Source organism: Lissotriton helveticus, chromosome 12 (genome assembly GCF_964261635.1).
Source record: "Lissotriton helveticus chromosome 12, aLisHel1.1, whole genome shotgun sequence".
Lineage (NCBI taxonomy): Eukaryota > Metazoa > Chordata > Amphibia > Caudata > Salamandridae > Lissotriton > Lissotriton helveticus.
The window spans coordinates 91586856-91658944 of NC_136073.1; the positions used below are offsets into that span (position 1 = coordinate 91586856).

General features: G+C 42.2%; 1 protein-coding gene across 1 annotated transcript; it reads right to left on the minus strand.

The window, feature by feature from the left end:
- Positions 1-6072: 6072 nt before the first annotated feature.
- On the minus strand, positions 6073-43187 carry LOC144797913 (extracellular calcium-sensing receptor-like). The gene is made up of 4 exons (XM_078668715.1): positions 43080-43187; positions 7867-8094; positions 7090-7213; positions 6073-6992 (listed from the first exon to the last, which is right to left on the minus strand). The coding sequence occupies exons 1-4, from the start codon at positions 43185-43187 to the stop codon at positions 6073-6075; spliced, it is 1380 nt and encodes a 459-aa protein (XP_078524841.1).
- Between the last annotated feature and the right edge of the window lie 28902 nt (positions 43188-72089).

A 72089-nucleotide genomic window follows, 5' to 3' on the forward strand; every position in this document is an offset into this window, starting at 1 on the left:
GTGGCCAGCAAAACTAGGCCTCACACAGGTAACAGCGGTGGGACAGTAAGGCAGGGGCAGGGTGGGGTGGTGGGGGAAGTGGACAGACAACAGGATAGGGTAAGTTAAATAAAAAATAAATAAAACCACTTACCTTGTGCTGGTCCCGTCGCCAAGCGCAAAGTAAGTGACTTTATTTATTTTTTATTTTACTTTCCCTATCCCATCATCTCTCTACTTCTCCCCCACCACGCCACCCACTCCTGCACTGGACCACCGCCCCACTGCTGCTGCCTGTGCCAGCCACGTCTGGCCTCACACCCACAGAACATGTAAGGAACATCAGCATATTACTTGACAGCAAGCTCAACAGGAAAAAAGAGATAAAGTGACCTCAGCCTTCTTCCTCATGCCACACATGCTTCAGAAGATCTTCAAGTGGCTCCCCATCACTTGCTGTCAGGACTATGGCAGCATCCTTTACGTGGGTATCCCCTCACAGCTCTAAACGGACTTCAGACTATTCAGAACACAATGGCAAGGCCCATCCTCAACCTCTTGAGGAGGACCCACATCACCCTTCACCTCGGAACACGGCACTGGCTCCCCAATCAACAAAAGGTGCCAATTCAATATGCTAACCCATGACTACAAGGCCCTGTACAACAAAAGACCAGCATACCCTAACCACAGGGTCAACTTCCACCAACCCCTCAGACAACTGTTCTCCTCCTCCCCCTCGCTCGCCCACCTTCCCTGTTTTTCCGAAGCAGATGCAGTGGCCACACCTTCTCCTACATGGTCGCTAAAACCGGGAATGGTATCCCCCTCTACCTCTGGACCACACCCAACCTGCGGGAATTCTGAAACAGCTTACAGACCTGGCTGTTTGATTGACTACACCCAGCAGCACCAGCCCCCCAGTGCCTGGATACCCTCATGGGTGATAAGCAGCACTCTACAAATCCGGTTTGATTGATTGAAGGGCTGCTGGGTGCTGATCTCTCACAGTCAACCTCACAAAATGCTTTTTTTCTTTTTGCTTTGCTATTTGTTAGCTGAACAAGTAATAGACTGAGAAGCAGGTCTGCATGGCACTGTGCTTGGATATCACCTGGCATTGCACCCACCAAAGATTTCTTCTGCAGCAGCTGGTGCCCACCCTTCCTTCTTCTACCCTATGCCAACTTCAATCTGGCAACTGTAGTCCTGTGCATTCATGCACCTTCTTATGAGACACAGTCCTGATGCCTCCCATCTTTTGAATGCCTGCCTGAAGAGGGGATTTTAAAGTTCAAGCTTGGTTCCGGATACAAGAGTTCACATTAGGAATGATATCTGGGCGAATACCCTAAACTCGCCCCTTTTCCCACCCAGCATTAAAGCCATGAATTAGCCTGAGGCCACCAAACTTGGTTTTTAGGACTAAACATTATTTGACATATTTAATTTCCTAAAGGCACACTTCAAAATATGTATATCATGCATATTGATCATTCCTATCAATACAAGGCTAAACATAAAATGTTCTCTCCCAAATCTCAAAATCATGGTTACAGACGAGGATGGGCCTTCAATCACCATCTCCAAAATATGTGATTTGTTAACTGCATATTTCTACTATGACCCCCCTACTTAGTACTTGACAAGGTGAACTCAGCTGCTCCACCTTACCATGAGAGCCCCATGGGGCAAACCACTAGGCTAGGCACCTTTTGGCAAGATTGACCGGCGCAACCTGGCTATATCTTGGTCCCATGGTGGTAGACCATCTCCTATGTCACACCTAGGCACTGTTAAAGAAGTACCCATTTCCAGTCAAAACATAGTTACTGTAATGCCCAAACTGAAGTTGACTGCTGCCCGCTGCTCTACTACTCCTCTATGGAGTAATAATTATAGCCAAATCCAGAATTCACCTGACCTTATAGGGGTCGGAATTTCACAGGCTTTATTGCCCGTTCTCTGGCTCCTCCTGAAGGTTTGAATTTTCAAACACAATGGCAAGAACTGGCATTGGTAGCACCCCCTCCTCCCACTAGCCCCTGCCTTAATGTTGGAGACTCCTATACTAGTTTTTTTTTTCTTTTCTGCCTAGGTCCACATTTTCCTTCCCCATGTGCTACATATATTTTGACTTCTATCTCATCGCCCATAGGCAGTCAACTAAGCAATTTAAAAGCTGAACTTCTGTGAGGACTGAGATACCAGTCCATAACTCCTGATCTCTGGGAGTGGTTAGTGTCTGACATAGACTGTGTCTGATAGGGAGTCATGTAGAAAAGGTAGGAGGGAAGATAAGAGTGGGAGGCAAGGGATTGAGGAAAGAAATTGTGAAAAAAGATCAAAGAGAGACGAGATAGAGACTGGTGGTAAAGACTAGAGAGACGATATACATGAATAAGGTGGGATAATGAGAGGAAAAAGAAACGAGACAAGAATATAACTGAGGAGAGAAAATGTGTGAAATAGGGGATGGCAGAGCAAGTGACGTGTGAACAAGCAGCAAGAATTTATGCAAAGGCAAACTCTAATGCACATTTCACCTGTTACTTGTGCTCCTTTCTTTACCAGAAGTCTGTTAGCTTGTCAATGGCCAATGGCACTGCTAGGAGTGGTTGTTGCAGGTACAAGGAAGTATTTTAGGTAACAGCACTAACGCTTCAACAAAAAAATAAGAAACTAGGCACTGTGTGGGGGTGAAGCTGTTGCACATATAACAATCCCTTGGCAGCGATGTTTTAGAACTGTGCAAGATGATATAGTCACTTTTGGAACTGGTTCACAGGGGATATCAAACATTAACCTTTTGCATATTTTGGTGAGTTTGGTCTTTTATTAAGAACATATAAACAAATATGCATTGACAATTCATTTTATTTGGCTTCTGCGGAGTTAATTTTTATTGACATTACTAAAACATATCACTGATACATCATGATATTAGCAGCATCCCTAGCACAATGAGTATGTACCGGGCATGTGGCAGACGTAGGAGCAGCATAGATGCTGTCTAAGAGAGGTACAAAAAGGACAGCTATTGTGAAAGCTTCCCTGCAGAACTGGTAGAAGACAAGCATCGGTGGAAACATGTCTTTCTCTCACAGACCAGTTACAGATGGGACAGCAGCAGTGCAAGATTCAGTTCCTTATAGAGCAGGTGCAACGTAGGTGACAGCAGTGCAATCTTTCATCTCTTACAGATGTTGTATGTCCCAGGCAGCAGCAATGTAAAGTTCACTACATATTGGGTCCTACTGGGCAAGATATTTTTCTCATGCAACAGGTACTCCTTGACAGCAACAAACATTAGACTTGCAGTACATAGCAGCAGTGCAAGCTCAACATTCATTTAGAACAGATACAGTAAGGCAGCTGTAGTATAAACCTTTATTGCTGACAGAACAAGTACAACACAAGTGGCAGGTTACACCCAGATCTTTGGAGCAGGTTCTAAATTCATTGAAATGGGTATATTGGTGAAAGCGTGAGTGCTGCTGTCACTCACTGTAAAGGCATTCTGACAGTACATGGGTTGTCACACATGTTTACTTAAGAGGCTGTTAAAGATGTTATGCTGTAGTCTTTGTAAATCACATAGCTGCCCCAACAACTAAGACTCCCAGCTCTGCCCCTCGAGGGTGAATGAACTACACCTGCAGACCTGTCAGAGGGAACCAGAAAGAGGGATGCTATATGGAAAACAGCCATGTCTTCAGGGTTTTTCTGAAATGCAAGTGGTTCTCAATGTTCCTGATGGAAAGAGTAAGTACATTCCAGAGAACTGGGTCCTTAGCATGAAAAGAATGGCCTCCAGCTCTTGCTCTCTTAACTTGAGGGACAATAGCCAAGTTGAGATCTGCTGAGTGTAAGGGACGAGAGGGCCAGGAAGGGGATAGGATGTTAGACAAGATGGGGCCCCCTTGGAGTGCAGGATCTTGTGAATGACACACAGGGTTTTGAAGTGGATGCGCTAATCCACAGTTTGCCAATGTAGTTTATGAAGAAGAATGGAGGTGGAGCACAATTTCAAGAGGGAGAATAGCAGCCTGTCCGCAGCATGTTTCTGAGATGTCCTGAAACATCTGAAGATGTCACTTGTGTCCTGCTATTACCACAACTCCTACTTTTGTCCTATCCTTGAACCTTGCTGCTATTACTGAGTCTTCAGTGTCTGCAGGTCTTAATTGTTCCATGTCCTGCAACTTGTACCCTACAAGCAAATTCTGCTGCTATTATATCCTGTCAGTTCCTATTGCTTTCACTTTGAGTACTGCTGTCTAAAGATACAACTCATGCCTGTGACCTGCTTCTTCAGGACATCATACACAATGCTATCATTCACTGGTGATCCAGCTGTCAGTCTTGTTGCTACCACCTCTCTGGCCTTGATTACAGCTGGTAAATCCCAAATTGAATGGATAGATGTGGGAAGCATAAGGCCTTTGAGAGTAGGACAACTTTAAGGATATAGGAGTAGTGATTTCTTTCAGCTACCTCAGGCTACAGCCATGGCTCCTTCAACAGACAAAAGGTTTTAAGCACTTCCCTAGACTGCTAGCTATTCCTTCCATCTTCCTGGGAGAGATCATCAGCATCTGTTCAAGTGGAGCAACATGAGTTCCTCACTAGCTGTTGGTGCAGGAGGTGCCATTCAGCTGGAGCTACAGCATCCTAGTGTGAGGGGCAGCTGGTTCATAGGCATGCTCACACCTTCCCACATTTACGGGTTTATGTCCTGGTCTCTGTCTTGTTATTCTCATATCTCTCATTCTAATCCTACAGCAGTCTGTATTGTACTGTTGATTCTCACCATAACAACCTAGGCAAACTGCCACTTTTGCCTGGTGGTTCATTCAGTGGACAGATCACTGGGGTAATGATTTCCATTGGAGTTGGTTCAGGCTCCACTGACAGAAACCCAGTGGTCCCACTATTTATTTGGCAGTGGAGAAGTGCTGTTAATGTATATCAGTGCTCTTGCTCTGCTAAACTCTAAATGACTGCCAAAATGTTTGTGTCTGGTAGCTATTTATGTTATTAACTTTTAGGGACATAGTTCTTCAGTTATAAAATTGTTGCAGTCAAATCAATATATCTTGGTAAAGTATCACAATGCATGCATGAACAAATTCTCTAAAAATATGGATTGTAAATGTCAGCCCTGAGATGGGTGAGGGCCAAAGGTTGTGTACTTAACTCAGTAAAGCATAATAAAAGTATATCAAGTAAAAAATGAGATTTAAAAAAATGCTATGTCGGGGTAACAAGAGTGACTTATTAACATAGCTTAGTCATTTACTCTTAAAAATTTTTGTTTATTCCTGAAGTTCTTTCCATGACGATGGTAAGATTTCCAGCATGCGTACAAGTAACCAGTCTTGTGTCATTGGAAGTTATTTGGGAATGTTGTGGAATTCACTCTCCTCTTCACTTCGTCATGAAATCAATCATAAGATTTTCTGCAAAGGCCTTAAGACCTAGCTATTTAATCAGTAAATGTTGTCCTTGCTGTTCTCTGGCACCAGGAAACCTCTGGGTAGCTGTGCGCCTTACAAATGTAATTTAATAATAATAATAATAATAATATGTCATAGGCAAAAAGGTAGCCACATGAGACATTAGGCATGTATGCAGAAATTGGGATTATATGGTACCTGCTAGAGACAAGTACCATAATGAGGTAGCATTCACAACTAGCAAATAAGTTGCCAGCTGTTATTGCCCATCTTTACTACAAAACAGCTCTAACTAATACAGAGGTAATGTCATGTGTTGAAACAGAAGTGTTTATCAATTCTCCCCCTCACTAATAATAAACATAGAGCTGCAAACATGCAACGGGACACTGTATAGATACTCAACCAGCCAAGCTTAACAGTAAACCTTGCATTATGTCTAACCCAACTGTTCAGAATTTCAATTACAATTTTCAGCATACACCAATGATCCAACAATTCAATATTGTATGCATAAATTCCTCAGTTCTTCCCTGCACACGCTCACACATGCACATGAACAACAGTATAAGGAAAGAGCAGAGCTGTTCTTGATATTCGAATCAACAATTGACTTTGTGTTTGCATTAACAGGTTAAACCGCTATTTGTGGTAGTCTCTTGTTGCCCATCAGATGTTCTTTGGTGTTCATTTCTGGTCTTAACAATAGGATGTAACATTTTGGTACAAAAATACTGAAGAGCAAAGCAAAACTGGAAGACAAAATAGCAAAGACCTCCATGACCACCATATACTTTCCATGGGTGCTGAGGTAAGCTGGAATAAAAGAGAGCCAAACACTCAAGAATGCGAGCATGCTGAAAGTGATAAATTTGGCCTCATTGAAGCTATCAGGCAGTTTTCTTGCCAAGAAAGCCACTAGGAAACTCAGGGTTGCCAGAAGCCCAAGATATCCTAGCATGCACCAGAAAGCTATTGAAGACCCCTCATTGCATTCAATGACAATTTTTCCAGGTTGTACATAGGGGTTGTGCTCTGAGAAAGGAGGGGAGACAATTAACCATGTGGCACACAAAATAATCTGATTGGCAGTACAAGCAACAATCACCTTGTATGAAAATTGCGGTCTAAACCATCTCCTTAAGTTACTGTTTGGTTTGGTAGCATTGAAAGCAATGACCACCATGATGGTTTTGGCTAAGATACATGAGACACAGAGAGCAAAGGAGATGCCAAAGGTAACCTGGCGAATAAGGCACTTCTCTCTACTCGGATAACCTATAAATGGCAAAGAGCATAACAAACACATAGCCAGAGCCAAAAGAAGAATGTAGCTAACAATGCTGTTATTGGCTCTTATTATAGGTGTGTCCTTATATAAGATGAAGAGTCCAAAAATCACAGAATGAGCTAGGCACAGAACTATGAAAATTATTACCAAAACCATCCCTAATGGCTCTTGAAAGGACAGAAATTCTATTTCCTTGATGAGACAGTCATCTTGTTTTCTATTGGGCCAGTGGTCCACAGGACACTTTGAACACTGTACTGAATCTGAAAATCAAAACAGCAAGAATACAATGGAGTGTTAGGATTACTTTCAATTTGTAGTTAATTTTAGGTTAATCTCTTAGCTGTTATCCTAATTTACCAATATGATTAGAAAACTCCCCTAGAGAACATGGAATGCACAGGAAACAGCAGATGGGCTTTCCTTCTTTAGCAACTTTCCTGAACCCAGGTAGGCAGCTGGCGCTACAGACAGATTCAGGGATCTGAAATACAGGAAATAAGAATATTTACAAGACGAATGATGGAAGACATGAAAAACTATGGAAAACGATGTCCTTATTTTACCGGCATAATCCAGATGTAAACATTTTGCCTGTTTATTTATGTTTGACAAATAAATATTTTGTATGTTTTGTGTCACCTCTATTCAGGTAAGATCTGGGCGAGGAGCTGCCACTGCCCGAAATAGTAGGCATCATGGGCCACAGAGTGCTTATATCCTATTGCCATTGTGTCTTACATTTCCAGCCCAAAAGGGGCACTTCACATATCAGTCTACCCTTGCCAAAATGGAAAGATAGATCATAGACTGAATTGTTTGTTTATCAACAGAATATTGATTTGAAGGGCCATAGTAAAGCTTTGTGGCAAGGCCTTTCTGCTTGCAATGCCGTTCTAATCATAAGTTCTTGAAGGACCATTTGTCAAAGAGAAGTGTAGCAGACCCAATACATATCTTCCTCTTGTACACCGGGACACTTAGTCATGCTTTTCTTTACAAAACCCAGCATATATGTATGTATGTGGTATGTAGAACTTATATACCATTGATTTAGCCAAATGTCAGCAAATACTTTAGAACATGCAAGAAGTGCATGCCCAAGATTAGAATACGATTTTCATAACCATGCAATACCTGAGAACTACCTCCGGCCCATTTTATAGCAGAAACATTAATTCTAAATTCCTGCCAGGATGGTAACCTCGAACCATAACTGCCAACATTAACTTGCTGGATTTCCCCATCAGCATCCATCTGCCAGTTCACAATGTCATATTGGGCAGGTGGGTTTCCACTCTTGTCGAAAAACACCTCTGTGTCATCATGGTTCCTAAATTGAACATTCTTGATGTAGTGTAACATCTAGAGAAGGAAGAACAAGGTGAGCTCATGGGATATTATAAAATGACTGCATGCTTTTAAATCTGATTTCAAGCAAAAATGTCCTACCACTCATGCCCTGGCCCTTAGTGGAAGTATAATACACATATGTTAAGGTCTGTTATACAAGACGTTGATTCAACCACAAACAGGACAGCAGCCCAGCATTTCACTTGACATTGGGTTACATTCAGACTTGTGTGCCAACACCTGTGTTGCAGCCACACTCTATCAAAGTAGTCAGTAGGATAATTTAATACCAAAATGACAGATGGACGCATATGTATGTATGTATGTATTTTAATGCTTGTTAAGCGCAGCTGTCACCCAGCGGGTATCCTGGCGCTGAGATCAGTTCCACCATCAATTCTACAAATTAATCTGCTCTAGGGAAAAGAAAAGTTTTAAGGTCCTTTTTAAATAAAATCAAATTTGGACTGCTCCTCAGTTTTAGAGGTAGAGTGTTCCACATTGTGGCGGCCGTAAAACTAAAGGCGCGGCCACCCATTCTCACTCTGTTTATTCTAGGGACATTCACTAGGAAAGCTGAGGCGGATCTCAGAGGTCTGGCAGCCTGATACCACGAAAAAAGATTTTGCAATGGTATTGGTCCTTGACTATGCAGTGCCCCAAAAACCAGGCACATAGCTTTGTAGGAGATCCTCTGCTGGACCGGCAGCCAGTGCAAAGATGCCAGAGCTCCCGCAGAAGACGCCGAACGAGGTAGGGATAGGGCTAGTTTAGCCGCCATATTTTGAACCCTCTGTAATTTGTGGATCAAAACTTTTGGGGCTCCTAGAAGTAGTGCGTTACAGTAGTCTAACCTACTGAGGATGGTACTACGCACTACTTCTACTCTGGCATCCCGCGGGAGAAGCGGCAGTATCCTCCGTAAAGCACGGAGCAGGCCCATACATGTCCCAACAGTCCTGTTCACCGAGGCATCCAATTGTAGGTTCGACTCGAACATAACTCCCAGATTGCGGGGCGAGTCTGCTGCCTCCACCGAGCCTGGAATTGAGCTAGGCCAAAAATCTTCCGGCAATGGGCGAGGTAGTCGGTCAGAAGAGCAGTGCAATATCTCCGTTTTTGTGCCATTGAATTGAAGTGAATTGGCTTGCAACCACTTTGCTGTGGCCGACATACACTGATGGAAGGTGTCCCTCGACACTGCCTCTGAACCCTCAAAAGAAAAAATCAATTGGGTATCATCGGCGTAGTTGATGACTTGAATGCCGGAAGATCTTATAAGTTGTATCAGGGGGCGGAGGTACAGATTAAAAAGAATTGGACTTATCGCCGAACCCTGGGGGACACCCTGGTTCACCTGACGTGTAGCAGAGCGGAACGGTGGTAATGTTACTGCCTGTTGTCTGTTATCCAGATATGATGATAACCAAGCTAGTGCTGAGCCCGTTATTCCCGCATTACCGAGACGGTCCAGAAGGACCTCATGGTTTACCGTGTCGAACGCGGCCGACATGTCGAACAGTACTAAAAATGCTGACTTGTCCCTGTCGACACGCGTTCGCAGATCATTCAACACGGTAACCTTAGCCACCCAAAAAGACCTATATTATATTTTATTTTATGTCCTGTGGGAATGCCACAGGACTCCCACTGGACCAACCGCCCAGATGTATCTAAATTTTTCTGAGGTGTAACCCCTTCATGCCCAACCTTTTTGAATGTAATTTCCTTAAAAAAGGCTTACCAGATTTACACCAAATCATAAAACGCAGACTGTCTGATTAAAGTTCTAACTTTTTTGCCAAATTCAATGTAACTTGATGCCCAACAATCTGGGGAACCCTAACCCCCTGCCATGCACAGTCTTTATGGCAGGAGTTGGCTACAGGGCTTTGCCTGAGATGCCAAGCCATGTGTGCAACCCACTGTGGGCGGCCATACTCCTGCTGCACATGGCCAATCCTCCAAAAATGGGATCCACCAGCCAAAGAATCCCCCCCCACATTTTCTCTTTTCATTGGTCCTTAGTCAATTAATTGATTGAAAATTAATTATGGAAATTGTGTAATTAATTTTAGGTGCGGGTTGTAGGGTATATATGGGTAAAGGGTGGATAGTAATTTATTTTTCATTAATTAATAATGAGTTGATCATTAATATTTATTAATCAATATTTAATTAGGATATTTGTTTATATATTTTTGTGTTTGGTTTTTACTTTTATCCGCTTCGCTGCGCCCGGAATTCCCCTACGGTGCTGAAAAATTTGATGTGTGCGTGGTTTGGACGGCCCCGGTCGTCCTCTGCACATGCCCACCATGGCGTCAGATGGCCGGGGGCCGTCCGACGCACGGAAGCGGTCATAGGGGTACAGTGTGGGGAGTAAATCAATTTTACTTACTTGATAATCAGTTGGTAAATACTATTAGTTTTTTAATTGAAAATAAGATTTAATTGTGTAATTAATTTTGTTACAATTTCATTTTAGCTGTGGGTTGTGGAATTCTATGGGTAAAGTGTGGGAAGTTAATTAATTTTTCTGAGTTTTAATACTTTTTTTATTAATGTTTCTTTACTTGGTAATCAATTATGTTAATTAAGGAAGTACTTTTTTAAAAGTTTAGATGTGGATTGTGGATTGTGAATTGTGCGGTGTTATAGGGTAGGTAGGAAATAAAAAAAAGTACACTTATGTAATAATTAATGTTTTTGTTTCTAAATAATTTCAAATTAAAAAATATTTCTTTGTTTTAAAAAGTATTTTTTATTTTATTTAATATATTTGTAGGTATTTGTTATATATATTTAACATAATAATATGGTTTTTTTTGTATTTTTGTTGTTAATATTTTGTTTGTTTTTAATTTTAAACTGACTGGAGTGAGAATATTTATTTTTACTCCTCCGCTATCCAACATTTTCCCTACTGTTGCACTCAATGGAGCGGGAAATTTAAGTTTAGAGATTTTTCAATAGTTTCATGTTTTAATTTATAATTTAATGCTTTTTTCATTAGATTTTATGGTATTCGTACATATATATATATATATATATATATATATATATATATATATATATATATATATATATATATATATATTACCTACTGGCGGTCGCCAGTAGGTATATATAGTTAGGATTTTTTCTCTATGGGATTTTTGAAAATTCTATGTCTAATAACTTTGGCGTTTGCGGACGGAATTGGCTGAAATTTTCAGGAAAATGGCACATTTTGTTTCTGAGCAGCCCCTGAACAATTGGGGGGGTTTCGTCAAGGGGGGGCCGAGAAAAAAGGGGGGTCCCAAAACGTGTTTTTAACATTGAGTTTTCCATAGGGCGGTTGGCCTCACTTTTAGCCCGAACGGCTGAATGGATTTGCACGAAACTTGGCAAAATTGTAGGGACTGGTAGCCCGATGTGCCTTTTGTAGGTCTCAATATATGTGTTCCAGTGGATTTTGAGAAATGAACGTTTAAAAAAAGATATATATCTGTAACAGCGGACCGGGCAGCGCTCCAGTACGCGTACTTTTCGCGCAACGGAGCTTTGTGAAGCGAAGCTGATTGGTTCTCCGGCGTCTGTCAACATTCCAAACAGTCTGTAGCGGCCGCCATCTTATCTCTCGGTAGGATCGAGAGACAAGAGAAGGCCAAAGCGAAGGGGCAAATGACCATAAGGGGGCATAGTAGATTCTCGCTGACCCCCTAGGTTTGATGTGGAGGTTTTAAAAGGGCCCCGCGGGGCAAAAAAAAAAAAAAATAATAATAATCGAACGGCTGAATGGATTTGCACGAAACTTGGCAAAATTGTAGGGACTGGTAGCCCGATGTGCCTTTGCTAGGTCTCAATATATGTGCTCCAGTGGATTTTGAGAAATTAACGTTCAAAAAAAGATATATATCTGTAACAGCTCTTCGCTTCGCGTACTTTTCGCGTTACGGAGCTTTGCGAAGCTGATTGGTTCTTCGGCGTCTGTAAACATTCCAAAGAGTCCGTAGCGGCCGCCATCTTGTCTCTCGGTAGGATCGAGAGACAAGAGGAGGCCAAAGCGAAGGGGCAAATGACCATAAGGGGGCATAGTAGATCCTCCCTGACCCCCTAGGTTTGATGTGGAGGCTTTAAAAGGGTCTCGCAGGGCAAAAAAAATATATATCGTTTTTTTAGTTTTTTTGCGTGGAGTGCGCCCGGTTCGCGAACCGGGAAGCGTACTGTCTTGAAAATTAGTGAAAAAAGTTAGAGTAAAATAATACTTGTGAGTGATCAGATGTAGGGTAGCTCTGAGAAGAGCTTTTGGGTTTATGGTACATTTAGGTACTTATAAGTAGGTACCAATGCACAGTCTTAAATTCAGAGTGAAAATTCTGTTGCCCTCATCTGAGAAGTGAACTCCATCTCCTCTGTAGATATCTTGCATGTAGTAACGCAAGTTATTGTTGTACAGGGAGCCCATTCCATGGTCTCTCATGTAAGCTGAAACAGATTTGTTTACATGCTTCCTCGATTTCTCAATTTGTGGACAAAATTGGTTCGACCACCTCCATTTTTGTCTTTGGCATATATTTGAATATACCAAGGCAGTTTGAGGAAAAAGTGCCATTAATTGTTCAAAGGTGTCCTTCAAAAGCATTTCCAGACCTACCCCAGTCAAAGTGCCCAAATCATTACCTCCACAGTGCACAATTAACAGGTCAGGTTTTGGCAAATGCATAAAGGTTTTCACCAATGGTATCAATTGGTGACATTTTAATCCTCTGTGGCCAAACCACTTAATTTCCACATCTTGTAAATTGAGGTTAGGTAAATTCCTGTTTTCAGCGTACCTCTGAGCCCAATAGATGTAACTATGTTCAACAATCCAGACAGAAAACATGGCGAGAGAAGGTTCTCCTGCAGTCAGATGAAGTGTGGCAATGAAATGGCAGTTGAAAAAATGAGAGTGTAAAATGAAAAAAACTGAGGAGTTTCTGTGTTAATGAAGCAGTAAGAGTGATTGGTGGATTTTGATTGCTGAAAACAGAAAGTTAGGGTGCATGGATGAGTTCGTTGAAAGATGTATTTTGAGTGGCGAAGAAAAAATCATTAAATGAAAGTATGCATTGGATATGCAGGTGCACTGAGAGTTCAGAGTTCAATTGCAACATTGTTGTGTGAACTTGGAAACACCAGAGGTCTTGCAAGAGGTGGTTGCTATGCAGAAAAAGCAGAGAGGGGGCAGAGGGGGGAAGGGTTTTGATTTGAAAAAAAGTGAGGGAAGAGTTTTGATTGGGTGACATGAGAGATATGTGTGAAGAATTACAGCATTTCTGTGCTTTTGATAGCTGCAGACTCTGGAGTGCATACCTTTTGCTCTGCTGAAGAGAAATTGGTGTGTTTCTGAGACTGTTTTGAAACTCAAAGTATTTGCTAAGGTGAGAAAAGATTTCTTTAATTTAGATAGAAAATAGTGTGCTTTAAGGAGAAAATTATGAAGAAAGTTGTGTTTTTCAAATGTTGCTTTGTCTCAAGTGTTTTACAAATAGATTTTGTTTCTTTGAGAAATTGTAATTGGAGAAAATGTGAAGTATTAGTACTGACAGGGTTTTTATGTGCATAGGAGCTGTGGAGTGTTTTCAAATTATGACTTGTAAATCGTTTTTGAGAAAAAGCCATGGTTTTAATATTGATGACAAGGACATAATGGTGTCTGCTTCTTTATAAGGTAATTGAGAGTCTCTGATGTTATTTTTCCCATTTTAATGTAAGAAGTTTGTCTGTGGAGCAAATTGCTTGTAAATATGCTCCCACCTGTGCATGGCAAATTTAGATTTTGAATGTTTGCGTTACATAGGAATGTTAAAGGTGACTGAAACATGCTGCAAAGGCAATCAAAAAACGCTTTTATGTGTCTTAAGGACATTTTAAGTCATTTCCCCATGTGCAGTGTTTTCAAATTATGAGTTGAAAAACGTTTTTGAGGTAAAGGAATGTTTTCAAAATTTATGTGCGCCATATGCCCCCAAATTTCTTTTTCAGGGGTGCAGCAGGGTGTTCTTGAGACACCCCTGCACCCTCGGAAAAATTCGTAATTTGCGATGAGGTAATTGCTAATCGCAAATTGCACCTTCATTCCTATGGGCCTCCTGCTGCATGGAAATGAATGGGTAATTTGTAATTAGCAAATAGCTCATCGCAAACTAAGAATGGTAAAGAATCGCTATTTATTCCTTAAAGTTCGCTATTTAGGAAATGCAAAAAACTTTGATGATACATATGGCGGTTCATCTCTAACAAGATAAGAAGCATAGGGATAGATTTATGATGACTGGCGCATCACCAGGGATGTGTTAGTCATTCTGTGCCGCTGTTCCGTCACCTATGGTGTGCTGCATTTACAATGCGGCGCATCATGGGGCAAAAACAGCACAGATGCGTGACGTATCTGTGCCGTAAAGGTGGCGCATTGCTGGAGTTATATCGCAAGTGTGATGAAGCTCCAGCAAGGCTCAGGGGTGCCCCTGTCGCAGGGTTTCTGTTCTCACACAGAACTGTGGACAGAGGATTGGAACCTCGGCGAATTAGGGTGCCCCAAAACTCACCTTAGTAATGAAAAAGCCCTTAGCAAGCTAGGTACAGTGTCACATTGGATATAACAAACTCTCAATGTTTAGACAATGCAGAATATGAACTTATAGTACCTCAGGATACGTGGAACTCATGAACAGTCGGTCGTTATATATTTCTTAGAAACCAGAACATGGAGTTAAGAAGAACACATGTGTATTTGAAATGTTTATTTACTAATGCCGTCTTCTCAGGCGTAGTATCTTAGATAATACAAGTACACATATTATCAGTAGCAAAATTACCAGCATAGTTACTAGTACATAAAAAGCGAATGGTGACAGTATGTTAACATGCTGTAAATGAATAAGAGTTAGCAACACTTATAAGCAGCCGCGGGCCGTGGAGGGAGTTACGGTGGGGCAGAGAGGCGGGGAGGGGGAGGGGCATGGTGGAGAGTGCTCCACCCTGCCCCTCCCCCTCCCCGCCTCCCTGCCCCACCGTAACTCCCTCCACGGCCCGCGGCTGCTTATATCTCACCCTCCCTAATACACATATTATATTATTTGCTAAGAAGGTCTCTTTGTGTTGGTTTAGGGCGTGCCCATACTTTAGTGTCTTAGATTTGAAGGAATCACATCAGCATACAGCAGCTCTCTCTTCATGTGAACCGCATCAAGTGTTGTGTATGTGTGTTCGGCAAAGCAATATAAAACCCGCCTCATGCCCAGAATTAGCAGAAGCTGCACTTATGTTATGAGTATGAAGTCGTGGAGATCAGACCTCATAACAATTCTGTATCGTGTTGTTCTTGAAACTTCAGCACTCGCTGTACAGATATAGTTTAACAAGCAAAGCAGATAGTAGAGCAATAACATATTATTCTCATGTAAACCACGATGAACTACTAGGTTGAAAGCTAAAGCAACAACTAAGTGTCGTGTGCAGAAGTTGCAAAAAAGGAAAAATGGCGTTTAAACCGGTAATGAGCCCATGCTAACTTAACACGGTGTAAAGATATCCAGGACCTAGATGACACCTCCCCATGATCCGGAAACAAACTGAATAAGATAATAGAAGTGCCATCTCATGAGAGCAGATTGCAACTTTATATGTGGACGGTCCGCAAGGTAAAACATTAAAAACTAGGAAAATTTAATGGTAAAGAAAAATAAAACAGCCAAGTACTTTATCGAGTCTTAAGCCAATAGGCAAGCTAAATAATAAAAACTTGACAAATAAGTCAATGAATTGTCAATGAAATGCTAGTACTCAGCATATCAAACATGAAAAAGGTCTATGACATAACTGTGTATGCAAAATAAGCTGCAACAGCCTCCAATAGGAAGTCACCGTCTTCATCCGAAAAGAGTTCAGCCATCCAATTTAAAAGCGGAAAAGAACATACGTGCTCTCCCAGCACCGGATCCTCTATCACCATCAGAGGACAGCTCGGTGGGTTTTCAAGAAAGCTCTGTTCCAAGAAAGACTGTGTTGCCGCCAGTAAATTCCAGGGACCAATTAGTCCATGCATCAATGCCACAGCCATAATCCTTTCGCCAGGACAAACCAACTCGTGAGTAATGATAGGAGTCATCAGCTGATTAAAGTCAACGTCAGGAGAAACCGGTCCGCAGAGACACAAATCAATGGCCCAATCGAAATCACAGGTCAGGCAGTGAAATACAGGCTGGACACAGGTGAAGTAGGAGAATCGAAAAGATAATCCATATGCCGTGCTTAATATCGCCAACGGCATTGTGCCATAATATTCTAGCATGCGATTGCGGAACGGCGTCAGCAGCTGCAGGGCGGGAGCTTGCACAGGAGGGACATCCATATTTAAAAATGTAAAAAAGCACAAGAGCGTCGCTGGTAATGCAAGTAAAAATGGGAATCCACCAAGCACAGTGGAAAAAATAGAATGAAAGAAAGCAGGGATGACTTCAAAGATTTTCTCAAATGAAGTCACGAGACCACTGGTAACAACTTTAAAAAAGTGCGCCAGGGCCTTTGTGGAGGACGCGTTAAAGATAGTCCGAACCATCTTGCTGGAATGGAAAGGCGAATCAGTATTGAAAAGGGTCTGCACCTCTGTACGGGTGTTCGCTATGTGAAGCACGAAAGTTTCACGGGCCGAACTCAAGGCCACCTCTCTCTGAGACAAAAGAGCTCTTATTCTTGCCATGCCGTTGAAATCTGCTCCCAAGGTTGGTATTTGTGGCCAGATTGAAAACTCCCTATGTTCATGTGTGGGAGGAAATAGAACATTTCTGCAGCAAATAACCCGTTCACTTACTGTTACGATAAAAGGAATACTTTTAATTAACCCAGAACAATCTTCATTATTGAGCATCAAATAACTACCATTTTCGAACAACTTGAACGTGGGGATGATAGCAGGAACTGGCGTGCCTTGCAACACGCAAGCCATATTTGGTCGGTGTTTGTTGCATGAACCGTGTAACTGTATGTGCCTACACATTAGTGAATGATCTGGCGTCTCAGTGCATTCCTCTCCATTCAGATAAACTTCTTGATCATCTTTGAAACATCTGTATGTGTATGGAAGCGACCAGACCTCATGAAGAAAAGCACTACCTAAAGGTTCATAACGACCTATTGGTATATATTTCATACAATTTGAAAACTTATATAAAGCAAAAGGCAGCGTTATTAAAGCGTGGATAAGGCACGTTGCCAAAGCAGCCAACCTTTTGGATTTATACTGGAAATGTTAGAGGAAGAATTACGGAGTAGGGCCTGTAAATCTTTAATGGACAACCGAGTAAAATTACTCCAACCATCATATTCCTCTAACTCCGGGATAATAGGGGTGTTTAATTTTTTAGAAGTAGCCAATCCAAAGCATTTGGTCTGGGAAATTGTTTCATTCACAAACAACATATGATTTGGGATGAGACATGCACGGTGCAAAGCCTCAGTGCCTTGTACCTGCCAGGTTCGTGGACCCCAAACTGATGTAGATCCTGGATATCTTTACACTGTGTTAAGTTAGCATGGGCTCATTACTGGTTTAAACGCCATTTTTCCTTTTTTGCAACTTCTGCACACGACACTTAGTTGTTGCTTTAGCTTTCAGCCTACCTGCGTCAAGATCTATGCCTGCTTCAAGCAGGCGCAGGGTTTTGATGCAGCTTTGTCCTATCTGATTGTAAATGCGGCACACCGTGGGTGGCAGAGCAGCGGTGCACGTTAACTGGTGCATCCCTGGGGATGTGCTAGTTAATATAAATCTGCCCCTTTACATTTAATTTTGTGCAGGGGACACAGAGTCGGTGAGGTTTATCCAAGGTTAAGAAGAGATGAGTCCTGTTCAGTGAAAAATTGGAGATAGGCTTCACCTCCTCTGCTCCTCAGCATCGTTGGACATGGTTAAATAATAGCTGCAAAATGTTACTCTTGTTAAACAATTTTACTATTATAATCTCTGAGATTTGTCTCTTACTGTGCAACATCTCATTGTTGTTATCTTTCTTTAAAGATAAAGACAACATCAACATGAGCGACAATCAGCAATCAGTTGATTTCGACCTCATCATTGAACTCGTAATTGAAACATCAGTGGATGTTGATCCCTTGGATGATTTCAATCCTGAGGATGAAGAAGAACGTGATGAGGATGCAGATTTGTCAGAATTGTATGACATAGGATGGGAAGCTGACGTGCTTGAGCCTATGGAACTATAAACATTTATTTTATAAATTTATAATAAATAAAAAGTAAATATGTAAACCGTTTAATTTAAAAATAAAGACACCTTCAAAAACAGGTTATGTGTAGTGTCTTCAATAAAATATTAAAATATGGTCATAAAATTAGATCAGATTCATATATAAAACAGCACAGGTAAAATGAATATAAATTCCATTTCTTTTCTGCTATTTCTGTATTCTAAATTTGCCATGTACAAAAAATTCTTCTATGTAAAAATGTTAAGTAGTGTGTTAAGTTTTTGATGACTGTTATTAATTTACTGTTGGGTAATAGAGGTTAATAACATTTTTTATTATATTTTACCACAGATTCAACTGCAGATTATTTCAAGATTTTAGGATGCCAAGCAAAGAAAGAGTGAGAAAGGCTGCAAAACGTCAAAGACAGCAGGTGAATGAAAAAAAGCAGCAGTCCTCTAACAAAAAGATTTGTCAAGTCACCAAGAAAGCACCGGGTAAGAGTACAAAAACATTCATAAGAAATATCTCTAGTAAAAAAAATATTACTACAGAAAATGTTTCAGTCCAGAAAAGGAGAAGCAATTCAAACGGTAAGGAAAGGCCAATGAGAAATGTTACTGCTAGAGTAAGAGATAACTCTATGCATGAAAGTAGAAGGAAACAACAGTTTAGGGACATTCGTAAACGAATGTTCCGCAACAGGATAATTGGCAATTTGTTAAAAAATATTAAGAAAGGTCAACAGAAAGTGGTTTTTTATAAGAGAAAAATAATTGTTGAGAAAGTTATTGATCAGGCATTTGAAATTAAACGTAAGTTATTTATTTTGACAATCAATAGAATTAGGAAGCTAAACAAGGCAATTTATGATTTCAAAAGAAATAGTAGATGGAAGAGAATGGTTAATCGTAGTAATTTTTGTGAAGTTTTTTCTGGAGAATGGATGCATAGTTCAAGCTCTGAGGCATTTTTTAATGCGGAGAGTTATTTCCAGGATAATGATTTGGTGCATGCAGTTGACACCAGTGGTCGAGCTTATGAAGTGAAAGATGGTTGTCCAGTTGAAAAAGAAAAACTTGTGACAACAGAGATAGAAGAGGTGTTAGGTAATGAGGTTTTAGGGAGACGTCCTAAGGGTCCTGTGTACACCTGGAAGTGTAGTAGTATTTGCAGTGTACGACAGGATTCCATCAATTTGCTTTGTGATTTTATACAGTCATTTAATAAGAAAAGTTTGAAGCAGAAAATGAAGTTGTTGCAAGAATTAGATCCTTGCAGAGTGAGAGAAGTGATAGGTTTGCATGGTCATTCACTGGCTTGTCTTTCCAGGAGAGTATGCCAGAGTGTTTTTCATCATTTCAGGATGCTAGCAGTGCATCATAATAAAGTGAGGAAATTAGTTAGAATGTTGTATTATGCTAAGAGTCCAGCAATTATGCTTAAACAATTATGCGCTGCTCTTTTGCATGGTTCTGAAATAGATGTGAAGAATATATGTGAAGAAATTGAGTTTTGTTACTTTGGAAGTAAAGAGGAGAATGTTGAAATTGACCAAGAAGAAGAGAGTAATGTGGAAGATAGTGTACAGGTTTCCAGTACAGATAATTTCCAGAGGGAAATTGCGACGTTTGAGGTGAAATCAAGTGAGAGGCCAAATTTCACTTGTGTGTGTTGTCGACGCACTTATTATAAGAATCAGACTAAGTTAGTGGATTTATATGGAAAAAGTGAAAGGGAAAATAATAGTGAATGGAAGGATTTTACAACATACTTGATGGTAGAAAATTGTTTTGATTTGGGATTGGATCAACGTGTGTGTACTTATTGTTGTAACAAATTAAATCAAAACCAGATGCCTGCTAGAGCAGTTCATAATAATCTGGAATTGGTTGAGATTCCTTCTGAATTGAAGGATTTAAATACTTATGAATCTATTTTGATTCAAAGTATCCATCCCTTTCAGGCTATTGTAAGAATGGAGCCAAAGACAGGGAAATTGCCTCCATCAGATTTACAGAGAGGATTAAAGGGAAGAGTTGTTTATTTGCCTCTAGATTTGAAGAAAAACATTAACACAATTGGAGTAGAAAAAGTGGAAGAGGAACCTCTTGTTATCTTAGTTAATGGGGTTCCGACAAAGAATAAGAAAATATGGCAAGATTTAGTAGATGTTAGGAAAGTCAAAAGGGCAACATTGTATTTGAAAAAATATAATAAATACTATAAAAATGTATATGTTGCAGAAGAGGAAGTAAGTGAGGAAGAGGATAGCGATTTGTGTGCTGGTCAAATTGAGAAAGTAGAACCCTGTACTAGTGAAGAAATATATGAACATTATAGTGTTCATCCTTTGCATTCCAAGGAAGTCATGGGGAATGCTATTGAGTTGTTTCAAATGAAACAAGCGAAAGGGAGTCCTATTAGTGTTTGGGAGGAAAGTTTGGAAGCTCGGTGTTTCCCACAGCTTTTTCCAACAGGTCAGGGAGGAAGATATGATGAGCGACCTCATCAAATTCCTGCTTCTGAATACCGGACTTTGCGATTGTATGCAGGAGATCCTAGGTTTCGACAATGCATTCCTTATTTGTTTCATCTCCTGTTTGAAAGCGATCTGTCTGGACTGTCATATGCAGTGAACCACATCTTGAAAAGTGGTATACACATGCAAAACATCTCGGCAAGTGACTTTATGGATAAAGTCAATGTCCAAGACAGTATTTTGGATTCTCACCTGATTAATCTCATGGCGTGTCAGCGTGGTACTAATGAGTACTGGTACCGTCGTCATGGTGATTTAAAATGTATGCTGAGGAACTTAGGAACTCCCACATGGTTCCTCACTTTGAGCTGTGCTGAGTATGGCTGGGAAGACTTACTTGAATTTCTACGAGAGGCAAATGCTAACGTAGAAAACATCGAATTCAAGACACCCGGAGAACTGTGCTCTTTGGATCCAGTCAATGTATGTAGGTACTTCAATCATAGATTTGAAGGTATGATGTCTTTCATCATGAATAAGAAGAATCCACCTCTTGGAGAGGTGTTGGATTTCTTCTGGAGGAAGGAGTACCAAGCAAGAGGTGCTCCTCATATACATATGTTGCTGTGGATCAAGGATGCACCTAAATTTGGAACGGATGCAGAAGACTCAGTGATGAGTTTCATAGAACAGTATTCTACGTGTGCTGTTCCAAACGCAAAGGAGAAAAAAAGCCTAAGAGAAAAAGTTCTACGTTTCCAAAGCCATCGATGTGGAAAGTACTGTCGTCGTAAATTCCGGAACAAAGACAAGTTCTACACCAAATGTCGTTTCGGCTTTCCACGACCGGTGATTTCTAAAGGAAGAGTGAACAGTTTGATGTCTTCGCTGCGACATAATGTGATGAAGAAATCACCTAAAAACACATACAATTTGAAGAGGAACGAAGAGTCTAAGTACATCAACGACTACAACCCGGTGATTTTGTCCATGTGGAATGCTAACATGGATATACAGTTTGTGGCTGATAACTGTATGGCTGTGGCTCGGTATGTGACATCTTACATCACCAAAAAAGAGAAGACAGAATTGAAGGATATGTGGGAGGACATTTCCCATGAAAAGAGCCTCAGCAAGAAGTTGTACAGTTTCAGTCTGAAGATGTTGTCGCATCGAGAAATCGGAGCTTACGAATGTTCTGACCGGTTGTCTTCAGCAAGTCTCTATGCCAAGTCCAGGAGTATCGTTTGGGCGAGTGTTGGTCTTGCTGCAACGCGTAATCGAGTTCTGAAACCTGTGCGGGAGATTGAGTATTTGGCGGAAAAGGAGCCAAACAGTACCGACATTTTGAAGAACAACATGTTGGATACATATTATCCAAATCGAAGCAGTCACCTCGAGAATGTTTGTCTGTATGAGGTTCTGCAAAATTACATATTCAAGAGGAACATCAAAGAAGATACTGAGAAAGGAGTGTATGCTGTAATAGGAAGTGAGGGATGTCTGGTCAAGCAAAGAAAATGCCACTTGATAAACCATCGAAAATTGAGTGGCGAATCTCCTGAAAAAAATGAGTTTTTCTATTTAGCACTTTTGCAACTTTTTAAGCCTTGGCGTGCAGAAGAGGAACTGCTTGGAGATTTCCTTTGTTACGAAGACTCATTCAATGCTGCCAAGGAGACCATAGAATGTCCTGCTTTTCCCAAATATGTAGAAATGTTGAATGTGGAAATTGAGCAGGAAGCAACAATTGCAGCCGAGATTGCCAGAGACAGTTCTCAGGACAGTCAGAGTTCTGCTTCATTGAGTCAGGATCCACTAGGAGGACCTCTTATCGAAAATGAAGCTGCCACTGCTATGAATGAAGTGGAAAGAGCCATGGCACATGCTCAGGAGGATGCGGTTAACTTAGAAGAGTTGGAAAGACAACTCAACGTTGAGCAGAGGAAAATATATGACGAACTTACCATGCAAATTGATCATGGATTAAGTCATGACAAGAAAGAGTGCTCATGTACGTCGTTGAAGCCTGTCCGACTGTACGTGAGTGGAGAAGCGGGAACTGGAAAAAGTTTCCTTATTAAAGCAATTTCATGTTATTTGCAGGAAAGGACAGAGTCATCGCTGTCTTGTGTTGTCACCGCTCCAACTGGACTGGCAGCACATAACATTAAAGGGATTACTTTACATCGTTTACTGATGCTGCCAGTGGAGCATGACAACAAATTAGAATATCACAAGCTATCTGGAGATGCTTGTTTTGAAGTTTCAAGAGTCTTGAGGAAAATGAAACTTCTTATCATTGACGAAGTAAGCATGGTTTCCAATGTCATGCTTGCCTTTGTGCATTTGAGAATGCAAGAAGTTCTCAAAACAGAGTATGATGTGTTATTTGGTGGCAAACACATCATTGTTTTCGGAGATCTTCTGCAGCTGACACCAGTGAAAGGGCAACCTGTGTTCAAAATGCTCACGCATGAAGATACCAGGAAGTGCTTAGGGAGCATTGGCAACTTCAATATATGGTTAAACTTCAATTATGCTGAACTGCATGAAAATATGCGTCAGGCAAAGGATGAAGTTTACAAGACTATTCTACAAGATGTTAGAATTGGAAAAGTGACCGAGCATGGGAAAGAAGCTTTACATGCACGATTACTGACAAATTTATATCCAGACGAAGATGTTGTGCCTGAGAATATTTTTCAGAAAGTTACTGAGAAAAAATCTGGAATATGTTTGATGCCAACTCTTGCAGAATGTGCCAAATTCAACAACAAAATGTTGCATTTAGAAAAGCAAGAGATTGTGAAACTGGAAGCTATTGACAGAGTAGAGCATATGGGATCAACAATTATTTTGTCTGAGAATCTGAAAACAAAATTGGATTCATTAGAGAAGAGTATATCTAAAACTGCGGGTTTTGAAAAGACTCTGAATGTGTGCTTGAACTGCCGTATAATTTTAAGAAGGAATTTACATGTTGAAAGAGGTCTGGTAAATGGATCAATGGGTAATGTTGTTGATTTTGTGAAATACAGAAATAGAGATGGAATTGAATTTTTAAAAATTAAATTTGATGGCATTGAGGAAGTACAGCTAATTGCTCGTTGTTCTGCTAGATTTTTGCTTGTAAAAGACTTATATGTTCGTCGTAAGCAGTTTCCTGTTTGTTTGGCATATGCGGTGACAATCCATAAATCGCAAGGTTTAAGTGTAGACTGTGCATTGGTGAATATTGGCAGGTCTGTGTTCAAGGAGGGTATGGCATATGTGGCATTGTCACGAGTTAGAACTTTATCGGGATTGTACTTGATTGAGTGTGATGTCACAAACATTTGTGCGGATCTAGATTGTGTTAAGGAATACAATAGGTTAAGAAGAGAGTATGCGCCACATTTGCCTCAGTATCCTTTGTTTGAGAAACGTGTGGTAGGCCGGAAACGAAGAAATGTGACCAATACTGGGGAGGTTGTAGCAAAAAGACGAAAAGTCGATGAACCTGAAATTATAAGCAGAAACAAAAAGGATTCTGTTGAAGATGTTGTTGGTTTTCAATTTGAAAACAGTTCTGGTGTCAACTGCTATGCTAATGTAGTGGTTAATGTTTTGTTTTCTCTAGAAAATGTAAAAGAAGAGATTGTGGTCAATTCTGATCAAAGATTTTGCAGTTTGTTAAATTCTGTGTTAGAGAAATGTAGCACTGATAGAACAAACATAGAAAGTGTGTCTGAAATTCGAAATCTGTTAGACAGATGTTCAGGCCAAACACAATTCTCTCAAAATAGTCAGCAAGATTGTCAGGAGTTTTTAATGTATATGCTTGATGTATTGCATGATGAAGGTGTAGATGTAGATCACCTGTTTGGGCTTTCTTATCAATGGCAGCATGACTGCGAGAACTGTAGGGTATCAAGTACTACTAGTGTAGACTCAGAAAGATTTATATATTTAACTTTGCCAGACAGTAAATCAGTCTCTTTTAATAAGCTAGTAAAAGCAGCTGATCACAACATGGAGTGTAGCCAATGTAAATCTGAAATGATGTCCACATTATTTATACGAACATATGGCCAGTATGTCATTTTAATGTTCCAACGATGTAAGCCTGATGGAACAAAATTGACAACTTTAATTAAAAATTTTGTGGCTTCACAGTTGTCAATATCAGGAAGGACTTTTGTAACTGTAGCAATTATATATCATGATGGTCCTTCAATAACATCAGGACATTATACAGCTTATTTAAAGTGTAGAAATGGCTGGTCATTCTGCAATGATTCTGTTTTAATTTTCAAAAAAAAATTGCCGTATGACCTTAAAAACTCTTACCTGGTGTTTTTAAAACCAAAATTTTAGGGAAAGAATCTCGGGGTGTGCTCTGAGGAATTTCAAGAAGTTCTAATGGCTCCTACACGATTTGGCCTTGAGGATAAGTGTAGTACAGAGACATAACTTCTTACCATAACACTGGACGTCATGGAGAAATACGTGCACTTTGAATGAGTTCAGAAAAACTGTTTCTTTTTATAAGCTAATTGAAGCAGCCAATCAAAACATGGAGTAGAGGGAATGTAAGTCTGCAATGCTGTCTACTGTTTTACATTGCTTTGTGATTAAAAGTGATGTAGAGAATTAAATAATTGTACTAGTCATAAAGGTAGTGTAAGTCTGCTTCATAGTAAGCAGTATCAGTGTGATAGGAAATGTAGAACATGATTGAGCAAGAAGGGGAAGATATTACTAGTCCAGGATTGTGAAAATGATCTTCAACATTGTAATTGTGAAAGTTGCGGAAATACAACATGACGGGATTGGCTTAAAAGAATTCTAAGAGTTATAAATGGCTCAGACACGATTTGGCCTTGTGGAAACGTGTGGTAGAGAGCGAGAAGTCATTTATTGTATGTAACATGTTTTTGAAAACGATGGAGGTTTTCTTTCAGAAAGTGGCGGGTTGAAAGTAATAACAGCACAACAGAGTGTAAGCTGTTCATAGGACATCCTTGGCCGTCATGGAAAGTAAGTTAACTTTAAGGAGTTCTGATTTCTGATTTGTTATGTTGTATGGGTTTTTTAAACACAATCATTTTGATTGTGTTTTTTTTTCCCCGCTGTTATATGATGAATACCTTCAAGTCACTGTTTTAGTGAAATTTGATACATTCTGAGAACAGCAAAAATAAACCATTTAACATGTATAATTAATTCTGTTCTGTTTGCATTTATGATGTACATGTAGAACTGTGTAGGAGGCATGGAGAAGGTGAGGCTTCTGTAAGTGTCAAAGTTGTTGCATACAGTGCTCATATTCTACGTAATCTTTTATATTTCATTACTTTCACTGTTTTTGACTGATCTAAAAATTTTTTTTTTAAAAGAACAGTAAGTATAAGGGAAGGAAACAGACAGTTATGTTAAAAGAAACACAGCTATAGGGAATAAACTAGGGATACTGTTACCCGCAATCCTCTGCTGATGATGTCACTGAGCATGTCATGAATGATGTAATATGTGACATCATCAGCAGTGGATTACGGGTAATAGTATCTTTAGTTTACTCCCCTATAGCTGTCTTTCTTTTAACATAACTGTCTGTTTCCTTCTCTTATACTTACTGTTCTTTTTAAAAAAAAAAATTTTTGGGTTCTCTTCCGGTTCGCGTACCGGGGAGCGAACTGGGAAGCGAACTAAGAGAAATAGAGGTTGGCACAGTTCCAAATATTGTACCAATTTTTTAATAACGGGGAGGTAGTTCTGAAAAGAACTTTTTTTTTTATTGTTTTTGTTGTTTTATATTTTTTTTATTATTTTTCTGAACATTTTTTTACTTTTTTTGAATTTTCTGAACAGTTTTATATTTTTTGGGTTTTTTTTTCGGAGGGGGCAACGAAAACGATTCATTGTAAAGGGCTCAACAGGAGCAACAAAACAAAAAAAAAGAATTTATTATTTGGGGCGTTTCGTACAAACTTGCATATGATAGTCAATAGCTCTGTTGATCAGAGTGATGCTACTTTCTCTGTAGCAAATGAATCCACTGCAATGTACGCAGACTTGTTTTACTTCACCAAATCTCATTTGTATATTTGGCACCATCTCCCTGCCCTCTGGTCCCGTTACTTCCGGTACAACAGATCTTCTGGCCATAATAGGGAGACTATCTAGGTCGTTACGAATCTGTGCAGCACTGTAGTTGTTAGGATGCCACCTAGTCATATGGCGATGCATTGTGTAGTTTCCGAAACTGTATTTTTTGTCGGTCCCTCTGGACAGTCTATCTTGACATATAAGGCAAGTTACGTATCTTGCATTTACTTTTTTCTGACCTTTGGGAATTTTAAAAAATTGCCAAATGAAGTTTTCTTTCCGGTGAGACGTCCTGGGCTCCTCAGGTAAAAAGTGCCTCTCTTCGTGCTCGTCGTCCTGTTCCTCTTCTTCCTCTTCTTGCTGAATTATAACTTCAGCAGGTGGTCCACTCTTCCTTGGATGTGGTGGAGGTGGTGGGGAAGCACCAGCTGAAGCTACTAAAGAAGCCATTGCTCACTGGTAACAAAGGGTCTTTCTCTCACAATGATGAAAGTCAGAGTGAGGAAAGAAGGAGGGATTTTCATCATTTGGGAAAAACAATAGTTCTCAACCAATGAAAAGTGTTCATTTTAGATTATATGACCTAGTCTTACATCATTAGGAAACCAAAAGTGAAATGAACCAATGAAAAGTGTTATTACCAAGTCACATGACCTGCTGTGTTTACATTACGCGCTTTGCAGGGCCTCCCGGTTTGCTTCCAGAAACCTGTGCTTTGCGACTCGGTAAGCGTACCAGTTCGCTAACGTAGCACGTCATATGACGTATCACGCGACAACGCGAAACGTCATGCGGACGGGAGGCGTGACGATGTTGTTTTCTAACGCGGCAGTTGCGGTAAAGAAACGTTTACTGGCTCGCGGTCTATTTCGCGGCATCAAGGTCATCTAACGGGAAGCTTCCCGATTCGCGAAGCGGGAACGAAGAAAAAAAAATATTAAAAAAAAAAGTTATTAATAAACATATAAAATATATTTTTGGATTTAAAGAAGAATACATTTTACAGCTACAGATATTAGCTGTTAAAAAACCAATGAAATTCACTGAAAAAACCATAGGTTATAGACCATATATAGTTAGGAATTAGCATTTACAAAACCTTGAAAATTCACTGAAAAAACCATAGGTTATAGACCATATATAGTTAGGAATTAGCATTTAGAAAACCTTATTTTACTCACACAAAACCATTGAAATTCCATATATAGTTAGTTGCACTAACTATATATCGCGCACCCGCAATCCACTGCTGATGATGTCACATATTACATCATTCATGACATGGTCAGTGACATCACTGATGACATCACTGATGACATCTGAAATGACATCACTGATGACATCACTGATGACATCTCAAATGACATCACTGATGACATCATGACACACCAATACCAGTTACTACATACGCACTCACTGATTCCTACGTCTACACACACATTCACTCATTCACCCATACAATCACTCATACATACAGTCACTCATTATTACAACACTATCATATGTACTCATACACCTATGCAGACAGTCACACACTGCCACTCATCCATGGAGTTACTCACACACCAAGTCAGTCCTGTAAAGAATCAATCACACTTCCATTTCTTTATCTATACAGTTAAACACAGAACACCATACTTCAGTGACATCACTGATGACATCACTAATGACATCTGAAATGACATCACTGATGACATCTCAAATGACATCACTGATGACATCATGACACACCAATACCAGTTACTACATACGCACTCACTGATTCCTACGTCTACACACACATTCACTCATTCACCCATACAATCACTCATACATACAGTCACTCATTATTACAACACTATCATATGTACTCATACACCTATGCAGACAGTCACACACTGCCACTCATCCATGGAGTTACTCACACACCAAGTCAGTCCTGTAAAGAATCAATCACACTTCCATTTCTTTACTTATACAGTTAAACACAGAACACCATACTTCAGTGACATCACTGATGACATCACTAATGACATCTGAAATGACATCACTGATGACATCTCAAATGACATCACTGATGACATCATGACACACCAACACCAGTTACTACATACACACTCACTGATTCGTACGTCTACACACACATTCACTCATTCACCCATACAATTACTCATACATACAGTCACTTATTATTAGAACACTATCATATGCACTCATACACCTAGTCAGTCCTGTGAAGAATCAATCACACTTCGATTTCCTCATCTATAGTTAAACACAGAACATCATACTTTTCACACATATACTAACACATACTTACTCTCTTATACAATCACTGATACAAGTACACATTGATATGCACAGAGTCACACACCTCCCAGCCAGCCACACACACACTCAGTCTTCCATACATCCAGTCATTCTTCAATATGTAAAGCGTATTTAAACTTTACAAAAACACACAGACACTAGATGATGTCATCAGTGATGTCATTTGAGATGTCATCAGTGATGTCATCAGTGATGTCACTGACCATGTCATGAATGATGTAATATGTGACATCATCAGCAGTGGATTGCGGGTGCGCGATATATAGTTAGTGCAACTAACTATATATGGAATTTCAATGGTTTTGTGTGAGTAAAATAAGGTTTTCTAAATGCTAATTCCTAACTATATATGGTCTATAACCTATGGTTTTTTCAGTGAATTTTCAAGGTTTTGTAAATGCTAATTCCTAACTATATATGGTCTATAACCTATGGTTTTTTCAGTGAATATATATATATATATATATATATATATATATATATATATATATATATATTTATATATATATATTTATTCGTTAATCAGCAAGGAGGGATTAGGAATTAAAGCGTCCGTTTCTTTCCCCAAAGAAGATAATAGATTAATCAAGATGAAAACGGACACTTGTGACACTTCTAGACCATTGGTTAAGAAGTATATTAAAATACCCTCAAAAACTCAATGTTGTTTGGAAAGTGGTATATGTGTTTCCTCCGCCCCACATTGTAGTTATGGCAGTTATCATTGGGTATTCTAATTATTTGTAGTTTGCCAGCCTCATCCAGAGGCACCTCTGGTCTAAAGTGCAGTGTCCGGAGATGAAATAGAAAAAGTGTGAAATCAAATTGTTGGAAAAAAGGAAAAAATTTTAAAAAAGGGGGAACACACCCGAAGTTTTTTTATTGTAGGGTGAGTTTCCTCTGTTCTAAAATATGCTCATACTTCATATAGATCAAGTTATTGGATCTGGGAGTATAATGAAACAATTGTCGACATGTTTCAGCTCCTTCGGCCCGAGGGGTCTGTGGAGCTTTCGTCAGGACTAACAAACAGAAAATTTTACTCACACAATTTGTGTAGTATCTTTTGTGGTCATTTTCTGATATTTTTTTAAGAAAACCGTTCCTCCAAATTCTGAATCTGTAGAACCAGTTTCTCCATCGGGGATTCCGCTAGTTGGAGCCCAGAGCCGCGTGTTGAGCAATTCTCCGACTTGTGCTGACTCTGCCCCCGGATATATATCTATCCATACTAATATTATAAAGTGAGAGCCCAAACCTTTGAGGCGGGTAATCTCAGTAACCACAGCACCAATCACAACACCCAATACAGCGTTGGAAAGGGCAGTTGCAGCAGAAGGACATAGGCTATGCAGACGGCCACCATATACATTGAGAAGGTAAAAGAACTGTGCCAGCAAAGTAGTCCCTTGTGGGCGTGTCTGCGTTGTGCTGTGGGCGTGGGCTGGGGGTGTGACTAACGCTGGGAGCATGTGGTACGGCCATCATATCGTGGGCTGTGGGCCTGTGCTGGCGGCGTGACAAACGCTGGGGGCGTATGTCCACACTTCCTGCCATGTGAGTCGTACACACAAGCGCCAATTATGTTGCTGCGCAGCATCAAGGGGCACGCTGGGGGCGTGAGAAACGCTGGGGGCGTGTGTCCGGCCTTCATGACATGTGAACGCAATTGCGCCACATCAAGGGGCACTCTGGGGGTGTGAGAAACGCTGGGGGCATGTGCTACGTTCCGCCCTTCATGCCATGTGGGCCGTACATTAATCAGAAGATCGTCTGCTGTGGCCGTGTGCTGGGGGCGTGCCAAACGCGTTCAGCTGGAGGCGTGGTAAGTAACGTTACTGCAGCCTCTCCTGCGTGCTGTTACTGAACTCTCTCATTCAACGAAATTACACGCGCCTGCTACCATCAACCAGGGTTTTAACCGGGCTCAGGCGGCGGATCAGTACACTAATTACACGCGCCTGATAACATCAACCAGGGCTGTCGCTGGGCCTCAAGCGGGGGAACACGCGCCTGCTAACATTAAACAGGCCTGCATCTGGGCCTCAAGCGGGGGAACACGCAAATGAGCGTGTCTGCGGGGGTAATTACTGCAGCCTCTCCTACTTGCTGTCATTCAACTCTCTCATTAAACGGATTTACCCGCGGCTGAAAACTCTCATTCAACGACATTACACGTGCTTGCTAACATCAACCAGGGCTGTAGCCGGGCTCAGGCGGCGGATCACGCCACCAATTACACGCGCCTGCTAACATCAACCAGGGCTGCAGCTGGGCCTTCTCCGTCCCGATTCTAATGAAACAAAAAATGTTGTCTACCCTGAGATTTTAAAATAAATTGCCCTTGCAAAATACACACATTACACACATTCTAATTCATACCCGGACAACGTCGGGACGGGCTGCTAGTATATATATATATATATATATTCATATATATATATATATATATATATATATATATATATATATATATATATATATATATATATATATATATATATATATATATATATATATATATTCAGAAATTCACCATTCACCAACGCCTCATTTCAAAGAGGCTGAATAACGAAAGAGCAGAACCACCGTTTTTGTGCTGTTTCTTCAGTGCTTTATTTATGCAAAATTTCTCAGCCCGCAAACAGCCATGACGCATTTCACCTCCACCAACGAGGCTTGATCACATGATATATAAAGCCACACTGCTTGTGTACCAGCCGTCGCAAACGCCTGCACAGAAGGTGCGTTGTCGTTACACAGGACCACCCAAGCTCGGTCCGTAAAAATATCCAAACACTCCTCTTCACAACACCATGTTGTGACAAATAACAGGTTTTATTTGTCGGCTGATTGGATATGTTTCGCCTGAACCAGCAGGCTTGTTCACCAACAACGTAAATGCCAGAATCAACCATTTTTAAATGTTGTGCATGTGACGTATCACATGATGAACTACAGACACAATGCCATAGTTAGAAACACTCATAGTTTTGCAAGCGCATTCAACATACTCAATGTCAACTTTCTTCTTTTTGCCGCACAACTACATTTCATTATTACGGTCACAAAATTACGAAAATAACCATGTTAAACATTATAACTTGTTATCGTAGACAATTTCATAATGACAAACCCTTGATTTCTGCTTAGTGCATTACTTAGGGCCATATGTATCAACATACCCTTTTGCGATTCCTAAACAGCGATTTTTAAGGAATCGCTATTTAGAAATCGCAAAATGGTATGTATGAAGAAATTCGCAATTTTTTTGTGATTCCTTAAAATTCCTTAATTACGATTAGCAAATTGCTAATCGCAATTAAGGAATAATTCCCCATTCATTTCTATGGGCCAGGAGGCCCTTAGGAATGAATGGGAAATTATTCTCAATTTGCGATTCGCAATTTGCTAATCGCAATTAAGGAATTTTAAGGAATCGCTAAAAAATATTGAATTTCAAGGGTGCAGGGGTGTCTCAAGAACACCCTGCTGCACCCCTGAAAATGACATATGTGCACAGATGGCACACATAGATGCCCTAAGGCAACTAGAAGTTGGTGGTAAATTGAGGTTCCTTAAGGGCATTTTGGAATGTATTTTTTCCTTGATACATTGCACTTAAGGAATCGCAAAATTTGCAATTCCTTAAATGCAATCACAAAATAAGGAATGGCAAATTTTGCGATTCCTTATTTTGCACCCAAATTGCTTGATACATGTCATTTTGCGAAAATGGGTTCGCAAACGCCGAAATTCTGCGAATTTTGGCGTTTGCGAACCCATTTGGCCTTGATACATATGGCCCTTAATGTTTGTCTCTACATTTTGCTTAACTTAATAATGTTAAGAGAGAATATAATTCTTCTACAATCCATTTTACTTCTCGGGCACTCCCTCATTTGAGCCACATGAAAGATTATGTCTTCATTAGGATTCTCACAGCTTGTTTTCAAATTTGGACATAATTACTTTGTATAGCAAAGTACCGGCCCAGTGAGCTAAAATTCCATATACTAAGCGGAGATTCAAATAAGACACTGTTCATCCGACAATAAGAGTTGGTGTCATGCCCAAGTGGGCTAACCTATGAACAAAACCATGGTTCTCAACATCTATGCATTGTGTCAAAATTGGGTGTAAAGTAAACGAAAGTGCAAGTGATGGCAAAAACTTAAAATTAATTAAAACATAGAATCACAAGGAGTTTCTTATTCCATACAGCTTATACTATTCATTGAGGAAGTGGGAGGTTTTTAAAGGTGTGTATATAAATCTTCCTTCATATTTAATCCATTTGGAACTCGTGTATCTAAGTCTACAATATAACACGATTCCAATCTTCTCAATTTCTTCTGTCTATCTTCTCCTCTTACAAAAGGAGGATGGAATCAATGACGAAATATGTCAGGCCTTGTTCTTATTATGGAATTTCTCAAAATGGCACCCTACTGGATATGTTTTATTGTCATTTTTAATTGCTCTGAGGTGGCGTAGCACCCTTTTGTGTACAGGCAGAATAGTGCTCCCCACATACTTAAGTTTGCATGGGCATTCAAGCACATAGATTGCATATTTGGTCTTACAATCATAATGTCCTATCATTTTTCTTTGCTTTTGAGATAACCTGGAATGTATGTGCCTTGCATTTCATACATTTAAAGAAGGAAACCTTCCTTTAGTTGCAGCCATGTAGCTTTGGGTTTTACCATGTTGGATTTTGGCACCACATTACTAACCAACATCTGTTTGAATGATTTTACCTTACGAAATGTAACTAAAGGTCTTCTTGGCACTAATTGTCCCAAAATAGGCTCCTGACTGATTACGTGCCAATTTTTGCTTAATATATTTCTAACCTGCCCATGCTTGTTGTTATATGTTGTTATCATTCTGCACTAATTTAGGGGAGTCTCATCTGATTTAACATGCTCAGTTAGATTCTGTTTGAACAGTATTTCCTCTCTTGTCTTTTTCCTGACTTTATGGATTGCCGATTGTATACAACCATCATCATAGCCTCTAGATCTGAAACGTGCTTGTAAAGTTGTTAGTTCTCATGCATTCACCATATGGCATACTTCTCACTAAATTGTTGGGATGGAAGCTAGTTGCATGAAGCAACGTGTTTCCTGCTATAGGTTTCCGATAAAGTTTGGTTTCTAGTTTCCCTTTACTTACCTATACTGTTAGATCTAGAACGTTAATTGATTTGTCACTGATGGTACTGGTGAATTTCAGATTGAGGTTCTTTAATTGGAGATATTTTATAAATTGCTGAGCTGTTTCAATGGTTCCCCTCCATACAATAAATAAGTCATCTATAAAACGACTCCAGTAAAGTATGTTATTTTGCCAAACTTCATGGTACTGCTTCCGGACCACCTGCTCCTCCCACCAGCCCATATGCAAATTCGCATAGCTGGGTTCGAAGCAGGTGCCCATCGCAGTCCTGCAGGTTTGATGAAAGAGTTCCCCATTAAAGAGAACAAAGTTGTTTGTAAACAAGTTTCATTCATGGAATTCCTAGAAAATGTTTTATGGTGTTAAGACCATCCTTCTGCCTAATACTCTTGTAGAGCATTGTCACATTAAATGGTAACTAGTAACATGTCTTGCTCCCAAGGTAGATCGTAAATACCTTTCAAGAAATCACCTGTGTCACGTGTACATGAAGGTAATAATTTCACCAAAGGGCACAAAAAAGAATCAATGAATTTAGATGTATTCACTAAAGCACTGCCTATAGCCGAAATAATTGGCCGACCAGGCGGATTATCAAGATCTTTGTGCACTTTTTAAATTAAATGAAATAAAATACCGGAACAACAGGATTACTCATCTTAAGGAACACAAATTCATCATACGTGATTAAACACTCATCATACCAGTGCTGCAGCTGCGAGTTGTACATACTGTGACTGTTGGTCATAACTTCTCTTCTAATTCTGACATAACTGCCGTGGTGTTCTGTCGGCCCCTCTATGCCACACACCAGATGCTGGATGACAATCCCACTACTCTTTCGCAAGACCCGCTACCGACACCGTAATATATAACACACAGCGGCAGCCAACGGATATCACAAAAGAGGGTGGGGAAACAAAAGGGTAAAACCCAGTATGGTACAATGCTTCTCCCCTGTACTGGTGGACCTCAGCAATCTAAGCAAGAAAAGAGACAAAGAAAGAACAGAAAGTTAAACCCATACCTTCATACCCCTGTACACAGAAGCATAGCACCGCAGATTGAAGATAAGTATATGTGCATTCATACCATTTTTTGCAACAGGTCCTGGCCGTTTACAAACCAAACGACACGCAGTTTCGGATATTGTCCTGGCCTGACTCACCAGACCAATGCTTTTTCAGCAATACAATTCAGGGAAAAAAGGTCCTTTGTTCTCATATGCCATACAGAACAGTCTCTCGTGGGTTATTTTCAAGAACGTGAAAAAGGGTAAAAAAAATAGAACCACCACTGTGGAACCAAAAAAAACCCTAACCCCAGTACACAAGTTTATGGCTAGAAGGTAGGTAGTCGCCCACATAACCTACGGGGTTTGTAATCCTTGACCGGCTAGAGCCCCAACCGTCAAGTAATGAAGGAGATAGAAAAAAAGGAAAAATAACAGTTTACATGGAGTCCGAGCCGCAGCTGAATCTCAGGGTCATAAATATAAATTTCAGTTTGTTTTCTTGAATTTATACGGTTTGAGCCCCCACAAGTACTTGCGTGACCCCAGCTGAGAACAGGGAATCCTCGTAGGCACCCGGCAGAAAAGAGGCAACGTAGATCAAAACTCCAACCGCGGAGTCTCCAAGCCGCTCCACACACAAAGAATCCAAAACCGGAAGCCAGGCAACAGGAAGACCGGAAGTCAAAGACATCCGGAAGTCGAATACAGGAACCCAACACCTTCCGAGGGACAGGACCGGGTCAGAAACCAATCACGGTCCAACAGACAGAGGACCCTTTTATACTCGCAGTGCCATGCCCCCATGCACACAAGGTAAGAAGAAGAAAGAAAAAGACACAAAGATACTAAAGTCACACTACCACTACGAAGCAACAGCCCATACAGGGGGACATATAAACAGAAAAAGAAGGAGCGAGCTTGGGCATAACCCTAACACTTGGTTGTTTAGTTGTATGTGTGCCTCATCTAAATATTTCTGTCTGTCCCACAGCACTACATTCCCGCCCTTGTCTGCATTCATTACTATGGAGTTATCATTTGCAGAAAGTTTCACAATAAGGGCCTTACACTCTTTTTGTGCCTTGGACCATTTTTGTATGCATTGCACTGGTACATTTCTCAAGATTTTTTAAATCATTAATCACTAAATCATTAAAGACTTCTACTGAGTCTTTTGTAGTCATAGGAACAAAGCGTGATCTCATTCTAAAACTCATTGTCTCACTGTCCCCAATGTCAATCCCTTGTTCTATCGCCACTTGATTGACTGCTGCTGAACTTGGTTCCATTTCTTCCATTCCTCCACTTTCTTCTTCAGTTGCAAGTTGATTTATCTCAAATAAGAGATCCATGTCACTCACTTGTAGAGTATTTAATTCATTACGTGTTCCGGACAAATTGCTTCCTTTGCTTGATTTTGCTTTGATTTAACGCCAAATGTTTCTTTAGTTTGAGCATTCACGTGTATTTAAAAGTATCCACTCTGGTTTCCACATAGTTAAATTCATATGTTGGACAGAAAGAAAGTCCCAATTTTGAATTTTTTTTTCATTTTCTGATAAGGGGATTGTAGTGAGATTAATAATTGATGCCTCATTTTCCATATTTATTCCTTCATTTGTTTCTTGTTGTTTTTGCCTTCTGTGTTCACATTGCTTTGCGCCTTTGCGTCTCTACTTCCTCTGCCTCTTCGTCTTTGAGGACCTGCATAATTTGTCAATGGCCTTGGGTTTTATTTGTCGGCTGACTGGACGCATTTTGCCTGATCTAGCAGGCTTGTTCACCAACAACAATAATGCCAGAACCAACCATTTTTAAATGTTGTGCAAGTGACGTATCAAGTGATGAACTACAGACACAATGCATTAGTAGAAAGACTCGTAGTTTTGCAAGCGCATTCAACATACTCAATGTCAATGCCGCACAATTACATTTCATTATTACGGTCACAAAATTACGAATATAACCATGTTAAACATTGTAACTTATGGATTAAAGTGGGGCATGAACATTGAGGCCCATCTAGGGGCTTGAAATCGGCAGCAGTTAATTAGCGTGCATCTGACGAAATTCAGTGTGGACTACGTGGCCCAGCATTCCTCACTCCGCACGTGACAAACATTCTAATTAGGATGTTTAGAGCGAAGGAGTGGCTCATACAGAGCGGACCATTTGAACTTAATGTCCGGTCCACAAACACGCAAAGTCAGCTCATCCTGCCTCTGAGGAAGAAGTTCGTAGTACTTCGAAACGCGTCAGGCTCTTGAATGCGCTGGACTGTGGAAGCAATTGATGTTCATTTCCCCTTGTACCATTAAAAGTTTGTGCCTGCAAGCGGTGTCAGAGTGCCTTCCATTTTGGGGACACCTTGGAGCGGTAATATATATATATTTATATATATATTCTCCCAACGATCTCCAGTGAAATTGAAGAAGCTGTCGTCGGGCGGTCCGAGCAGGGACACCTGAAGTCCCTAAACGTCCTCTCATCAATCTTTTACCAGTCAAAAGATACTCGGACACCTTCCTTCTGCAAAGAGTGATTTATTGCGGCAACAAACAACGAGTTTCGGCGATTAAGCCTTGATCACGTGATCAAGGTTTATTTGCCGAAACGCGTTGTTTGTTGCCGCAATAAATCACTCTTTGCAGAAGGAAGGTGTCCGAGTATCTTTTGACTGGTAAAAGATTGATGAGAGGATATATATATATATATATATATATATATATATACATACATATATTCAGGTCCACATCCTTCGCAGCGCCAGGACACCAAGACAGCGGTGCAGTTCAGGGGCAAAGGTAACCCTGTATCAATATTCAGGTCCACAATACGTAGCAACGCTACGTTCCTGCACTCTCCTCGAGAAACCAGGGATCACAATTCAATAAAAAGTGCGATTTTCCAAATCCATTTTATTCATTCAAATGCAGCATCGTGATGAAACACGGAAAAAACCCAACGCGTTTCGGTGAGGAAACTCGCCTTGGTCACGGGTGATTTAAAAAACAATGAGCAAACAATAAATAAAGTTTCACGTGATTGAGTGATAATAATAGACAACAGACTCATAGCTTGAATGTCGCGGCCATCTTGGAATGGAGTGCGCTTACATGAATCAAATTGCCCAAACTATATAAACATTTACCAAATGCGTTTACCATAGATGGCCGCGACATTCAAGCTATGAGTCTGTTGTCTATTATTATCACTCAATCACGTGAAACTTTATTTATTGTTTGCTCATTGTTTTTGAAATCACCCGTGACCAAGGCGAGTTTCTTCGCCGAAACGCGTTGGGTTTTTTCCGTGTTTCATCACGATGCTGCATTTGAATGAATAAAATGGATTTGGAAAAGCGCACTTTTTATTGAATTGTGATCCCTGGTTTCTCGAGGAGAGTGCAGGAACGTAGCGTTGCTACGTATTGTGGACCTGAATATATATATATATATATATATATATATATATATATATATATATATATATATATATATATATATATATATTTATTTACATTTTTATATAATTTTAAAACTATAAAATAAGCTAAAATGAATAGCTTAATAATTGTTTTAAAAAATATATCTATATAAATATATATAATTATGTATGTGTGTTTATTTTTTTGTAATTACGTTTATTTGTTATATATGTTAAATTGTATATTACATCTACTTTATTATTTATATTAATTTTATTATTTAACATATTTAATATTTCTTTTTTATTTTATAGATATATTTATAAAAATCAATATTTTGTACAACTATATTTTTTACATCAATCTTTTTTTATCAATATTTTTGTACTTACCTGTTTAGGTAAAGGGAGTCAATATTTTTGCATTCTATATTTTTTCATCAATATTTTTTACTTCTATATTTTTTATTCTGTCAGTGATCCAAAATTAATAGCCAATTTGTCCATTTGGCTTAAATATATACTCGAAAATCCATGTCAAATTAATTTTTCGGCTGCTCAGATAAAAAGTATACTTGAAATGTGGACTGGTGAGAGCCCATATCAAATAACTCTTGATCATGTTTAAAAATCTTACTTAACATTCTGATTGTGTTTGCAAGATCATGAACACCAAAAAAGCATCAATGATCGCATTTATGCTGTTCCATTTTTTTTAGTTCTTTTCGTGGTAAGATATTCCCTGAATAGGAGAATCATTAGATGACATTGTGTCATGGCGTTAATATCGATATTCCCTCTGAACTTGGATAATGCAAAATTACTAAATTACTCCAATTAATCTGACATAATTAAAATTACACCCAGGCCTAAACTGCATGTGTGCTGTAAAAAGCAGCACACACGCAAAGTGGGAAAACATGGAGAAATTAAAACATTTCTCCTTGTTGCACCTCCCTCAGGGAGGCATCGGACTGTGATGCATATCCAGGTCAACAGTTTTTATAGAAATATGCGTCAAAACTAGGGGTGGGGCAGATTTGGCTGAGGTTTAGTCTGTGGAATTACATTAAAATTCCACATACATTTTTGAGGGGGCAGTGTGGGCACCACAATATTAGGACACCGAGAGGTACACTCAAGTGCATACGCCTCGGTGCCCTTACATACTTATGTGAGGACACCGAGGGATTTGCAGAGCAACCAAGTGAAGTGCATACCCCTTGGTGCCCTTACACACTTATGTAAGGGCAACAACAAGTATGCACTGCATTGTGGTGTAGAGCATACTCCTCAGTGGTCTTACATAACTATGTAAGAGCATCCAGGGGTATGCAATTTACTGCATACCACTCAGTGACCTTACATACAGATGTAAGTGCACTGAGGGGTATGCAGAGCACTCCAGTGAAGTGCACACCCCTCGGTACCCATGCATAAGTATGTAAGGGCACAGAGGGATATCCACTGCAGTGCCTACACCAGGGGTATGTGCACTGCTGTTGTAGTTAAACAGGGCTAGAAGAGGGAGCAGTACCTCTATGTTTAAAAATAACTGCCTATTAATGTTTAATCTGCAGTGTTTTTCAAACATAGAGGTATTACTTACTCTAAACCCTATTTAAGTGCCATTACAGTGCTAATTTAATTCTGCCGGTGGAACAGAGGAATTAATTGGTATTTCAAGAGTAACGCAACATTGCTCCAATTCCTCAAGTGGAATTGAATATGACATCCACCCCTAATCGAAACCCACGAGTAGTAGCATGGGAATGTCCATGCACCATCCATGGATGCAAATTAATGTCAGACAGTGCATTGTACAACTTTAAAATCTCGATTTGCGGTGGATAGTAAATCATATCTGAACAATTAGCATCAGGTTTGCGTTGAAAAAATAACGCAAACTTGATGCAAAGATTTTCTAAATCTGTACCACAGTCTATTACCATAGCAGTGGGTTGATTTGGTGACCATGTGTTTACAGGATATGCCAGGTAGGTTGAAGTTTCTGAGGAATGTGAGGTTGGTGTGCTAGATGAAGATGGACTTGATGAAGTGATAATGTCTGACATTTCTTCTATGAAATTCTTGTTAGGAGGACGCTTGAATGAACACACATCAGCCTCTTACTTTGAGTGTGCGACCTATGTGTTCTATGCTATCACCTGCAGAATTGAGAAAGTCTACTTTGGGGCCTAGCAACTCACATTATATTCTGCCAATACTTACTGAACTTCTATGGTGTTTGCTCGAAAGGCTTATGCTTTTGTCCCTTTGCAACTTGATCTATGCATTTGACCTTTGAAAATGTTGTGCATATTTTCAGATAACATCCATTGTACGTTCTATGTAACTGGGCCTGCATGAATATTTTTTATTACCCTAGAGATTTCGGGCCAGATGCACGACCGTATTTTGCAGTCACTGAGGAGCATTTGGCACTTTTGCGACAGCAAAAAACGGTAGCACAATGTACCAACCCTATTTTGCGAGTCGCTGATGTAATTGCGACCCGCAAAATAGGGTTAGGGACTCGCTATTAGCAAGTGGCGTTCCAAAGACGTCCCTTCCTAATAGCGACTCTGAACCATATGTAAGAATGTTCAGCGACTGCATTTGCGGTGCCAAAACACTCGCAGTTTACCACCAAACCATTTGAGAACGGTAAGAGGTCCCCAGGGGGCTCCTTCCCCTTTGTGAATATGTGCACAAACATTTTTTAAGAGCAGGCAGTAGTCCTAGGGACCACTACCTCCCCTTCAAAAATTATATAAAACCTTTCAATTGTATATCTTTTTTTTAAATGCATCCGGTTTTCCTTTAAGGAAAATGGGCTGCATTTAAAAAAAAAACTGCTTTATTGACAAAACAGTCCCAGAAACGTTGGTCTGCTGACCCCAGAAGTCCACCATACCTGGGAGTGCCAGCCATTCCCAATGGGGTCACATATTGCGACAGCCTCATTAATATCCATGAGGCATGCAATTTGCGACCCCATTGGGAATCGCAAACAGCGTCTCTGAAGCTGTTGTACATTGATGTTGCGACTCGCAAATTGCGAATCACAATTTAATGCAATTTGCGATTCGCAAACATCAATGGTCGTACATCTGGCCTTTGATGTGTATTTTATTCAATTCATTCACATATTATTGGCATTATTATGTTACCTAATGCGCCATATTTTTGTTACACAAGTGTTGCTTTGCAAAGTAAAGATCTCTGACAATTGGAGGCCTTATAAGCACTTTATATATAATATTAAATAAAGATACATTATGGTCTGTGTCCAGTAAAATAAGTTTAAAGTTGACCCGAAAGCCACTCAGCAACAACATGAACCTGGTGTTCTCCACTAGTGTTCTATGCTTCCTTGTCATTTAGTGCTCTATGCATGTCTCAGTGAAAGTTCATATCAATCCAATAAAAAACTACAAGGAAGGGGATGAGCTTCACAGTGATGATGATAGCAAGCATGGATCCTAGCATTATCAGAGGAGAGATGTAATTCATAATCACACTCGCACTATAATATCCTTTGATAATCCAACACTTAGGGGTTCATTAGGATGGCGGGCGGACTTTGACCGCCCGCCACCCTAACGGAGATCGGGACCGACCGCCTAAAGGGCGGGGGTCCCGACATTGGCATTAGGATGCGCCCGCCACAGTGGCGGGCGCATTCCTCAATTTAACATTGTGGCGGGCGGTGCTCACTGCACCGCCCGCCACATTGTTAAAAACAAATGCACTCATTTGCATATTCGAAGCTGCAGGCACCGCGCAGCGCCTGCCGCTGCGATTATGCAAATGCAGGGGGGTACCACAGGTACCCCCCCGTGTGCCACCCCCCTTTGGCCGTCACTCTGGGGGCCCACAGGGGCCCCCCAGAGTGAACACCGCATGCCTTTCCCTGGCGGCATTGCCGCCACGGAAAAGCATTGAAAAATGTCCATGTTAATATGGCTGGCGGTGTCTGATAGACACCGCCACCATGTTATCCCTTTTCCGCCCCGGCCGCAAGGCGACCGGGGCGGAAAACAGGCGGGCGGTGTTTCCCACCGCTGCGGTCCCCTCCACCATCGTAATATGGCGGGGGGGAATGCAGGGAAGGATGTCGGGCGGATTGCCTCCACCAGGGTGGCGGTGCCCACCGCTACCCTGGCGGAGGAAATCCGCCCGACATCCTAATGGGCCCCTTAGTCACCCATCAGCAACAGTAAGTCACCCATCTTCCACACAGTTGCTTACCTGCCAAGGTAGAAATTCTGAGACATCTGCACAGGTTCCATGAGCGAATGGGCCTTCTCCCATCTTGCAAGCCATCATATCTTGCAAAGCAAATGCAATGGAATTCATGGCACTGTACACGTTATAGGTTACACGCAATTGTTTGACATCCGAAGGCTGTCCAGCTTTTCACTGCTGGTGCAAGGTTGAGTTTGGTTGCTATGTAAGCTTGATTGGATTTTCTGGTCCAACCATTCACAGTCAAAAGCTTTTTCCCAGAAGTCTTTGATGAATGGATCTTCTTGAGACCTAGATGGGTGAACTTCATTTAGATACTGTTCAAAGCCCACCATCTCTCCACTGTGGATTGCAAAGCCAATAGTACCAGTGGGAATTGTGGAATATTTCTTATTTGAAAGGAGAGGAGAAGTTGACCAAGCTTCACTGGCAATCCAGACCTTTCCAGTTACATTCTGCCTCATTAGCTCCTCCATGATAGGCACAAGATTCCCTTCACTGGAGAATGTGACAATGACTGTTGCTGCTGAGTTTTTTATCACCTGGGCAATGTGGAAGGCATTCCTGTTTGCAACATTAGTAAGAATGCTCTCAGAGAAGGCAATGCATATCCCTGACTGTGAAACCTCTGTCTGCAGTGTCTGTACTCCCTGCTGCCCATAGTCATTATCCTCCACCAGGAGACCAATCAAAGTCCATCCAAAATAGTTCACCAACTGGGCCAGTCCACGAGATTGAAAATCATCACTTGGGATGGTCCGAAAAAAGGAAGGGAACTGGTTTCGGTCACTGAGGACTGACCTTGTAGAAAAGAAACTGACCTGTATTTTACAAAATGGAAATAGGCAGCATTGATATTGCTAGATTACATTGAATTCAAGTTTATACATTTTAAAAGAGGCTTGCGTTGATGTCTCATAATTCTCTATTATGTTAATACAGAATACATTGACAAAAAACATGATGGGATGTGAAACATTTTTTAAGGATCCTTAGTGAAGGAGCTTGCTTAATTCTAGTCCACTGTGAACTCTGAGGAATAGTGGCAAAATAATATCTGCTTACCTGGCCATGAGGGCACCCAGTGGGTGGTCCATGCAACTGTTTGGGAGGACGTAAATCTGAGCCTGATACAGTTAGGGGAGTAGGGAGTAGAACCAAGCGTGTAAGAATAAACACTTTTCGGAGTGGGAAGTGTGCACAAATATCAATTAGGTTTTTTATAAATGAATAATACAGAGAAAAACATCAAATTACTTAAATAACAATCAAGAAAAGATAACACCGTTAAAATACAGTTCCGCATAAAAATAGAAAATGTCCTGGAGCATAGGTAAATGACTCATCTGAAAATGCATTACAGAAACATTAAATTAAAACACAGTATATATTAAGAATGAACTATTTTGTGCCAATGCATGGCACTGTTTATAAATGCCCCTACAGAGAAACAAAAGCGGGCTCAGATAGCATTTAAAGATTTTAAAAAAGGTTGGTTTGTATTGGCCGAAACTGTGGGTTCTAAGAATGGGTAACAAGTGCTTAGGTTGGAAGGGATCATAACATCTGCAGAATAAGTTAAAATGGTTTAATGTTTGAAAGGAAATACCATCACATGGGCAGATCCGTATAGAACTCGAGTCAAATTGTCCAGCTGATAAACTTAGGGAAGAGAGACCTTTCCCACGGGTTTCTCAGAAATAAAAGATAAAGCTTGGTGTGCACAGTCTAAATATCGATTCTGAAATATCGACCCACAGAAATATCTAGTTGGACATATCGAGGTAAAGAATATCGTTGGACTGAATATCGACCATAAGGTAAGTAATATCTAATTTTTTTTATATCAATGTAAGTAATATCGAAGTTAGTAATATTGATATTAAATATATCAATGTTACTAATCCCAATGTTACTAACATCGATATTTGTATTATTGTTATGTATTTTCTTATGTATTTAATATGTATGTGATATATGTTTTTTGTTAATTATTCTACTGGTTTTAAATTATATGTATACTATTTTTATATGTTAATAATGTTATTTTTAAGTCAATTTTGTGTTTTAGTACCGGAGTGGGTTGCGGGTTTATAGCGGAATAGGGTGGGAAGTAATGTAATTATACTAAATAATTATTAATTTTTGGGAATTATAAATTCATTTTAATTCATTTTTGCGTTTAAGTTCTGTAGCGGGTTGTGGGTTTATAGGGGAACTGGGAGGAAAGTAATTTAATTGTAATTAAGTAATGATTTATTTTATTTATTGGTATTGATAATTATTGTTTTTAATAAATTAGTAGTTGGTATTTTTTTATTTTATTATTATTTTAATTGCTAATTAATGTTTTTAATTGGCAATACATTTTTTAATAGGTAATTAATTTTTTCAATTGGTAATTACTTTTTTTAATTGGTAATTGATATTTTTGATTGGTAATTATTGTTTATTAATTGGAAATTATTTTTCAATAATTAATGTGTCATAAAAAGTATTTTTTGGTATACAACATTATTTTATTGTTTAATATTTTTTAATTGTTAAGCAATTTTAACCAATTATTAGGATTTTAGGTATGAAAAATATTTTATTGTTCAATATTTATTATTTGGAATTAATATTTATTAATTCATATGTATTGTAAATTTATTGGTAATTTATTATTCAGTTGTAATTATGTTTTTAATAATTATTAATGGGCATTCGTAAATGATGTAGAGTTATTTAAAAATGTAATTATTAATTATTCTAAATACAAAAATTATTTATAAGTATGTTATATTTAACTTTTACACTATCCAACACTTTCTCTACTGCTACACTCTCTGGAGTTGGAATAGTAACTTTTACCCCTATGCTATCCAATGCTTTCCCTACTGTTGCACACTCTGGAGTGGTAATAGTAATTTTTACCCCGGCACTATCCAACGCTTTCCCTACTGTTGCACACTCTGGAGTGGTAATAGTATTTTTTTACCCCTACGCTATCCAACACTTTCCCTACTGTTGCACTCTCTGGAGTGAGAATAGTCATTTTTACCCCTACCCTATCCAACCCTTTCCCTACCGTTGCACTCTCTAGAGTTGGAATACTAATTTTTACCCCTACGCTATCCAACGCTTTCCCTACTGTTTCACTCTTTGGAGTTGGAATAGTAATGTTTACCCCTACGCTATCCAACGCTTTCCCTACTGTTGCACTTTCTGGAGTGGGAATAGTAATTTTTACCCCTAAGCTATCCAATGCTTTTCCTACTGTTTCACTTTCTGGAGTGGGAATAGTAATTTTTACCCCTAGGCTATCCAACGCTTTCCCTACTGTTGCACTCTTTGGACTTGGAATAGTAATTTTTACCCCTACGCTATCCAACGCTTTCCCTACCGTTTAACTCTTTGGAGTTGGAATAGTAATTTTTACCCTCACGCTTTCCAACTCTTTCCCTACTGTTTCATTTTCTGGAGTGGGAAGAGTAATTTTAAGCCCAACTCTAGCCAACATTTTCATTACTGTAGTTTTTTTGGAACTTTGAATAGTAGTTTTATTTCTTTAGCTATTTAATATTTTTTGTATTATTTTAGATAATGTAGTACATAATGAATTTTAAAAATATTGAAAGTATATATATTTTTCTTAATTTATTAAACATAAATATTTACTTTTAATTATGTTATTGTTTTATGCGTGTATATGTATTTGTAATTTATAATATTTTAAAATAGTTTATAAGTTATTAAAATAATTAATAAAATATATTAAGTAAGTATATATGACATATTTTATGTATAGGTGTAAATAATGTTTTATTATTATATAATTATTATTTATTGATTTTAAACATTATTAAATATTCTTAACTATGTTTATTTTATTTAAAAGTATTATTTACTTTATTTTACAAATTTTTTAACAGAAAAAAACGATATTTTTATTTACGATATTTTTAACATCGATATTTTTTTCGATATTTTTGTACTTACCATGTTGTAGATAGGATGATGATATTCTTGCCTTTGATATTCCAGCGTCAATATTTCTGTAGGTCGATATTTTGTAGGTCGAAGTTGGGCCTATCATGATCTTTTATGACCAGGTAATCTCTCAGAGTTGGTTTACTCGAAGCTGTACTCTCTCTTGCCTCTGAGGTGCGCTTGATAAATAATCCTATGACTTTTGCAAAGTTTACCCCTGCCAATCATATGAGGAAGATTATACAGGTCTGGTCTACCCAGGGATTTTGCAGTTTACCTAACATAAGCCGTAGAATATTATGGCCATGCACGCAATTTAAACAGTCTAAAAACACAATGTGGTTAAAAACAGTGTGCTGAGGAAGAATTAATGTTTGGTTTTTAAAGCAACTGCAAAATATATATAAATATAAACCACATAAATGAAAGTGTCAATTATATATTGTCTTGCTTGCAGTTTACCTGAACTTCTATGTTTGAAGACTTACAAGAAGCCCTTTTCTATAGAGAAACTTGATAAGGTATTTGCTTTGTATACGATGAATTTAGCCACAATGTGTTAATATGATAGCTCTCTTCTAAAATGTGAATATAAATTAGGTTTGAAACATTATTCAATACTTGCTATATACATTAACAGTTTTTACAATGATTTTTGCACTGTTCTTTCAGATTGTTTTCCCATGAATAGGCGTGTAATGCTCATATTTGATAAGGATAATTTGTCATTGGTCTTTATCTGGTGTTTTACTTCTGTATACATACATGTGTTGATATGTGAACTGAATCTTTGTAAATAGCACAAAAATATTTATATAAAATTTTTATGTTTTGTATTTCCTATATAGCCCTGAAGAAGTCCGGTCACGGATGAAATGCGTTGGCTATTGATTTTAATCATCTTTGTGAACCCTTTTCAAACTGAAAAAAAAAACAGTGTGCTGGTTGCTCCAAACTGTCATGCATAGGCGGAGCAGTTCAAGTTTAATAAAAGCTTCAGCATAGTGTGATTCAATTCTTCATGGACAAAAAAAGAACTACCTGGGCTCAAACCGAACAACCTCCTACAGAAGCTGTTCTCCTCCTACTGTAGATTTGAGTAATTTCAGCATCACCAAACAGCAGCCTCCATAGGTCAACAAAGGGAAGCATTTCATTTAATTTATTGCCATCAAGAGTAGCATAGGTTTGCTAACAACATGAACAGCAAACCAAAACAGTGCTCCACATTCACATGTTATAATCAAAGTGCGGGAACTCACAAATCAATCCAATGCCTTTGATGGAAATTGGCATGCTTTTAGAAGTCTGCCTCTCACAAGCCGCGATGTTAGTATCTAAGTCAAGATAATTCACAAACTTTGTTAAAGAATCAATAAGGCCCCTAAGACCATTGGGAGTGCGTGAGAGCAAGACTGCATCATCGTCATATAGAAGGGCAGGGATAAAGACAGAATCCACCCTAGGTATGTCTTTCCCATTAACAATCAACTATGGATTCAGACCATTGATGTATAACAGAATTTAAATTGGGGACAAACCACAACCTCGTCGGACTGCCCAAGTCAAACCAAAAAGATAAGTGCATTCCTCCCCCCCCCCCTTGCCCCCCCCAGATACCATATCTAGCGGAGGCACTAATCCCAGTGTGTAAGGCCTGTAAAATCTCAATCAACGGTGAAGGCCAAACAATACTAGATAACATAGCCAACATCTTAGACTGATTGGCCTGGTCAAATGCTCTACTTAGGTCCAAAAAGGCCAAGTAAAATGCTCCTTTATTGCCTGGTACATACTTCCCTATAATAAGGTTAAGGTTCAGGCACTGTTCCAAGATCCCCATACCTTCCCTATAACCATATTGTACTGGACAAATGACATCATTTTGTTGGGCCTAGGCCTCAATTTGATTCAAAATGATACACCCACAATCTTAACTGCAAAGTCTAACAGAGATATTGGTCTGAAGCAATGCAGGTTCTTGTCTATTGCCCTTCTTAAACACTGGGACAATTGTTGCAGTTTTATGTGAATTAGGATTACTACAGACACTGAAGCATTTAAAACGATCAGAGGGGGCCATAACTAAATGTTGGACTTGTAAAGGTCCATGGGTAGCCTATCTGGCCTAGGGGCCTTATTAGATGGGCTAGCCAAAATGGCAGTAGATAACTTGTCAAGCTCAAAAGAAAACCCCAAGGGGAACTGTGTTTTTTTTTACATGAAGACTGACAATGAACTGAGCTTATCTTGGAGTATACATATCCCCTACACAGAAACAAACGAAAGTGAAGGGTGAGCTTTGCCCACCACGAAGAGAAGGGTCGTACCGGTAATCCTTTGAAATATTACAATGTATAAAACTATCCCACTAAAAACACAAAAAGCTACAATATAAACACAAAACTGCATGATATCCAAAAACAATGTTCAAATAAATGCCACAGATATACAGTGTATGTAAAATAAATGTATTCTCTATAATAGGAAGCACAACAGTCATTATAAACATGATAAATTGCCCGTTGGCCAATACATGACAGTGCTTTTCATATGTGTCATGGCATCTCTGTGCACGTGTCCATCATACATCTGGGAAGCAGAGGAGTAGGCCTCTCCTTGGTGGTGAACACTTGCCACTGTGCATGGGGAAGGTCTCTTATGACGAGGTGGTGTATGTGTTCACCCGTGTGCCTGTGTGAGTGTGTGTGTAAATGTGCATATGTTTGTGGCCAGTTGTGGACAGCAACATGAAAATCCTCTAGGTAGCCATGCATTTCAGCCATTGACCACCCGTCCATGAACACCAAAGCTCTTCATACAGAAATCATAAGATGCTAGCTGCAAGAGAGAGTCTTGAGCTTCCCTATCAACAGCTATACTAATGTTAATCAGATCCTTCCTGATAATAAAATGTAGCAGTAGGAGGTTTATAAGTCGGCTACAAGTATGCTTGTGTGATGGCACTCTCATGCGGGTTAAACAGAGAATATTGTAGGACCCTATTTTTCATGCGAGTCTCTGATCTGCCCCCAACTAATATCAACAAGGGGCCGTATTATGATGAGTGTCCCAAAGGTGTAGCAAACATGTGCTCCTGCTTTCTTTGCCCCATACTTTGGTATTACAAAAGGGGCCACAAACACTTGTGCTTTCTCTTTTGTAATTCAATTCACACCAGTGCACATGTAGCATCCGCCCAATCTCAATGGGGCATTCCCTCATTTGCAAGAGCCATGGTCAGTATTTTTAGCAATTTCCAATAACCTCCTTATGTGCTTTCAACTGCACATCACTTAAATGAGTTAGTTGGGTGCAGGTGGTTCATAATGGTACAATATCTCCAGTAGGTCTTAACTTATTAGGATTTAATAGTAGTCTGTGTGCTGGCAAGTTAATATGCTGTCTGAAGATTAGATCAAGATTTGTTGATTCGTAGTGTCTGTATCAAACCTGGTTTGTGTGCTTTACAGGCTAACTTTCTCACTAAACTCACCATTTTGCTCTCTAGAGTCTACCTGTGGATTTTTTCTTATCTGCTTTTTGGTCCCCCTAAGTAAGGAGCAAAGTTTGGGAATTCCAGGTAGAGTCACTAGAGAGCATCTGGGATGCAATGGCAAAGACAAAGCTTTATACTAGGGAGAATCTGCATGGCTGCCAGTAGTCAGAAAATGGTGAGACTAGATAGGCTTGCTGGTCCTGGCCATATATCATAATGCATGAATATAGAAAATGGAGTAGCCTGTCATTCCTTACTTGTGGGTATCTGTGTAGGCCCAGTATTCTTGCCATGATGATGGAGCGTGTTGAGCCGGGATCCCCTATGATGGCTGCCAGCTAGAGCCCTGACTGACACTGGTAGTTTGGGACAGGCTCATCTCTGTGTGACAGTATCCACATGATGCCACTGATAGTCTGCTGCACTGATGCACATGAATCATAAAGCTGGAATCCCAGGGTGATGTTTGGTAGGAATTCTGGGTTCCTGTTGATCTCTTCAATGGTAAACACCAGGGCCTGGAGCCATTGGTAGCTCTGCAGCCAAAACCTACATTACGATGAGAGTGTTGGTTAGTGTGGAAGGAACTGTGCAAAAACTGTGCAGTTGTTCAATCAATCTTTTGAATGACAAGAAGAATGTTAATCATTGCGAAAAATAATCTCATTCTTCACATGTAAAAAATTGTAACTAAAGGAGAGACTTACCTGATAACCCAAGGTTATGCCATATTATATGGTTATCTGTTCTTCCATCATCTGTTGTGAAAAGTACTTCACTACCTTGTGTTCACCTCACCTGTATCATCAGTGTTTTCCTGATAGTCTCCTCTCCCCTAATCTTAGTGCTATTACACTGTTCAACTTCGGGAGATCCAGAAAGGAAATTGTCAGAATTTAACCAGGAAGATGTCAACATTCACATCCCCTTTCCTTGATATTACCTTTCATGAAAATTATATAATCAGACAACTTACACACCAGTTTTTAAACATTTTATATCATTTTCCTCTCAATTACTATGAAAAGAGTGGCACAGCTTGACAACTTAAAATATTTTAATATTTTGAAAGTTTAACAAAGTGCCTGATATAGTAATTGCTTCTGCGGTTGAAACCTTGGAAATTTGTGAAATCACTGGCTTTAAGACCACAATGTGGACATTTGCTATTGTGGTGGAGGCATATGGCCCCAGTCAGGCCACAAATGAAGAGGTCAGATAACAGTGATGATCACCTAGGGTATGTGCACATTGCTGCATTGGTCTTTAATGAATCCCCCTAATGCTATGCCCAGCACGGGGATGCCTGTGTGCTTGAGTGGCATGCGTTGACCTGGGGAAAGGTGTCCGGTATCATGCTACATTGCTACATTCCTCTCTAACTTTCCTTCAACTGAAATTTAGTGAACACGCAATCAAGTGACTGTTCACCCGAAAGACTTTAGCAGGCTTGCAACAAGTTGTTCTAGTGTTCACAGAATTTATCATTCATAGTCCTAAAACCCCTTTGACCTCCAAGTTTGCAGTTGCAGGTTGGACGGATCTCCTTGATGTGCTGCTTGCATCTCAACACCCCTCAGGAGGGCAGGGAGTGAAGGATTCTCTGGTGCATCAGGGTAAGAATTGGCAAGGCCTTCAGTTCCTCCTGAGAAGTCCATGTTGCTTTATTGGTCATTATTTATAATATCAGAGTACTATTGAGTACTTTCGTCTGGTTCAGTGGGGCACCACTTCTGGAATACACAATTTTTTTGCATGACTTAGTCACTGCCCTGTTCTAGCCACCACCTTGGTCCCACTCTGGTTGATCACCAGGAGAGGGTGTTTTGTTGAAAGTCAGGCAGAATTACCCCCAAACTTGTTGGTTATGCACAACAGGTACTGACCTTGATGCTTTAATCTCTGGATTTCAGGAGTTTGGCTTGCTCTGGTATTGATAAGGGTTTAATTATGCTAGCTAGTGATCTGGTAAAATCATATATGGGACCAATAGTCAGTGTAAGGAGTGACATCTTGGGTGCCTTGTCCAAGAATGACATCAACATGTGACCTGTTGGCGGTACTGTGAGGTGTGCATCTGGAAATGTATCACATTTTCAATAACCTTGTGTTGCTTGAGTCTATCCTTAAGGCTGTGTTTAATGTTATCATCAGTCATTCAACAACTCCATTGAATTTTGGCCACCAGGTATTATCCACTGATGAGTTATGATTAAGGACTTAATATATTCTCAAAATTCATTGCCTTCAAAGGGGGGCCCATTATTACTTTTCATTGTATTTGGCTGCCCAAACATGACAAATACTTTGTCAAGACGGCTCTTCATGTGTTCAACGTTTGCTGTGGTCAATATCTCTACAACTAAGTACTTGAAATAGGCATCTGATACTACAAGCATGCTGTGCCCATTGGACAGTGCCCAGCTATCCGATCTTATGTTCTGCCATGGGCCATCATTTGGGTTTTTAGTTACTTATTGGGCTGGCCTCTATGGAGCTCCGTTGGGTTAGCACCAGGGGCACCTCACCATGACTTCGTCAGCACTGGTGTCCACGGCAGGAAAACAAACTATGTTTTGGAAATTAACCTTTGTCTTGTTCACTCCTTAGTGTTCAGTGTGGGGTGAGCATTATCAGGAGACATCTAATATGGCTGGGAATGACAATCCTGTACCCCCTTAACAGGACACCGCCATCTATGACATTGAGCTTGTCCCGTACATGTCATTGTGCTGTCAGATCACGTTGGTATATGTCATCATGCTCGTTGATGTTCTGGTGGATGTTTTTCAATTGATTGGACAGAGCAACTGTGCATGTTCACTGGAGCAAAGGCTCTGATTTTGTTGCTTCAGCAAACGTCCCTGATCCTCACAGTTCAAGGGCTGCTATTATTCAGAAGCCACTCAGTATATTTGTCAGTCCCTGCAGAGCAGTCTGATTTTCTGGATAGTCCAGGCTTTGGGTTGCTGAGATAATTAGTCAACGTGGTTGGTGCATACTTGGTTGTTTCTTGCTGTGAATTGGTATGTTTAAAGCTGGACTACCCACTCCTCAATGCAGGTCAGAGTGGTATCAGGAGCTTGTGGTTGGTTATAAGTTTGAATTCTTATCCAAATGAATATAGATGAAAATGGGTGCAGACCTTAGATTGCCAGTGCCATATTCTCAATGTGGGCATATTTCTTTTCTGGGGGTGCTTTCCTGAGGAAATCAATCCGGGTCCACATGTCTTCTGTCACCCACTGCATGAGTACTGTACCAAGGCCAATAGGGCTGGTATCCATGATCAACTGGATTCCTTTGCCAGGTCAAAGTTGGGCATCACTGTGTGTTGCAGTAGTGCCTTTTTTGTCCAGGAGTTCAGTTTCTTCATTTTGACCCCAGGACCATGGTGCTGACAACTTTAATAGATGACGCAGTGGTACTGTCAGTGTCGCTGGCTTCAATTTAAACCTTGCACAGTAAATTTAAAGTTCAAGAAATTGTGTGATCTCAGAGAGGAATGTTGGGGCTTCTGCATACCTAATGTCTGTCCTTTTTGCTTGGTCTACACTCATTCCCTTTCCAGAAAAGACTTAACCATAGAAATCCATTTTCCGTTATCAGAATTGGCGCGTTTGTCTTTAAGTATCAACCCCATGTTTCTGCTTCTTTGGAGGTTTGTGACTAATCTCTTCTGGTGGTCTAATATGGTGGGTGCCTATATTAGAATAACTTGACTGACACTGATGATGCCATCTAGTCCTGGCAGGATGTTGCAAATGGTGTTCTGTTAAACTTCTGCTGAAAGAGATCACAAAGTTGAGCCTGCAGTATGGCGAGAGGTCGACATGAGTTAAAAATGTGCTTGTTTAGCTGCAGTCCACTTAAAATTCCATCTTGTGGTACCCTACATTAAGATCTAGTTTTGGAAACCAGTGGCCTCCATTTAGATCATTAATGAGGTCATCTATGGCTGGAGTGATGTGCCACTCCCTTCGGATAGCTGTATTCTGCAGTTATATAGATACGGATGTTGCTGGGCTCTTTTAGTTTGCATATAATGACCATAGGGGAGACCCATGGTATGGGGCAGAAAACATTTCCCATGACATCTGCATCTTCCAGTTTTGGCACTTCAGCCACCATGCAGGGGTGAAGGTGAAAAGTGATATGTTGATGACAGCGGGAAACAGACTTTATCAAGGTATCAATGCGCAGGTATACAGGCGATCCCTGCCAGTAGCTAATACTTTTGAAAATGTCAAGAAAAGAACAAGTAGTGCTGTTCCCTAAAAGGGAAATAACAGCACATCCAAAATTGTGACTGTATTAAAAGTATCAGTACTGTGCGTGACAAGTTGTTGTATATTGGCAACCGGGTGCTAAATCAGCTTCAAACACCTACTACCTGGAGGTGCTACCTTCACATTAATACTATAATATGCATATAATACACAAAAAATGGATCTATTACAGCACAACCATTCAACCTCAATTGTTTAAGTAACCAAAAACAGTGTTGGTCATGGGTCAAAGTAATCCCGTAATGCAGTTTTGTATCTCTGCACAACGAGGACGATGAACTAACACCAATCAGTTCCAAATAATCCAATCAGATCATCCAAAGAGTTTTCTTATGTACTTTATTGTAGTCCAAAAATTAAAATTTCCAGCACACCATTAGCTGACACGTGTTTCATCTGAAACACAGACTTTTTCAAGGCAAAAATTGGGAATATTGGTGATCTGTAATATGTATACAATTCGTAACAGCAGCGCATTAAATGGGAGTGGAACCAGGATCCAAATAAGGATACCATAATATACGTGATCAAAACACAGATATAAGTACCACTGCCAGAGCTGGAATTCCGCCACTTAGTAAAATCCCACAAACGCAGAGCTGTACTGGACCCACATCTGGTCCAACACTAAAGTCCCAATCCTTCAAATATAAAAAACGAAACAAGTAAAGTGTTGATTGTCACTGTAACAATAATAAACATAGGAGTCAACGATATAACCAGTCCTGGGTGTATACATATCACCTGGACACTATGAGGTGCAACCCTGGTAAGTTGACCCCTCCTAACACAGAAGTCTCCTCCGCAAACACAGTTGTTTGGGTAATGGCGAAAAAAGTAAGGGGCTTACTTATATTTGAAGGATTGGGACTTTAGTGTTGAGCCAGATCGGGGCCCAGTACACCTCTGCGTTTGTGGGATTTTACTAAGTGGCGGAATGCCAGCGCTGGCAGTGGTACTTACATCTCTGCTTTGATCACGTACATCACAGTATACTTGTTTGGATCCTGGTTCCACTCCCATTTGATACGCTGCACTTACGGTTTGTCCACACATTACAGTTCGCCAATATTCCCAATTTTTGACTAGAAAAAGTCTGTCTTTTGGACGAAACACGTGCCGGGTAATCGTGTGCTGTGAATTTTAATTTTTGGACTTTAAAAGTATATAAGAAAACTCTTTGGATGATCTGATTGGATTATTTGGAACTGATTGATGTTTCTTCATCAACCTCATTGTGCAGAGATCCAAAACTACATTACGGGATTACTTTGACCCATGACCAATACTGTTTTTGGTTACTTAAATAATTTAGGGTGAAACACCCAACCCATTTTCCCATGATTTTTACTCATTTGTCCTTGCCCTTACCCCTGTGAATTTTGTCAAAATGTCTCCCTGACCCAAACCCATCCCTTCCACTTCCCACTCCACCCCTGAAAAACCGCCTCTACACCCCACGTCCCCAGCCAAAAAAATACATAAAAACTCCCAATCATAAATCCAGCCCACCCCTCCTTCATCCTCTATCCCCCTTTTCCAAGAACCATCTTCGAGGTGCCTGCTATGCCCAATGGATGCCCCTTTGTGCGGATGTTCCCTGGCAGTGTCAGTAATGGCAAATGTAGGCTGTGCCATACCGTGCCACCATGGAGTAGCAATTGGCCTTTGTTTCTACAGTGGCATGCTGTCATTAAAATCATTTTCTACTTTTGAAGATAGTGTTTCAGCCATTACTTTTCTGACTATATGATTTTTTGGATAGTTAGTGATGTGTGGGTCCAGTTGTGTTTGTTTCATTCCTGGTTGCTGATCCACTTGAAGAGGTTAGTATGATGTGACCTTGGAGCTAGTGCTGGTGGTACATAGGACAAGGTGTCATTTTGGATTGAGGTCTATTTGGTATGACATCCAAATGAGGCAGGCATTGCACTGGGTGACTTGTTATATGATAAGTATTTCAGTTTGCCCTGCCCACTGTCAACGTCATTTAGCTTGCCCTTCTCCCTATGATGCAGGTTGGCTATGTGTTTGGTGTGTTGAAATTAGATAATTGTTTACCCACACATGGAAGCTCTCAACTTGTCATACCTTTGTGTAGTTCTGCATGGACATGTGTCCATTTTGCAGAGTGTACCTTAGAGCTACTTCATCTAGATGCATAACATATGATATGAGTGCAGAGTTTGCTTTCATAAGTTGCACTTACCCATTGCCTACTCATGTCTGGCTCTTGGTAATGTGATTGCTTGTCCCTGATTTACTTCAGTCCCCAGGACCAGTGCACATAGAGATTGTCAATCCAGCAGAAAGGGGTTCTTTTGTTCCCTTAGGATGGTTCTCACACTGAAACTTTGTAATCCCATTGACTGACATTTCCGTTTCATGTGGATGATGGATGAGAGTCCAATGCAGAGTTGTAGCAGAGAAGGTGTGTTTCACTTTAATGATACATCCATACAGATGTTTCTTTGACATCAAAGTAGGACCTGGGATGTGTGCAGTGTGAGTTTGTCACATTCACTATGGTATCTTGGTTGGAGTTGGAGTGAAAGGGTCTCATGGTAGTTGTAGTCACTTCAATCACACTTTACCAACACTTGAGAAATGGTAAGCTGCATGACTAGTGTAGATCAGTTGTAACATGGCAGACACATGAGAAGGGGCAAAAGGAGTGTGGCATCTTAGTTTGAGCACTAGTCACAAATCATCATGCTAATTGCAGTCTCTTCAATCTCACTTTACCAACACTGGACGTACTGTAGCTGCATGATAAGGGAACATCAGTTGCAACATAGCAGACAAGTGAGAAGGGGGCAAAGGAATCAAGCATTTTGGTTAGAGTTGGAGTGAGAGACCCTCCTGGTAGGTGTTGTCACTTCAATCTCACTTTAAAAACACTTAAGAAATGGTAACCTGCATAACTTGTGTAGATCAGATGTAACATGGCAGACAAGTAAGAAGGTGCAAAGGGAGTGTAGCATCTTAGTTAAAGTTGCAATCTCAAGGCCCTATGGTAGGTGTAATCACTTCAATCTCATATTACTAACACTTGAGAAATTACAAGCTGCATAACTTGTGAAGATCAGTAGTGACTTGGCGGACAAATGAGAAAGGGGAAAAGAAGTGTGTGACAGCCATTAATATGTGTGACATTGATGAAGAGGTGCTGTTGTGGTACACAATATCATGCTCACATCACTATCACTGACTATAAGTTGCAAACACATAACCATTTGTGTACACTGTCCCTGTTCAATACCATTGTTTTGACCTACAAAGGCATCCTACAGATGTATTTTTGATTATTGTTATGATGCAATCCCAGACAGGGTCCCTGTATACGTGTAAATTACTTAGGGACCCCACTTCCCTTGTCTGGACTATGGTGAGGCATTGTTTTGCAGAGAAGTCTATGGAAACTGGCAGTATGACTTACCTTCAATTTCAATGTAAATGTAGTAGTCTTAAATCTATTCTGTGAATCCCGAAAGTAGTAAGTTCACTCTGTGAATCCCGAAAGTAGTAAGTGCATTCTGTGAATACCAAATAGTAGTAAGTTTAGGATTTAGTCTTAAGTTCATTCTGTGAATCGGGCCCTACGTTCTGCATGTTATACTCAGTGGTCGATGTGCATGAGGGTCAAGATCGAAGGCATGGCATGGCTAAAAGGAGCAACTTTTTTTGGTCTATCAACTTCAAGTAATAAAGCACACCTCAAATTAAAAATGAATGCAAGTTAAAGTAGTCAGTGAGAGAACCTTTATTGGTTAATGCGATCACTGTAGGCATCGATGTGTAATGAGAGAGTCACAGAATTGAATTCTGGTTGGTGCAATGGGGAATAGTGCCTCATGTGTTTTTAGACTTATGAGGTCCCAGCATGTCACAGAAAACACTGTGAGAACATACAGTATTACACACAAAATAAAATAGGCTGACCCAAAGTGCTCCACAAAGAGTTAGGAGCAGCTTTATTAAATGTTCACACTTGCTGCACTGCATGAAGGGGAGAGGGCAGGAATGCTCTATATTTAACATTATGCTGCTCATTCCTGTACTCTGCCTGCGCTGGCGCACAATGTGCTGCAGACTTTACCTATTGCAAATATGTTTTCTAGATGCCCATTAAAAGCACACACTCCACAGCTCATCGGGTCACCCTACAATACCTCTCAAAAATAATAATCTTCATGTGATTCATTCAAAGCCAATGCCAGCTCCCGAGCATCCCTTACATTTAACAGAGTAAACAAATACAGACATTTGCATTTCTTGCAAGAAGCAGACACCCTAGCAAGAAGGCTTCTGTCTTATTCAGCTGTGTGCCCTCCCCCGGCTTCACCTCATAGGAGACCCCACCTCCCTTCTACTTCAGCTGAGGAAACCCAAATGTTGGAATTAACCGTCCCAGGACGGTTGCATTATAACATAAAGTAGGGGAACCGTTTTTATCCAATCAATAAATTATGGGCAGGCTTTTGAGCTCCCTTCCCGTATGACCCTTTCTGAGGTTGAACCCAGAATGTGGGGTGTTTACAAAACATGCTAGTTACCATGCTATGTGGTACTACTACAAATGTATTTTGCTTTGAATGTTGTTTTTCATTGAGGTGAAGCAGGGAAATTTCGGAGAGAGTAGAGATTTTCTTTCATGGAAATTCCTTTCATTTAAATTATTGTTGGGCAAAGATTTGCAGGGATTTAATACAATAGGCATACTAAAAAGCTGTATTGCCCTGGACAATGAGTCTCACACCCAATGCCTACTAGGTTCTATGGTCACCTTTGGACCTTCTCTAAAAGATAAAGGAAACACCCTGCAGCATACTCGTCCTCTCATAACTTCTGGAGAGGCACACACTACTCTCTGTGTTCCACGGGAGAGGGGCTTCTGTCCTGGTGCTTTTGTACCAGCGCAGCCAGTGACGTCACTAGGGTTGGTGTCACCCGGTGCGGGTAACTCATGGTGTCACCGCCTCACAACTTACCGGATGGACCAACTCACCCTCTGCCTGCACCATGTCCCCTCTGCCTGCACCATCTCTCCCTCTGTCCGCACCATCTCCCCTCCGCCTGCACAATTTCACCCCCTGCCTGCACCATCTTTCCCTCAGCCTACACCATCTCGCCCTCTGCTTGCACCATCTCCCCTCTGCCTGCACCATCTCCCCTCTGGTTGCACCATCTCTCCCTGTGCCCACACCATCTCCCCTCCGCCTGCACCATCTCTCCCTCTGCCTGCACCATCTCTCCCTCTGCCTGCTCCATCTTCCCTCTGCCTGCACCATCTCCCCTCTGCCTGCACCATCTCTCCCTCTGCCTGAACCATCTCCCCTCCGCCTGCACCATCTCTCCCTCTGCCTGCACCATCTCCCCTCCGCCTGCAACATCTCTCCCTCTGTCTGCACCATCTCCCCTCCACGCTGCACCATCTCACCCCCTGCCTGCACCCCCTCTCCCTCTGCCTGTACCATCTCACCTTCTGCCTGCACCATCTCCCCTCTGCCTGCACCATCTCTCCCTTTGTCCACACTATGTCCCCCCTGCCTGCACCGCCTCTCCCTCTGCCTGCACCATCTCACCTTCTGCCTGCACCATCTCCCCTCTGCCTGCACCATCTCTCCCTTTGTCCACACTATGTCGCCTCTGCCTGCACCATCTCCCATCTGACTGCACCATTTCCCCTCTGCCTGCACCATCTCTCCCTTTGTCCACACTATCTCCCCTCTGCCTGCACCATCTCTCCCTCTGCCTGCACCATCTCCCCTCCGCCTGCACCATCTCTCCCTCTGTCTGCACCATCTCCCCTCCGCTGCCCCATCTCACCCCCTGCCTGCACCATCTCTCTATACCTGCACCATCTCACCCTCTGTCTGCACCTTCTCCCCCTCTGCCTGCACCATCTCCCCTCTGCCTGCACCATCTCCCCTCTGCCTGCACCATCTCCCCTCTGCCTGCCTGCAACATCTCCCCCCCTGCCTGCAACATCTCTCCCTCTGCCTGCACCATCTCTCCCTCTGCCTGCGCCATCTCCCCTCTGCCTGCACCATCTCCCCTCTGCCTGCAAAATCTCTCCCTTTCTCCACACTATCTCCCCTCTGCCTGCACCATCTCTCCCTCTGCCTGCACCATCTCCCCCTCTGCCTGCACCATCTCTCCCTTTGTCCACACTATCTCCCCTCTGCCTGCAACATCTCTCCCTCTGCCTGCACCATCTCCCCTCTGCCTGCACCATCTCCCCTCTGCCTGCACAATCTTTCCCTTTCTCCACACTATCTCCCCTCTGCCTGCACCATCTCTCCCTCTGCCTGCACCATCTCTCCCTCTGCCTGCACCATGTCTCCCTCTGCCTGCACCATCTCTCCCTTTGTCCACACTATCTCCCCCCTGCCTGCAACATCTCTCCCTCTGCCTGCACCATCTCTCCCTCTGCCTGCACCATCTCCCCTCTGCCTGCACCATCTCCCCTCTGCCTGCACCATCTCTCCCTTTCTCCACACTATCTCCCCTCTGCCTGCACCATCTCTCCCTCTGCCTGCACCATGTCTCCCTCTGCCTGCACCATGTCTCCCTCTGCCTGCACCATCTCTCCCTTTGTCCACACTATCTCCCCCCTGCCTGCAACATCTCTCCCTCTGCCTGCACCATCTCTCCCTCTGCCTGCACCATCTCTCCCTCTGCCTGCACCATCTCTCCCTCTGTCTCCACCAACTCACCCTCTGCCTGCACCATCTCCCCTCTGCCTGCACCATCTCCCCTCTGCCTGCACCATCTCCCCTCTGCCTGCCTGCAACATCTCCCCCCCTGCCTGCAACATCTCTCCCTCTGCCTGCACCATCTTTCCCTCAGCCTACACCATCTCGCCCTCTGCTTGCACCATCTCCCCTCTGCCTGCACCATCTCCCCTCTGGTTGCACCATCTCTCCCTGTGCCCACACCATCTCCCCTCCGCCTGCACCATCTCTCCCTCTGCCTGCACCATCTCTCCCTCTGCCTGCTCCATCTTCCCTCTGCCTGCACCATCTCCCCTCTGCCTGCACCATCTCTACCTCTGCCTGAACCATCTCCCCTCCGCCTGCACCATCTCTCCCTCTGCCTGCACCATCTCCCCTCCGCCTGCAACATCTCTCCCTCTGTCTGCACCATCTCCCCTCCACGCTGCACCATCTCACCCCCTGCCTGCACCCCCTCTCCCTCTGCCTGTACCATCTCACCTTCTGCCTGCACCATCTCCCCTCTGCCTGCACCATCTCTCCCTTTGTCCACACTATGTCCCCCCTGCCTGCACCACCTCTCCCTCTGCCTACACCATCTCACCTTCTGCCTGCACCATCTCCCCTCTGCCTGCACCATCTCTCCCTTTGTCCACACTATGTCCCCTCTGCCTGCACCATCTCCCATCTGACTGCACCATTTCCCCTCTGCCTGCACCATCTTATTTATTTATTTATTTATTTAATTTATATGGCGCGTTATAACCACAGGGGTCTCTAAGCGCTGTCTGTCCAGATTTACATGAAAGATGTTACGTAATGAGATGTTACATTCACTTGAAACCAGCTGTGCACCTAAGAGCTACTCCATGCTTGTTTGTACAACACAGTTTTTAGTTTTTTTCTGAAGGGAAGTAAATTACTTTCCTTCCTGAGATCTGAATCCAATTTATTCCACAAAGCTGGAAGCACGTTGGAGAACGCACGGCCCCCCACCGTGGTCAGTTTGAAGCGAGATTGGGACAGAAAAGTGGCGTCCGACGAGCGCAAAGTCCTACCCGGTGTGTAGGGGGATATTCGGGATTTCAAATATTTGGGTGCTTTGCCGTGCAGAGCCTTGTGAGCAATACACAATCCCTTGAATACAATTCGCTGACGTATTGGGAGCCAATGCAGCTCCTGCATCAGGGGAGAGGCGTGGGCAGTCCTGGGTTTTTTGAATATGAGCCTAGCTGCATCATTCATAACTCCCTGAAGCTTGTCCAGCAGCCGCTGAGGCAGGCCTAGGTATAGGGAGTTCCCGTAGTCCAGCCTAGCCAGAATTGTGGCTGAGACCACGTGTCTCAAAGTAGGGAATGAAAGCAATGCAGAGATCTTCCTTAGTTGTTTTAGGAGGCCTATGCAGGTGCCCACTACAGTGGAAACCTGTTTTTCCATGGATAGTTTGCTATCCACATATAGGCCTAAGCTTTTGACTGCGGCTGCCGGTTTTGGTGGTGTACCCAACTCTTTAGGCCAGAAGTTATCGCTCCAGAGGTTACCCGAGATGGAAATGGGCAACACTTCCGTCTTGTCTGGATTGACCTTCAGAGAGTTCTCAGACATCCAATTAACTGTGGTTTTCAGTATGTCCTGTAGCCTAGTGGATGCTCCTGGGTCATCATCCAGCCGGATGATGATCTGGGTGTCATCGGCATAGTTATACACTAGGCAATCCATCCTGTTCAGGAGAGCAATTAATGGCTGCAGGTAGATGTTAAAAAGTAGGGGTGACAAAGCAGAGCCCTGTGGGACCCCGCAGGTGATCGGCGCGGGGGTGGAGAGTAAATCGCCCAGCTGCACTCGTTGTGTCCTACCCTGCAGGAATGATGCAAGCCATGCATGTGCTGTGCCCATGACACCAAAGGATCTCAACCGCGACAGGAGCTGTTTGTGACACACGGTGTCAAACGCCGCGGAGAGGTCCAATAGTATCAGGGCACTTGGTGTTTTTACATCAGCCCGGGTTCTTAGCTCATCTAGAATAGATAGCATAACTAGTTCCGTGCTATGATTAGCACGGAACCCTGCCTGATTGGTCTCCAGCAGGTTGTTACTCTCTAGATGGGCCGAGAGAAGGGCTAACACATGCTGCTCAATCACTTTGGCCAAGAAAGGCAACTGAGAGATGGGCCGGAAGTTTTTCAGACATTTTGTGTCTGCACCGGGTTTCTTCAGTAAGGGGATCAGGCGAGCCTCTTTGAAGGCTAGAGGGATCTGTCCTGTGCAAAGAGAGGTGTTCAATAAGTGCAGGACCTCTTCCTCTATTCCTGGCATTGCCACCTTGAATATGTCAGCAGGGCAGGGGTCTACCAAGGAACCCGATTTAACTCGGCCTAGGATGTTAAGTAATTCTAGTTTGGACATAGGGGCGAACTCAACTAATGATGGGATGTTTAATGGGGTGATAAGGTCCGGTAGGCAAGGGCAATCGAGGGGTACAGTTTCCTCAATTTCGTGTAAAATGTCAGATATCTTCTTTACAAAGAAATCCTGAAACCTCTGACAGTCCGCCTGAGTAAACTCGGGACTTTGCTCTTTGTTGACCCTGAGCTCTGCCAAAACCCGAAAGATTTCTTTTTGTGGGTTTTTTGCAGCCACTATTCTCTCCTCGAAAAAAATAGCCTTCCTAGATTGTATGGCTAGTTTGTACTGGGCTAAGGATGAGACATATTCTTGTTTGGAGATGGCGTCGTATTTTTTACGCCATGCCCGTTCTTTCTTCCTCACCCCACGTTTCATCACCCTTAGGGAATCGTTGTACCAAGGTGCCCCAGCTCCTCTTGCCACCTTCTTTATCCTGCGAAGAGGTGCTACCACATCAATGGCACTCCTCAGTTTGTGCTGGAGGTGACCACATAGAGCGTTAACGTTGGCATCCTGCTCTTTTATTGGAGGGCAGTGTTCTAAAAGGTGGACCAATTTCTCTCCATCTAGATTTCTCCATTTGCGGGCCATTTTCCAGCCCTCCCCAGATTTAAGCGGAGGGCCCTTCAGTATGAGTCTGCCCTTTATTAAAGAATGATCGGACCAAGCACAGGGTAGAATTTCCGTGCTGCCCTGGACTGGCATATTGGTCCAGACTAAATCGAGTACATGACCTTTGTCATGTGTTGGTTCCTTGACCTGTTGAATAAGACCTAGTGAGAAGGCCGCCTCCTCGATCTGTAGCGCTTGTCCTTCCTTGGGGGATTTTTCCCAATGATAGTTGAAGTCCCCAACGATCACCAGTTTATCATATCTTGTGCATAGGTCCTGGACCAATTTTACAAAGAGCGTGGGGAAATCTGGCGACGCCCAAGGTGGCCGATAAACCACCAAGAATACCACACAGACCGCTCCCCTCCTAAGCTTAACCCCCATGACCTCGGCTCCTCCAAGGGTTTCAGAGAGGAACCTATCCGCATGGAGGCATGACTGATATAAGAGGGCTACTCCTCCTCCTCTCTTGGCCCCCGCCCTGTTGAGATGAATGGCTAGATAGTTATCTGGAAGGGCCGCCACTAAATCTGGCGCTGAGCAATCCTCCAGCCATGTCTCGGTGAGCGCAAGGACATCTAACTCCCCGTCTTCCAAGAGTGTGAAGACCTCCAACCTATGGCTCTGCAGAGAGCGAGTATTCAGTAAGCCGTAGCTCAGGGTATGGGTGTTAGACGAGCGCTGCCGCCCTCTAATGCTCCTGGGTGGGATTAACAAGCCCTCACAAGCCAGCCGATGTATAGTAGCTGGCTCAAGATGAGACTTGCCCAAGTTGAGCTGCAATAAGTCATCCCTAGAATATAACACGTTTTGGGCAGGGGTTATGGCCCCAGGCCCCGGATGTTCACGGATGGGCAAAGATGGGCTCACCTCTGGCGAACCTCCGGCGCACCAATGGCGCGCCCGCTGCGCGTCACCGCTGCTCGTTTGCTCCATGTGAGCTTTAAATAGGAGGCTGCTGACGGTCCTAGTACAACCACTAGACCGTCAGCTCTCCAAGATGGCCCCCGGAAGTGAGGGTGGAGGGCTCTGTACCGCGTTGGCCACTCCCTCCACAACAAACAGCACAAGCTGCGGTGGAATGGGGAGGTAAGCGGTAGTATCTAGCAAGGTAACTTCGTTAATGCGCCCACATCAATTAAAAATGTACCGTGCAAATAATAGTCAAATTCAGCACAAAAGCAGTGATTTTAAAATAATGCTATTAGCAAGTATGCAGCAAAGCGGCGATTTTAAAATAATGCAGTTTCAGTGCAAACAGATGCGTGCTAGCGTGGTCAGCAGCGCGACTGAGAACAGCGTTTCAGTATCAGTATCGGTAAATTCTAGATTCTATCGCGGCAGGAAGTGCTCGCCCTAAATAGGAGGCTGCTGACGGTCCTAGTACAACCACTAGACCGTCAGCTCTCCAAGATGGCCCCCGGAAGTGAGGGTGGAGGGCTCTGTACCGCGTTGGCTACTCCCTCCACAACAAACAGCACAAGCTGCGGTGGAACGGGGAGGTAAGCGGTAGTATCTAGCAAGGTAACTTCGTTAATGCGCCCACATCAATTAAAAATGTACCGTGCAAATAATAGTCAAATTCAGCACAAAAGCAGTGATTTTAAAATAATGCTATTAGCAAGTATGCAGCAAAGCGGCGATTTTAAAATAATGCAGTTTCAAGTGCAAACAGATGCGTGCTAGCGTGGTCAGCAGCGCGACTGAGAACAGCGTTTCACTATCAGTATCGGTAAATTCTAGATTCTATCGCGGCAGGAAGTGCTCGCCCTAAATAGGAGGCTGCTGACGGTCCTAGTACAACCACTAGACCGTCAGCTCTCCAAGATGGCCCCCGGAAGTGAGGGTGGAGGGCTCTGTACCGCGTTGGCCACTCCCTCCACAACAAACAGCACAAGCTGCGGTGGAACGGGGAGGTAAGCGGTAGTATCTAGCAAGGTAACTTCGTTAATGCGCCCACATCAATTAAAAATGTACCGTGCAAATAATAGTCAAATTCAGCACAAAAGCAGTGATTTTAAAATAATGCTATTAGCAAGTATGCAGCAAAGCGGCGATTTTAAAATAATGCAGTTTCAAGTGCAAACAGATGCGTGCTAGTGTGGTCAGCAGCGCGACTGAGGACAGCGTTTCAGTATCAGTATAGGTAAATTCTAGATTCTATCGCGGCAGGAAGTGCTCGCCCTAAATAGGAGGCTGCTGACGGTCCTAGTACAACCACTAGACCGTCAGCTCTCCAAGATGGCCCCCGGAAGTGAGGGTGGAGGGCTCTGTACCGCGTTGGCCACTCCCTCCACAACAAACAGCACAAGCTGCGGTGGAACGGGGAGGTAAGCGGTAGTATCTAGCAAGGTAACTTCGTTAATGCGGCCACATCAATTAAAAATGTACCGTGCAAATAATAGTCAAATTCAGCACAAAAGCAGTGATTTTAAAATAATGCTATTAGCAAGTATGCAGCAAAGCGGCGATTTTAAAATAATGCAGTTTCAAGTGCAAACAGATGCGTGCTAGCGTGGTCAGCAGCGCGACTGAGAACAGCGTTTCAGTATCAGTATCGGTAAATTCTAGATTCTCCCTTTGTCCACACTATCTCCCCTCTGCCTGCACCATCTCTCCCTCTGCCTGCACCATCTCCCCTCCGCCTGCACCATCTCTCCCTCTGTCTGCACCATCTCCCCTCCGCTGCCCCATCTCACCCCCTGCCTGCACCATCTCTCTATACCTGCACCATCTCACCCTCTGTCTGCACCTTCTCCCCCTCTGCCTGCACCATCTCCCCTCTGCCTGCACCATCTCTCCTCTGCCTGCACCATCTCCCCTCTGCCTGCCTGCAACATCTCCCCCCCTGCCTGCAACATCTCTCCCTCTGCCTGCACCATCTCTCCCTCTGCCTGCGCCATCTCCCCTCTGCCTGCACCATCTCCCCTCTGCCTGCACAATCTCTCCCTTTCTCCACACTATCTCCCCTCTGCCTGCACCATCTCCCCTCTGCCTGCCTGCAACATCTCCCCCCCTGCCTGCAACATCTCTCCCTCTGCCTGCACCATCTCTCCCTCTGCCTGCGCCATCTCCCCTCTGCCTGCACCATCTCCCCTCTGCCTGCACAATCTCTCCCTTTGTCCACACTATCTCCCCTCTGCCTGCAACATCTCTCCCTCTGCCTGCAGCATCTCCCCTCTGCCTGCACCATCTCCCCTCTGCCTGCACAATCTCTCCCTTTCTCCACACTATCTCCCCTCTGCCTGCACCATCTCTCCCTCTGCCTGCACCATCTCTCCCTCTGCCTGCACCATGTCTCCCTCTGCCTGCACCATCTCTCCCTTTGTCCACACTATCTCCCCCCTGCCTGCAACATCTCTCCCTCTGCCTGCACCATCTCTCCCTCTGCCTGCACCATCTCCCCTCTGCCTGCACCATCTCCCCTCTGCCTGCACCATCTCTCCCTTTCTCCACACTATCTCCCCTCTGCCTGCACCATCTCTCCCTCTGCCTGCACCATCTCTCCCTCTGCCTGCACCATGTCTCCCTCTGCCTGCACCATCTCTCCCTTTGTCCACACTATCTCCCCCCTGCCTGCAACATCTCTCCCTCTGCCTGCACCATCTCTCCCTCTGCCTGCACCATCTCTCCCTCTGCCTGCACCATCTCTCCCTCTGTCTCCACCAACTCACCCTCTGCCTGCACCATCTCCCCTCTGCCTGCACCATCTCCCCTCTGCCTGCACCATCTCCCCTCTGCCTGCCTGCAACATCTCCCCCCCTGCCTGCAACATCTCTCCCTCTGCCTGCACCATCTCTCCCTCTGCCTGCGCCATCTCCCCTCTGCCTGCACAATCTCTCCCTTTCTCCACACTATCTCCCCTCTGCCTGTACCATCTCTCCCTCTGCCTGCACCATCTCTCCCTCTGCCTGCACCATCTCTCCCTTTGTCCACACTATCTCCCCTCTGCCTGCAACATCTCTCCCTCTGCCTGCACCATCTCCCCTCTGCCTGCACAATCTCTCCCTTTCTCCACACTATCTCCCCTCTGCCTGCACCATCTCTCCCTCTGCCTGCACCATCTCTCCCTCTGCCTGCACCATGTCTCCCTCTGCCTGCACCATCTCTCCCTTTGTCCACACTATCTCCCCCCTGCCTGCAACATCTCTCCCTCTGCCTGCACCATCTCTCCCTCTGCCTGCACCATCTCCCCTCTGCCTGCACCATCTCCCCTCTGCCTGCACCATCTCTCCCTTTGTCCACACTATCTCCCCTCTGCCTGCACCATCTCTCCCTCTGCCTGCACCATCTCTCCCTCTGTCTCCACCAACTCACCCTCTGCCTGCACCATCTCCCCTCTGCCTGCACCATCTCACCCTCTGCCTGCACCATCTCCCCTCTGCCTGCACCACCTCCCCTCTGCCTGCACCATCCATCCCCGCCTGCACCCCCTCCCCTGCCTGCTGCTCTTTTAACCCTTTCTTCATCGCCTTCTCCACCCCCCATGGTTTTCCCTCACAGTTCTCGGCTTTTCTGAAATAAACACATGAAATGTGCTTTGAATTCGTGCGTGCGCCGCTGAGGATAAGTTTAAATAGACACAGAGCACAGGCGAGGCTGCAGAGCTGTGTTACATACACAGTGTAACCAGATGGTGTCACCCCATGTGAGGGTGTCACCCGGTGCGGTCCGCACCCCCTAGTGACGCCACTGAGCGCAGCCCAGGTTTCAGCTCGGTTTGAAAGGCCTTGAACCCATGCAGGATGTGCAGAAGGTGCTGGCAAAGATGAAGCTTATGAGTGCAGCACCTACTGTATCGAAAACAGGCAGTTATGAGTACCAGTACTCTCCCTTTTTTTCGCAGATTTTATATAGCACAAACTCAACCCGAAGGTATTGGAGCGCTTTTCCATGAGCACCAGTTACATTACACAAGGACAAATTCATTTTTTGGTAGGCAAGGCAAGATTAAGTTATTTGCCCAGAATCACAGGAATCTGAGCCGACACCGAGGCTCGAACCTGGTTCCCCAGCTCCAAAGTCGGCAGATCTGGCCCTAAGGCCACAACCTCCCGGTACTGAAGCGTAGAAAATATAAAAGTGCTGGTACTCAGTACCAGTGAGTACCAGCCCATTTAAAGCACTAGCTAGAATGTACTGTCCCAGAGCATGCTGCATGCGCTTCTGCCCGATTTGGGATGGCGCCATGGAGTCACCCGGTATGTAAATTGTGACACATGTACATGCACACACCACCCACTCAGAGTTCTGCTAAAATGTCTCCTGCGTGCAACAATCATTAAGTCGAGCGACCTATCTCAATGCACATGCGCATTGAGCGGGAGCGAGATATATAGGGGTTTAAAAGAGCTTTACCTAGACTGGCGATTGACTGGCGATTTGGTGCTGTGCCCGTGCGCTTTTAGGTCAATGCGCAAGCGCATTGACCTAAAATGCGCGTGCACATCATCAAATCGCCAGTCAATCACCAGCAGCACTCCTCCCACACCTTTGAAGTGAAGCTTAGCTTAGCTTCACTTCAAAGGCCCCTGCTGCTTCACACCCTCATGCCGCTCTCCCCGCTCCGCCCCCTCCCGCTGTGTCGCATTTCTCCTCCCCCACTTTCACTTTGACGGCCGCAGGCCGTCTCTCGTGTTTCTCCTTGTTTCCTCATGCTGTTGTTGTCCCCCACCCCTCCTCCCTCTCTCTGTTGTTCCCCAACACTGCGCTGCTCTCGCTGTCCATTGTCCTCTTCCCTCCTCCCTCCCGCTGCTGTTCGTTGTCCCACACCCTCCATCGCTCTTTTCACATTTTGCTTGCCACCTTCTCAATCCCCGAACTGCATGTTTTGGAAAATATTCAGCTACTCAAATGACGCACTGTAAGGGATACAATATAAAATAAAGGTTCTTGAAAGTTATCAGCACTGTGTATATTCTGTCCCTTCTGGGTTTCTGCAATTTTCGTGCTTCTGTCGCATACGCTTAACATAAACCAATAGTGTTCTCGAAAAAAATGACGACTGGGCCACCTGGAGCCGCAAATCCTCCGACTCACTATTTTACGATGTTTTCCTCCTCAAGCTATCGATAGAATAAATAGGGCATTATAATGGGCATCTTCGGTGAACTGCAATTACAGAGGGGCTGGTGCAATTAGTGCCAGTCCTCACTCAAACCACGTCGTTGTATTTTCCTCCATATTTTCCTTTCCTTTCCTTTTTTGACAATTTCTTCACCGTTATGTATTTGGGTCATTAAGGTAAACTTCTGTGCAAACATTTGCTTTATGTAGTGAGCAATTAAAACATTATAGACACATGTACACAAGTATTTGTGTTTTTTGTGTGTGTCTGTCTGTCAGGATCTCTTTTACCATTCTACCAGGGAACTGTTTTACTGCTAGCCTCATGATAACAGCTAATCTGACTTAAATGTACTCTCACAATGGAGTCTGAGAGACACATTTTGCACTCACTTAAGGAGATGAGACACATTAAACATTAGTGCTCGAGTTCAGATTCATATGTGGGGCACATTTCCCTCTGTCCAGCTGCACACGGCTGCCCCGAAGAGCTGTATAACTCATCTAGTTTGAAAATATTATTTTTCTGCCCTTGGTCGATAAAGTCCGTCATTCGGTGAAACATGTCCACCTTGACAGTACCCACTGGCCAAAACAACGAGGTACTGACGTCAGTTTAATAACACATTGTCGTTGTTCATGGCAGCCATAAATGTGAGCTTTGGTGGTGACATGAGTGTTTTAATAGCAAATGTTACCCTTTTGTACTATAAGATTAGTCACTTCCCCCTACACCTTCCCCCCCTTTCTTTCCCATCCGAGTCTGCTTCCAGATACTCAAGCCTGGGTCGAGGAACTCAAAAAATGCATTTTAATTTGCAATGTGTGTGCTGGTGTTAGGATATGCCACACTGACATTCCAGGCCTATGTTACCCAGTGTGCACCTTGGAGTGTAGGTGCACGTCTCAGCGCTCAGTATGGTTGCATACCGATATTTGCCCACTTGTGCTGCTGCATAGCAAAGATGTTTATGCTCATACATACATTGTAATCTGATCCCATCCTAGCCGTGCATTTTATTTAACTGAGCCCCCTGTCATAAGCTTTCTCGACATGAGAGTTGTAATTTCCCCAGATATATGCTGTACCCCACCTGCCTGATTCAACAGCTGTGTAAAAGCTTCATTCTTTAATGCTCCTTCCCGTTGATGCTCATGAATGAATTTGGTGTTGTCTCTTACCTTGTTTGTCTAACTTTCCGTTTCTCATTTCTTGACAATAATAGAACACATGTATTAACTTTCACGGTGAAACACCTGAGGCTTCCTTGTTTCTTTCTCTTTTCCACCATATGCCTGCTCCCTCTCCCCCGCCCCCCACGCCTCGCACCAGACTCCCCTTCCCTCCCACTGGCAGCCTGCGGCCACTGATCACAGTAAAGGCTTTGATCTATCTCACACCCCTCTCCCACTCCCTCCTCCCACTTGCTCCTACTGACCATGTAAATGGGAC

Coding starts and splice junctions, on each gene's coding strand:
- LOC144797913 (XM_078668715.1), bottom strand. CDS start 43,187: ATGAATTCCATTGCATTTGCTTTGCAAGATATGATGGCTTGCAAGATG. Junction 8,095..43,079: donor CAGAATTTCTACCTTGGCAG/GTAAGCAACTGT, acceptor TTCCTTCTCTAG/ATGTTACACTACATCAAGAA. Junction 7,214..7,866: donor GGGCCGGAGGTAGTTCTCAG/GTATTGCATGGT, acceptor CCTGTATTTCAG/ATCCCTGAATCTGTCTGTAG.